This window comes from Anopheles coustani, chromosome X (genome assembly GCF_943734705.1).
Source record: "Anopheles coustani chromosome X, idAnoCousDA_361_x.2, whole genome shotgun sequence".
NCBI lineage: Eukaryota > Metazoa > Arthropoda > Insecta > Diptera > Culicidae > Anopheles > Anopheles coustani.
Genome location: NC_071290.1, coordinates 15869666 through 15930613, shown reverse-complemented (window position 1 = coordinate 15930613; position 60948 = coordinate 15869666). Strand labels below are relative to the sequence as shown.

Sequence of the window (60948 nt, the reverse complement as noted above, 5' to 3'; positions counted from 1 at the left end):
GCTTTTTTATTAAATATTGTTTTAATACATTGAATTTGACAATCGTGAAATGTTTGAAAAATAAAAAAGTAAAAGTAATGTCAAGAAAACTTATTATTTTTTAAAAAGTGCAGGACATTTCTTTTACTAATTCATTTCCAACATCCTCAAACTGTTCTGCGAATTTTCCTCTTGTTTAACAAACAACACACAAACATATCTTTACAATGATCTTTTAATTTACGTTAAGGCGTCAATCATATATTTTCATCCAAAAACCACTGTACCTTTTATACATCAAAGCGCAATTAAGATAATTTGAATCATTCACGCATTTTCATATTTTTCATTTAATTTTATCCGAAAGTAAATTCACAAACTTATTCGGAAACAGCTGCTTAGTTTGCTTACCCTATGATCCGCCTTTGGGTGAGTCATAAAGCCTTGTTGGTTCGGAGAAATGTAAAGTATGACCATAACTAAATTGAACCAAAGAAAGCGCGCTACTGTGGCGCCTCTAGTGGCGTCAGCCGGAAATTAATATTTTTAGTAGTATTAGTAAACAATAACAATGAAGTTGTGAAAGTTTCAGACCTGTACTATTTTTTTTCGCGAAATGCCGAATAATGGAAATTTATCGACCAAAAATAGCTCCGCACAAATAACTGGAAAACAAAGGCAATTGAGCAAATTGAATAAGCCGAGAACCCATAAAAAAAAAAAACAATAAAAATGACAAGTATTTTTCTTTTGTACAATTATGCATAACGATTGTTATAAAAATAGGTTTTTAGTATTCTAGTGTTCACTGTTCTTATAAATTTACGTATTTTGTGTTTTGGTTCCTGCATTAGCGCTCGTATCGTGGAAAGGGACACCGTTTTCGCAACGTCCGTTCACTTCTTCTTGCCAAGAACATCTCTAACTGTTCCAACACTTCGTCTAAAATGAAGTTTTGTGATTGCCCAGAGTTTTTCGATGGGGTGAAACTCTGGGAAATTTGGTTTTGGTACCAAGTGGATCTTATTGGTCCAGTACCACTCCAAGACCACCTTGGAATAATGGCAGATCGAGAAATCAGCAAAATACTTCATGTGAATTTATAGGAACAGGGAACATGTAAATAGTAAAAACCTATTATTAAAACTAACTTTATGTATAACTGTGCAAAAGAAAAATACTTTTAATTTTTCTTTGCTTTTATTATGGATTCCAGGCCTTGTCAATCTGTCCACCGGCGCTCCAGTGATTTGTGCGGGCTCATTTTTGGTCGTTCAATTTCCATTATTCGGCATTTCGCGAAAAAAAATAGTACAGGTCTGAAACTTTCACAACTTCATTGTTATTGTTTACTAATACTACTAAAAATATTAATTTCCGGCTGACGCCACTAGAGGCGCCACAGTAGCGCGCTTTCTTTGGTTCAATTTAGTTATGGTCATACTTTACGAGCAAACGTACAGAAGGGTGGAGGAGTGGAGAATGGATTTGGTGATGGCTCAAAGGAGTGGGGGGGGGGGGGGGGGGGGAGCTGTCTCTATAATCAATGGAGAATGAAAAGTATCCCTTCGTTTCGATTGTAACAACCCTGGCCGATTTCCACATCTTCTTCGCAAAGACTGCGAGATAAGAGATGCGCCAGGTTAGCAACGAGAGAAGCCCCGCATCCACATATGAATAACGGAATATAAAGGAATCATACCAGGTCCAGAGGAACCATATTTCATACATACACACCTAAAATTGCATTCTTCTTCATTTTGAGTTTTGTAAAACAAATGATAAAAAATTACTAAAGTAGTTTACCCAATTTTAGAGTTTGGTCGACGACTAGATCATAAAATTTTTTACGACTAGTCGTAAAAGCGCGCAAAAATGTACTCAAGAGAAAATAGCTAGAAACGTTTGGCAGAGCGAACAAAAATTGTAGTCTTTTATTGGTTTATTTCCAAACTGCGTGATTTTAACCTTACGCGCACTATTTATAAATTCAGTCCGGTGTCGATGGACGACCTAAGAAACAATTGATCTTTACGATCCCAGTAACCAGCCAGGTAATCACTGAAGATCTCTTTTTTGGTGTTTACATTATTGATCATGTCGATCGGTATTTTCTGAACCGAATTGGCAGGAAGTGTTAGGAACGAAAAGTGTTTCTAACAACATTAAAATATACCTGAATCCATAGCTCATTTTTCAATAACAATGATGGACACATAGTCCGAACCTTATTTGGCATAGCAGTAAGAAAGCACTTGCTAGCAGAAAATTCGCAAAACGTGCCGCACTTTTACATGCCGAACTATTTGTAAATACAAAGACTGGTACGGAATTATTTTCTTATTTAATGTATTCTGCTTTTGCATATTTTTCATTAGTTTCCCATTCACAACATCATCAACGTTTTATCAACACAAAGTAGGAGGCGCATGGATTAGTAAGACCGTTATGTTCAAACCAATTAGTTTTTTTAAACTGAACCGATCTGACCGGTTGAAGCAGTTTTCTTGCGGAAAGTGAAAACTGGCCGCCGTGCTTTAACTTTCATAAAAGTTGCTTGTGTTGTACACAATTTTCTGTCTTGCTCTAGCGCACGGGCTAGTGCGGAAGATTCGTTTGGTTGCATACTTTGCGGAGTTAACTAAGGACTGTTGCATACATCGCGGTGTTAATTTGGCCGCTTACCTTTCTCGAGCAGCGGCTGCGTTTTGCTAAGGCGGCTGCAAAATGACGTCACACATACCATATGTTTACGTTTTGCTACCACCGACAGGGATCATGTTATTATGATCAGCGCTTAAGTAAGCATTCGAAAATGTTTCTTTTGATTTTAGAATTGCATTCCATCATGAGATTTCTAAATGTCGTCTTAAATTTGATTTTAAAAGCAAAATTATATTATGCTGAAGACAAACCAATATAATTCGATTAAACTCATTTCAATTCTTGCTTCTCATAAAATCTTATGTCATTCTATGTTTCAAAAACACGTTTCTTAATTTTGTACGTACGACACGGTTTCATCAACATGCGGTAAACATATTTTCTATAAAAAAAATTCATATTTTCATTGGAACACAGCTTAAAATTTTCTAATGGCGTTTTCATTCAATTAATAGCTTGTTCCGAGGAATAACGTTAGAATTAAACAAAACAGGCTAATTTTAATGACTTTCCATGCAAAACCGGAATACGCTAGCAACTTTCTGTTGAAAGCTAAATAAAGAGTAGCATTTCTTTTAAATTCAGAACAAGTATGACAACTGTATGATTTAAGTTGAATCCGCCGTGGACAAAACAGTAAACCAACTACATTTGATTATATGTTTGACCAAATATTATTTAAAGCCAGTCGACGACAAGTGGGAAAAAATCCCTGGTACTTTATTCGTCTTTATCCCTGGCAGTTCATTTCGTAATTAAGCAACTTTATCAGAAAACAATCATAAAGAGTATGATTCAGTGGTTTGGACATACCCGGCCACAGTAAATCATGCGCAAATAGCATCGGAGGAATTAAACGGGTCAAAAATAATTTTAATACCCCACATTTCTAACCCTCCGCATGCATCTCAACTACAACCAATCGAAACCCCATGAACAGCACCCTAAGGTAGGACCTATTCCAACATTCTAAAGTCCAAACGGAGAAGCATTTGATCGTGAATGCCACACAACAGCTGAAAAAACTCCTACATGAATGATGTTGTCGGCTATGGCTAAAGTTTCAGCCAAGGACCGTAAGGCTTTGTTAGTGGGCGTCGAAATATTTTTTGAAAGTACTAAAAAGATGAAACTTTACAACAAAATTTACTTCATTCAATTAGCTTAGTTAACTTTTTTCTTTTCGTAAATGAAAATTTGTCTATTTTTTTTTAATGCAAACGTTTCATCAGTTCCGTGTTCTTCAATTATAGTATAATATGATCCCACAACATAGTAAGATAAAACATCATCAAACTAAAAGTAAAAAGCTATGTGAAAATTTGTTCAGTTTCTTGCGTATAGGTCAAAAAGCCTTGTCAAAATAGATGATGGCTTTTCACGGGTAGCAATTTTTTCAAGTTCAACTGTATTTGATCTGCTGATCAGTCATGGCAAGAATTTGCGAGATCTACATATTGATATTCAATAAATCTTAGGAGTAAATTAGGAGTAATGCAAACACCATGCCACACTTTTCTGATCTATGTTCATCAAAACGTTTTTAATGATCCAACTGAAAACTTTGAGATAGGCGTAAATGAATTATTGATACCATTGTCGAAAACATTTGACGAAAACACAATATTTTACTTGTGTAATATGGCCTATGAGCTTCATATCCGCAAATAGTTCATATACAAGGAACCTGAACAATAATTGGGCTGACAATCGAAATATTTGTACGTTTTTGTTTTTTTTCGATTTAATAGATTGGTCCTGCACAAGTTTCACAAAGTTCACAATATGAAGATTTTGAGCCTCAAAGTCCAAACACTTTCCAGATAGTTGAGATCATATTTCAAATCTTAAATGACAATAAGTTTTTTGCGACATTTTCCGTTCAAGTTTTACCAGATGAAAGTCATAGGCCCGCGCGGCGCACAAGCACGACTCATACATTCGTCGACCTCAATTCCTAGGGAATGGCGCGAGTTGAACGCAAAATTTACTGTCAGTCCTTAACTGTTAGTCAGTCCTTAACATGGCGGTTAATGTATAAACTATGTGAATTTTTCGTTATCAGATTGATAAATACTGGGTGAAAGGAAATGCTAAGCTGATAGCAGCTATACCAACGAATCCTTGTAAGGATGTAATCAGATCAAGTAATAAAAAAAGGGTAATCAGATTATAAATACTTTTGAGTTTGGGTAATGAGTTTCATTGTATAATATAAAGAATTATTAATATATAAGAAATATTAACACAACTTAAAATAAATAAAATATGTTAGTCAAGCTAGGTTAAAATACGTTTCATCCAACAAGGTCAATTTGAAAATCTAAGTCACTGCCATCTAGTGGCGTGCGCAGTGAATGCGCGGCTAATTTAGAAATAACCGATTCAGCAAAGACACAGATTTGCATACAATGCGGCTATTTAATAATGTCGCTCACTTCCAGCTCGAATTCTGCTCGAAGTCGCTCAGCGCCTCACTCGTGAGAGGGGGGGGACATCATACTTTGTTTTTACCCTATCTTCTTATATTGTTTTCAACCCAGTCGTTCGATTTCGCACTCTGCAAAATGGATTCGAACAACCTACTTCCACTAGAGTTGTAATGATCAGGCCATATCAGCAAGACGTCGTCAACTATGAGCGAGACCAATAAGAGGAAAAGAGTTGGGATGGACGAGTCTTCCCTCATAAGACACCCTGCATCATCCGACACGATGCAAACGGTGGCGGGGATGTGCTGCTTGGAATGAATCGCGACTTTCCCCGTCGTTAGGTGTTTGGATGCGACCTGCCAGCGGCGTTATTCACTTTGTATCGTCGGCTCAATGGTCTAGGGGTATGATTCTCGCTTTGGGTGCGAGAGGTCCCGGGTTCAAATCCCGGTTGAGCCCAAGATATTTTTTATCAACGATATTATTTGATGTTTAAATTATTTCGATATTAAGTTCAATATTCATATTGTTACAATAAACGTTACGTTTTCGTTGTGATGTTTTATTAAAGCTCTTGTAAGTTTTAATTGGTCTTACATTGAAGAATGCAAGGCTTAAATGAAACGATTCATTTACCTCATTTGTACAGATTTTTAACGTGAGCAAACGATTGGTAATTGAGTATCTGTTTAATTCTGAATTTAGTAAAAAAAAAGAAAATACTTAGATTGAAGATACAATGCTAACTTCAACATTTTCGACATCATGAAATATTCTAATCAAATTAATAAACCAGTGTAGTGACTGAAACAGGTAGTAACATGAAAAACTTATACTTATATTAAAGTATTGTTTGTGTAATTTCTTCCAACCCTGTATAATTACTCAAGAAAATTTAACATTACCATGTGACACTGCTAACTCAACAACATCAAAAACGGAAAATATAAACACGCGTGGTACAAACATCACTTAACTATAGCATTTGGTTATGCCAGTGGAATTGTGATATTAAATTCGTATTAAAGTGTCCTGTGCGCGATTAAATTGCTGTATAAATGTGTCGTGGTTTTAAGCATTACTGGACACCTTTTTTTGTTCGGGCCGGTGACACAGACACCAGATGTTCGTTTCAGGAGGTCGGTTCACACGGACAATGGGGTAGCGCGAACACCACTGGCAACCATGCCCCGCCGCGGGACCCGGCTGCGAGATGCTGTGATAAATCCACACGAATTAATAACTGTTCGTGCCCAAATCAACGCACTAATTGCGGACTCGCCCGGCATATATTTCCTGCCACGCTCGAGAGAGCCGCGGCAGGGAGGGAAGGGCGGGCCACTGAACGATCGGACCCATCAATTTGAGGCGCGCTAAGAGTGGGTATCAATCGTAGCGAAGCTTTCAATTTAATTACGATATAGCGAACTCGAGCAGGGTCCGCTTTCGGCTGAACTCACACGCGACGCGGCGTACGCTTGCTTGTTTTAGAGCCCCGCGTGTGTGTGTTTGATGCAGTACGTTCACACCGAAGTGCCTATCTACTGATGAGTCGGCAAAGATGAGATTAGAGGGCCCGGGCAGATGCCATTTCGGGCACGGCTTCGAAAACGCGGTTGCCCAATCCTTGGGCCGTGTGTGTGTGTCTCGAAGGTCTGCCTGTTTTTCGCTCGCGATTCAATTACGATTGCCTGCCACGCACGGCGGAAGGCGAAAGAGTCCCTCTGCCAGTGTCCCAAGCTAATTGTCACCAGTTTGACGGCGTCGGTGCAACGGGTCGCACAACTAAACGCTAGGGTTCCCAAAATAGACGACGAGACCGGGTAGGCTCGGAAGCTCCCACACCCGCGCGAACAAGGGAGCTAATTGGTAGCTTGTTCTCACATCGGCAGCAACGGGGTAGGGTAGGAGATCCGGTTAATCAAACCGGTTGTGCTATCGCTCCCGGTCGCCTCCCGGCTGCAACTCCTGCTACCCCTGGGCCAGTAGCGGTCTCCTAGTAGCGACCTAATTCGGCCTCTAATTGAGCCTACGACATCCTGGCGAAATGGTCATAAATTGTGCAGTGAAATGATTTTATTTTAATTCGACAGCCGATGCAGGCAGGCAGTAGGCGACAGGAAACCGACAATAGGAACCAAAATTGGCCCATAAATCAAAATCGCAGCCAAACCGCAAGATCGCTGTCGAACGCCCACCAACCGGAAAAGCCACAATGTCCACCACTCACCTCCGTTTGTTCACACACACACACTCACACACAGGTGCTACGAGGAAAGTGTCGCGATTCGAACCGGGAGTCGGTCCGTCAGCCGGACGGAACAATCACCGATAGGTGGGAGTTGGTCCCTACCCCGACGGTGTCCCGACCCCTGCATAACAACATTGTGTGTGTGTGTGTGTGTGTGTGTGCGCCATCGAGATATGCCGGAATCGGTCCACTTAGTCGCACCCTGCCGGGCGTTAATAGAAATGTTACAGTGTGTGCTGATTGGCCGCATGATAAATCACCGACCGTCGATGATGGATGAGGTGGGCTGGCAGGCAAGCAGGCCGTGGCCGTGGCCTTTTATTTTCTCCTTCTGCGAGCGACGGCACCATCAACATCGCTTTTCGATTAGCGATCACCTCTTCTTACGGTGCGTACCTCAGAATCGCTTATCGCCATCGGTGGATCACTAAAAACGATCGCAAGTATTAGTAGTTACCAAGCTGGCCAAGCTTTGAAAAAGGTAAGGCCATAAGAACTCAACAAGATCTATGAGGAGAAATCTAAGTCATCGAAGCAAATCACAAAACCAAAACCGAACCAAACCCATTGGCAGATCATTTGCTTACGGAATGTTTGCAGACTTTTGGCTCCATTAATAATGGATGGAATACACCTTCCGTGGGTGACGATCGAGGGAGAAAAACAGAGAAAAACAAACATCCAAAGCCTTACAGTTAAGCCTCGGAGGTCACTTTGGAGGTCACCAACGGAAGCAAGTCCAGAGGAAACGTTTTTCTAAAGCCGAGTCGGAATATACGCTCCATCTATCCAAATTTACTTTTGTGTTGATTTCTTAACATTTAATGCTTTACTTCTTAACACGAGAAAGGAGTACAAATCTGAAAAATTCAATACTGTTTAATTTTGAAATTGAAACTAAAATACATCGGAAAAATAAAAAAAATATATCGGAAAAAATGCGTGTAATTTGCGTGCCGGACTCAACTCTTGGAAGCTATGGAAACCCTTAAATACAAGTCTCGGACTCTCTCGGAAAGACTCGAACACAAGTTTTCCATACAAGTACTTGTATTGATCGTGCATGGAAGTTTTTAAAAACTCGGAAAAATTACGTGTCCTTTCCATGCAAGTATGTAAAGAAAACCGGAGATTTTTGTTTAAAAATTTAAAAAAACCTAGCATGCAAGTTTTTAAAAAATCGGAAAAATGCGAGCACCTAGCATACGATTTTATCGAAAAAACCGCAAATTTTTGTTCGTGATTTTTGACGTGTAAATTTCGTGAAAATTGTATGCAACGTGCATGCAAGTTTTCCCCACTTCCTTAAGACTTGCATACAAGTTTTCCCTGAAATGCCCTAGCGAAAACATCCGGGAAAACTTGCATGCAAGTTGCATGCAATTTTCACGAAATTTACACGTCAAAAATTTGCGGTTTTTTTGATAAAATTGTATGCTAGTTGCTCGCATTTTTCCGAATTTTTAAAAACTTGCATGCTATGTTTTTTTAAATGTTTATACAAAAATCTGCGGTTTTCTTTGGTATTTGGTACTTGTATTTAAGGGTTTCCATACAAGCTTCCAAGAGTTGAGTCCGGCACGCAAGTTACACGCATTTTTACCGATTTTTTAAAAACTTGCATGCTAGGTTTTTCAAATTTTTAAACAAAAATCTGCGGTTTTCTTTACATGCTTGCATGGACTGCAGTGTCCGATAGCAGCGTTAACTCGCGCCAGACAGTAAGTACGCGTGTAAGAACCCACAGAAGAGAGTTCTTACTGATGATGATTTTTCCGCGCTTTTCACACATTTCAGTGTCTCGTCAAGGAGAAAGAAGCGGCTTAAAGTGAACATCAACGCGTTCTACGTGTTCCATGACGGAGTGCCAGAGGAGGGGTCGGACGATTTCTGGATGTTTCGCCTGATCGCCTTCCGAACCGGACGATATGTATATACTATTATTATCGATATAGCAAAATAATACAACAAACAAAATTATTTTCCTGCATGAAAATAATTATTATGGGAAAGAAAAGATATCCTGAACTCAGCTCATATAATGTAATACGAATGGGGTAAACGAATTCTGAAAAGAAGAGCGGGCAGTTGTGAAGAGAATTCTTTTACATCAAAATGACGACAAAATTTCTCGTTGGGTAATCATTATACATGACGCAAGTGAAAGACATTGATTTAAACTCAACACCAAAACGAGTAATGTGAGAGGCAAGCTGTCTCTAATATTTCGAAACATTCCACTAACAGCCAATTTTTTTTTGTGCGGCACATTTTAACTTCATTATGTTATCCATTTATAGACCACGCTTGTGAACGGATGCAGTGCGACGACCTCATAAATATATAAAGCACCGGACTTATCGCGAAGCGGCCAGATCCTGGTTGGTTGGTTCAACTCTGCATCGCAAAACGAATCGAAACAGTGTCCAGTTGGACCAGCCGCCACTGGAAGGGGAAGATCTTAGGGGATTTCCGTACCTCGCCTCCAGTTTCACCCGCCGGGTATTCCACCATCGGTATGTCAATATTTGGATTGGAGCGGCAATGATTTCCCGCGGGCAAATTCGATGCCCAAAATGGGGGAGGGGTAATGATGCATTTCGGGCGAGAGATACATAAAAAGTAAAGCGAACCGCGACTCAGACCGACACACTAAACCTCGGTGTGCCCGGTGGCGAAACCGAACGCAATAGGTTTATGCAAATAGGCGCTCCTTCGGGTGACGGTGGGAGCGGGAGCTTTGGTAAAGTAGTAAATCGACATTGGACAGCGGTGGGTGAAGAAAGGTGACGGTCGCTGGTCACCACCAGACCCCGACGTGACCGTTTGCAGCATCAAATCACAATTTTACACCGTTTACGACCGCGAAAGCCGCTTAAAACGGAGCCAGGTTCCCGTAACCCGAGGCTCGGCGCAGTCCGGTAGAACCGAACAGCACAATGTAGCGAACCGCACGGAGCCGAACCGGATGGTGAGGGATAATGGTGGTAGCTCCCGATGTTTCCTAACCATCCCCAGTAGCCACGGCGGCATGCTACCGAAATGAGCCTGAATATTCTAGCGACTATCAGTGTGTGTGTGTGTGTGGAGAATAGCGGGCAGCGGGTTAATCGGATTACCATTCATAATTCATTAATTGAAGGCGAGCAGTCTGCGCGCGAAACGCTCACCGTCATTAGGTGCCACCGTAATTTTCACACAAGCAGCTTAGCGCGAGGTCCTCCACGATTGCCCGACGTTGCCGACCGTTTGCGTTCAAGCCGTTGAGCCGTCCACATACTCTAACAGTATAACACGCTCCTGCTGGAAGCATTGTAAGAAATAGTAATCAAATATTTGCAACGTTTGCATCTTGCGAAAGATTACCGGTCTTGCCCAACGAAGTATTGATAGCCAATCGGACCAACCCGATATACCCGCCAGGCTGCCCAACAAAAGGTCAAGCATCCGGAACCCCCTTTCGGGCAACATTCGGATCAGACGATCTAAGAAGATCAGCAGTATGGTTAGGCATGGCATGGGAAAGATAAAAGGATTTAGTCACCATGTTCTTGATGAAAAGATGTGAGTTGGGAAAGATAATAAGAAATAACAAATAGTTTAAATAAAGCTAAATCGATTAAGAATAATCTGTCACAGCATTAACATTGTAGGAAACTTAAAAGAACCAGGACATTGTGGCATTGTAATTATTCCAGCTAAAACCTACCAGTAAAATGCATAACTTATCTTGGCTAGTTTCTTTCTTACCCATCATTAGAAAATTCTCTTCCACTCTTGTTCATAAACCAAGTAATTTATTAAACACTTTTCAACCTAAACATGTATGTTCTACAGCGTTTTACATCTCATCTAGCAACCCCGGTTGGAATAACTGTTCAATATTGTACTCAGAACAAACGAGTTATTCAATGTACTCAGAATAATCGCATAATTTAAAGTAAATCGCCAGAAACGGAAACTGTATCTAATATTGACTTTGCCATAATGCAGGATACACCCGCCTCGGCTGCGCTACTGTACACGGCTTACCTTCACGACGATTGCTGGCACAATGAGGACTTAGAAGCGTACGGTTGAACCTCCGTGCACCCCTAAGACACACATGCTAGGCCAACTCATTAACGCATACCACACACTTACAAAAATATTAACTAACCTCCGCATTCTTCGAGCTGTCCAGAACCTGCTGATTCTCTTTTAACACTTGTCGCACGTTAATATTGATTCGGCATTGTTGGACGTATTCGTCAATCAAGCTCCAATCTTTTTCACAAATCGGATCTGTCTCCGAACTACCATCGTTCGTGGGTTTCCACCGGTCATTGCATTTGCCCACGCCCTCTGGTAGATCCGAATCGAGAAATACACGCGGAACCGCGTGATAACACTGCCTGCTGGCGCCGGTCATGGCAAGAACATCTCCACTTCGTAGTAGGATCGCGTCCGCCTGCTCATCCCGACTGGTTCCGCCTATGAGAAACACAGCAGGCTGTCCAAAACTATGAAAAAAAGAAAAGGGGGGGGACAGTTATCCTGCACCACACGGCTAATTGGATGGTGTTTTTTTTACCTTAACGAGAGCAGTGGTGCCGTCAAATCGTCCTCGGAATGATCGGTGTGTCCGGCGAGTGTGGTTCCGACAGGGTAGTAGTTAACGATAGCCGCCTCCGGTGAGAAACGTTCAAATCCGAGGACTGCCGCGATGGTTCTAACTAATTTGGCAAGGTCTGGTGGAAACATTTGCTTTCTGCTCTCCGCATACACCTTGTTCGACCAGTCGTACTGATATCCCAGTGTGGACCAACGCAACTTGCTTGCGAATTTCCGTCTTTCCAACGAATTGCTCATTGTACTCAACGTTTGCCACCATCCATTGCCGAGCGACCGGTTACCGCCATCTATGGCAGATAGGTTCGTGGTGTTTGGGTGAGCGGGATAGTCGATCAAGCTGGCCGCCATCCAGTGGCGCTGGCCTGCTGGAGTAAACGGATTGGCAATGACAAACAGACCGGGCCGGGTAGTTACCCTAAAGATTTGCCATTCTTGGACCGGTCGAAAAACGGAGGCGTCCCATGTTCCACCGATAAAGTTTGCTTCAATCGCCTGCAAAAACCAAACTATTTAAGCTGACGATGTGTAGTTATTTCAACTTGCAAGTTAGTTTTATCTGCACCTGGAACGGGTAGCTATCGTCGCCAACTAGTAACACATGATTGAGCGAAGGAGGAGGCTTTTTCGCTTTGTAGTACTTAAAAGCACATTGAAACATATCAGCAGGCACAGTTTGATAGCGCACCAGCGTGGTTGGTTAGCAGTGCGCCGGGTTCCTGAAATAGGTTGGCGAGAAGTAGGGTTATCATGGCCGCGTGGCCGCACATATGGCCTTAGTAGCCGGTCCTTTACTAACTAGAGGTCTATGCCTCCAGGTTAGCTTGGGAAGGCCCAGGAAGCTGGATTCCAAAGCCGTGCTGGAGTAAATCCTCTCTGAGGGAGAAGAAGAAGAAGAAACGTATTACCAAACTAACCCAAAATTTGCTACGAAGGTAAATTTTTGTACAACTAAACCACATTTACTCCAAAAATAAGTATTACACACCATAAGGAAACTAATATTACGATTGTTTACTTTTGTTTATTATCCGGCCCCTTTGACGTTTCACGTCTTTCGCGGATTTCCGTTTATACTCCCTACATTACGAATAGAATAAAATTCGTAATCATTCGCAATATTATCAGTAATTCAGCAAACCTAGAGCAAAGACATTGTAAACTATTCGCCCAGATTGAAATATTTACAAATCTAGTTAGACGAATAAGCATAAACATTAAGAATAAAGCATACATTCTAATTAAAAGGTAAAGTGAAACATTCTCCGAAATTTTCAAGTGCCTAAAAGTATGCAATAGGCAGCAACAGGTTGCGTTTCTTTAAATTAAAATTTTTCGTACGGTGCTGTTAATGGCAAACAATAACTTTTTCATCGGCACTATAATTTTATAAAAAGTCGAGTCATCTTTTTTTATTCAAAGAATCCTAGAGCACTACTAGATAAACTAGCTCCAGACTGTATATGGTATATTTTATGTGTTTTTCTAAAACATATTCCACTGCATTTCAAAACCGTCCCCGTTGAGAAGTTAGGGTATGTAGTAGTAAAACTTACTATCTGATTGCTCACATTAGGCAATTATAATAATCATATGATAATTAATGAAAACCGTAAAATCCCAGATGAGGCCCCCTACATTTGGCACAAATATTTACCAAAAAAAAAAAAGCAAACGAACGGCAAATACAGCGGCACATTTCCATACAGTGCAAAACGCTAAAATCAGCATATTCAAACGAACAGTTGTGACTTGCTAATGCTTTCCAAGAATCGTGATCCAGCGATTGAATAATAATAGTCCTGACATAATATTTTTATTTCAAACTCGAATGAAACGTAATCCACTTAAATATAACTTGCAATCGTTTGATCGGGAGATCTATTCTATGAATTTGAAGCTGTCTAACGGCAATACAAAAGGCAACTCAGTTAGAATTTGTCCTAATTGTCCTTAGCTGAATTCGAAATGTTCGCCGACTGTCTTACAAATACCCCTATCTTTCTCGTTCTTTATTTTTTAAGTATGTATAAATTCGCCAGTTCTTCAAATGTATGATGCCTTACATATGTTCACATTGTAACGACATTTTATCGCTCATTATATTTTCAAGCTTCTAGATCCATAAATTCACAGCTTCTACATTGCATATCCGATCGTACCGATGCGAGTAATTCATTAATCAGAAGCATCTCAGTTATCTTATATAAGTATGTTAGTACCAAAAAAAAAAGGCTGCTCTAAGAAAATATTGTATGACAATTGTTTTGAAAAATTAAATGACTCCCACTCACTGCCACGTTTCTCTTTTCCTTACACATAACGGTGCTAATAAATGTCATTAAATTGTTAAATGCCAGGGCCTCCGGCCGGATTGTTTGGAAGAGTTTCTGTGAATTTGGTAAACAAATGTATGTTCAATAGATTGTACGTTTCTAAGATATCACCATCGATGGTAAATTCTTCCTTTTGGATCTGCGAAATGTCCACGCTCAGTAACTCGTTTTCGGGTAGGTAACGATCGAGAAATTTCAAATCTATCTCCAATCCACCGGTTTGGGCCTCGAGCAACCCTTTAACGATTCCGTCGTGCGTACGAACCTCCGTTGCAAACTGGCCAGGAATCTTCCGAATGTGCTCCAAATCCGCTTTCACCATGCAACCAAAGTCGCAAAGAAACAGTGACGGTTTGCGATCACCAACAGTCTCTTGACATACGGCCCGATGCCAGCGATCCATGCTTCGCACCAGACACAGCTCTCCTAGGCGTGGGGTAAAATCCCGTTGGAAAGTTGACACCTTCTTTCCATAGTGCTGCAGTTTACCCTGGAGCTTCTCCAGGTACGGCAGGTCATCCATGTCAATCCAGGTAACGCGGCCGTCAAACTTTATGGTCATCCGATTCAAGATCATAATGCGCTTGTTTTCCCCCAAAGTGGGAGGCTTATAGCCCAAGTCCTAAAAGAAATTGACGCGGTTAGTTTTCATACACACGTTTCGACATCCTTACCGCTACTTACCTCGTACATGATGAAGGCTTCGTGCTCCTTTTGCGTCAATATTGGAGGGATAGTGATCAAACGATTGATATGTTCGTTCACACTCTTAAAGTTCGCAGTGCGTAGCTGCACATCAATCATGTTGTCTCCCTCTAGCTTATGCTTCATCTCGAGGCATTTCCCTTTGAGTTTGTTTAAATATTGCACCGCTGTATCCACCTCCCCAAACTCATCCGTAATATTCGCAAGACACACCTTGTAGACGAACACTTTGCGGTACTTTAATCCCAAATCGTCGATGGGCATCAACGACGCGTTGCTAACGAAGCATACCGTGCCATGTTCGATAAATACACACTTCGACTCCTTCGGACCAGGCTCGGTCAACAGCACCCTGCCGTACGTGCCGTGTGGCGCACCCGGTGCTAAATAAATCTCGCCAGCGACGACTTTCACTTCTGTCCCATCACGAGTTGCATTGCTCAGACTTGCCAATTCGCAATCGGCAATCGCTGTGCAGTAGTCGAACACCACCGCAGGGTCCAGCGACCGAACAAATACGATAGCTTGTGTTAGGACGGCTGTAATGCAAACATGTGCCTTGGTTGGAAGCTTATCTCGCTTAAGAAAAGGGTCATGCACTACGGGAATCGCCGGCGGTGGTTGCCCTTTCGGAGGGCATACGTTGTCGACGTGGTGCTGCTTGTGGTGACCCGTCGAGCAGTATGGATTGTCGCACTTCGAACAAGTAGCATCAGCAAAGTCGCCGCACACTATGCAGTCCAGAAGTGGGCCGAAGGCGGCTTCCTGTTCTTTAGTGAGGTTAGAATATCTATACACCTTCTTCTCCGGGTCGTAATGTCCACCGCGCCCTTCGAAGGACTTGGTAACAGGCTTTTTTGATAATTTCTTTTGCCCGCTTGGTTTCGATCTCCGATCGATTTCCACCGGAAGCACCTGCTGAATGCTAAAGAACCGCTCAGGATCAACCTTCCTCAGCAGTGGTCCCGCGACGGTAGAAAGGTAATCATTCTTCGTACCAAGTACTGCAACCTCGGGAAATTTTATCGCTAGTGGAGGCATCACGCTGTAATTAATGCGTTTCTGGAGACTTTTCTCCTGCCACGATTCGTCGTAATGCCATTGGGCAGGTGTTTTATCATCCTTTTCGGCTGGCCTACGCTTCGGGAAACATATTTGAGCATGGAAATGCAATGACAATTTATTGATGGCCTCGATGGCGCACAACGCTTCGCTGCAAAGATAAACGAAAATAGCAGCAATAAAGTAAGTGTTAGAGGTAAGGATAAGGCAACAATAACTACCCTTCACAGGAAAATTCTACGAATCCAGTATATGAATCGTTCCGCGGTTTACTGGTTCTGATGACTTTCCCGTACGATTTACACAAGTTTCGCAATCCTCGGGCCGTTACGAGTGTCACATTCGAAATTTTTATCGTAGTAAGCGGAGGCTGCTTCATATATTCTGTGTAGCTGCAGTCAAGCAGATCTAATCCATCTTCATCCTGATCCATTATTTTACGTGGTGATTTTCCAACAACTGCTACCGGCAAGCGTACACCAACAATTGTATTTGTCAACAGATTTTAACGTCAAAACCAAGATGAATGAAATGTAAAGGTTATGTCACATTATATGTCAACATCGGCCATTGTTGGTATAAAAATTTAGCACAATTAAAAACCGTATTAACCACAAGTGGTCGAATCATTAGTTATTGTATTTTAAGCCCCGAGCCCGTGATCATTTCGGCCAATGAGGACCAGAAGTCAACGAAATGATTATAATAAGCATCGAAGTATAGATCATGAGATGTAGGTCATGGTGCTTGCAGTTAATGATTGGCTATAATAAGTAATAAAGCATTATTGGTATCTATTTAATAATATTGGATGCTTATTGATAAACTTTGATCATCTACATGGTGCACTAGAAAAGCAGCAGCAACGCACGTTCGTAATACATACCGTAATAAACATTCACTTTGGTAGAAATACAATCTGGGAAACGTCAAACTGGCTGTACCAAAGACAACCTGTAAATATTTAACAACCTTTATTGTACGCCGCGTGTTTTTATTACAGTGCTAGCCTCGATAGCCGGTGCCTTGTGGGTAAGCTTTTTACAGCAGAATCAAGCGATTTAGTTTAATGTAAGCATACATTAACTTAACTCTACAGGAACTGAAACGGGCAGAAGTGTAGCCAAGTCGGTGGAAAGTGGTGCGCATCATGGGAGAACCATTTTCAATTGATGACGTCGATCGGGATGCATACGGCGAGCTTCGGGACAGTGTGGTTTTCATCCAGCGAAACGAACAGCTCTCGCTGGCGATCGAAAAAATCCAAAAGAGTCTCAATGTCGCCTGCCAAGAATACAAGAACTATAGCAACTTTACATTCGAAGAAAAAGCCCGATACGATTCGCTACTTGCGTACAGCGTAAATTCGTTGATTTGGATGTATCAGAAGCTGACCGGCGCTACCGACCTTGCGGTAAGTTTGTGTTTCAAACGGTAGGATGACTCTGTAATAATTGTTATCTGTTGCTTAGGATTCTATAAAGCACGAGCTTGGCCGCGTGCGGGCCGCAATGGAACGCACGAAAGAAATACACGACTCGCTCACCGAGCGGCCCCGGTTGAACCAGCAGGCGGCAAAACGCTTCATCCGCGCCGGTCTGTACGATGCGAACAAACCGGAAAAGTCGACCGATACTCCACCAAACAAAAAGATACGGTTTGACGACTAACACGCGGTAATAGATAAGGTTAGCGATACTTCAGTTCAAGGTGTACCAAAATATTAGTTGTTAATCATAAGTTCCACCTAGGCTACGTCAGGTAAAGGCAAAGGAAGATGAATACTTTTGTGCCGCATAACGTCGAAACATACCGTCTGTAATACCGTTCGAAGTAGAACATCATGCATTGAAACAAGTCAGTCAGTCATTGATCGACGTTCTTTATCATCGCTGTACAATGATCTTTTTTTAGGCAGCAGAATGATTAAGCGGGTAAAAATTGGGGACTAAATTACCCTCCAAGAAAAAGGCAACCAGAACAATATTGCCAACTATGCCATTTAAATTTGTATTGCCACTTGAGGAAAAGCTACCCGAACTCGTAGTCTTTTTTGGAATGATTTTTCTCCATTCGTTGTAGCAGCGAATGCACCACGAGTGGAGGTTTTGTATGCTCATTCCATTTTCCCTGCGCTAGGGGCTCTAAGGACAGCCGAGTTTAATCATGCATAATATTTCAATATATTAGGCCAAACCAGCCATTGTGATGAACCAGTCAACCTTTTCGAAGAAAGCAATGTTGATGAACCAAACTTGGTCGTAAAAGCGTACATGAAAGCTGCCGCGAACTATGTTAATATACATTCAATCTGAATTCTTCGAATGCTCTTCACGAACAAAGGGTGTATTAAGGAAGACATTGCAACAAGGAATTTCGTAACCCTTACAAGCAGTGTGCGTGTTATAGGAACGTGTAAAGTATTTTTATAAGAGGCGCGTTCACATACGTCAACAACCTGGATAGGGTTTCGGTTGAGTTAAACGTTAGAAATAAAGTGTAACGCAGCTTTACCACCGTATATTTGTAGGATTTTCTTCTATCAGAGCCGGTGGGTTTGCGTAAAATGGAGGAAATGTAAAATTTCAATTAGTCTCAGTCATAGATTCTAAATGAGTTAGCATACATCTCCACTGCTATATCCTTTGCGGAGCTGCGTTTCACTTTCCCATTTGCAGTCATGGGTAGCTGTCCGACGAAGAATACACCACCACGGAGTCGTTTATGTTCGGCGGAGACGCTTTTCTCCAAGTGATCTAGCACGCTTTGCTTCGACAGTGCGTCACCCGCCGGCCCCTCTGCCCGCACAATGAGTGCCATGGCGAGATCATCGAATGGCGCTGCCGGATCCGGGACGCCAACAACCGCCACCAGCCGCACACCGGGCATCTCGCCGATAATACTTTCGAGCTCGGCCGGCGCCACCTGACGGCCTCCGACTTTGAAGATCTCCTTCATGCGCTCGACCAGAAAGAGGAACCCGTCCGTGTCGAAACGAGCGATATCGCCGGTGCGAACGTAGCCGTCCTGGTCGAGGGCGCCCGCGGTAGCGACTGGATCGCGGTGATAGCCGAGGAACGGATGTGCGGGGCGCACGAGCAGCTCACCGGGTTCGTTTGGCCCTAGAAGGCGACCCTCCGCGTCGACGATCTGCACGTAGAGAGAGAACAGTGACAACCCGGGGAACCGTGCCACACCCGATCAACGTACCTTCGCCTTAACACCGGGAGTGAGGAATCCGACCGAATCGGCGCGCGGCACGTACTCGTAAGCCACCGGACCCGCCTCGCTCATGCCGTAGCCGACAAAGCATCGACCACGGCCGCTAACCACCGCCTGTTGATTGATGGCGGCCCGCAGCGTGATCGGCACCGGGCTCCCCCCGACGGCAAACAGTTTGAGCGAGCGAAGCCGATCGCCACCGTTTTCCAGCATTCGGATCATGTCCGCGGCCAGTGTGGGCGTCACAAGCAGGACGGTCACATCGTACCGCTGGCACAACTCGATCGCTAAGCCGGGCGACGTGGGTTCGCTAGTGATGATGCGCCGGATGCCATTGAGCACCCCCGTCATCAGCATCTGCAGGCCGGATATCCAGTAGAGCGTGCTGAAGCACAGGATCGTATCGTCACGGTCGAGCTGACTGATCCGCTGGTAAGGCGCGATGAGCTGTGCGTGCGAGATGCGGACCGCCTTCGGCATACCGGTCGTCCCAGAGGAACAAACAATGGCCGCCGTTCGCCGCTCCGAATCGCCCAGGTACGGCGGGACGTACGCGTCCTCCAGTTTCGACACTTTCCCCCCGAGCAGCGTGTCGATGCAATAGCACTGCGGGTCAGCCGGCTCGTGGTCCGTCATCTGTAGCACACCTACCTTGTCAAACTCGAGCAGCAACCCTGCAAAAGTGTCACCGACCGCCGCCCGCACGGACGGCAGCGTTTGACGGTCAGTGATCATGGCGCGAGGCCGCATGATGCCCAGCATATTGCGGATCTCTTCGGAGCTGAACGCCGGATCGAGCGTGCCGATTGGGATGCCGGCTAGGAAGCACCCGATCGCGACCGGCGCCACGTTGTCGGAGTTCCGCGCGATAAGCACCACCGGGTCGCCCCCATCGGCGGGCGCGTTGCTCAAGTGGTCCTGCAGGAACAGGGCAAAACGAATTGCCCGGCGGCGCAGATCGTCGCAGGTCAGCCAAACGTTCGTGTCCGCATTGATTTGCGCCACCTTGGTCGGCGTCCGCTCGAGCACGTTCAGCAGCACTTGGCCGACGCTGGCACGCGGATTCAGCACCGGTGGTCGCGGCCGGGCGGACCAGATGCGTGCCTCGGGATCGTACTGCGTCATGTCCGGATGGTTCGAAGGGAGATCTAGAACTGAACCATTCCACGTCGGTGCTCGTCTCGAGACCGCTCGCATCTTATCTTACCCTTTCTTGAGAGAACAAGTGGCCACTCAAGATACTATACTATCATGTCAGGAGAAGAGCCCACCGGTACTTCATACGAACCTGTTATAATCAAATCTCGTACATTTATTTTCTCTGCAGAAACAACACCTTTGGCTTTTGCAATAAACACCCGTTAATCCCAACGCAATCCACGGAAACCGGTGTGTCAGGTTTGTTTCCCCCCGGTATTTATTCCATCAATGAAGTGCTCAACCACGTTCTGCTGGGCTCTTTTACGTGTTGGAACCAATCGAGTGGTATCTTGACTGCGAAGCACTAGCCTTCCGAACGGAATTACCTATCTACTTAACCTATTTGTTTGTTTACGTTTTACATGTTTTATAATTTTGCCGTTACAAACCGGACGGTGCCGATTGGCTGCTCTGCTCAAGGTCAGAGCACTGGTTGTCGTTTTATTTTTTTACAATTCGTCATCGTGAACAATTTCCACGCGATTTTCCAGCGCCCAATCGCCTTGGAACCAAATACGCTCCCCGAGGTAGTCGATGTAGTAGCTGGCGTTTTTCGATACATAGAGTGAAAACCGGTAGACCCAGCGCAGCATCCATTGCAGTACGCGGAAACCCATCTTCTTCATCCGTTCCGACATGGCTGTTCCGCTGCTTAGACTGTTCTGCTGCGCTGTGAAAAAACGTTGATCCGATCGTTAGTAGCTCCCCCATCGATTGTTTATAGGCTTTACTTATTTATAATTTTATTAAAATGTACCTATTGTAAGCTACAACCAGCTGCGTCCCACCCTCACGCGATGACGTTTCGCTCAAAGCCTACTAGTAAAGCGAACGATGTACCGGTTAACACATTTTGAAATGCATCACGCTGTTTACTTCGGTAAGGGATGGAGTTTTCTTCACTGTTAGCTCAACAAGGAGCGTTTCGTTGAATGTATGACTTTGTTGAAACTCAACAATCTGTTTTCAACTGCAACAAACTGCTTTTTCTCCAACTGCGTTCCTAGCATGATGACGTTTCCATGAAGATCAAGGGCGGCTGGATGCGTCCGCTGGACCGATTTGAAATTAATCTCGAGCCGTTGCCTTCGGTGATTAATGTTTTGCTAGAACTGCATTCATTTGCATTTTTATGGAAGCTTGGTCTATTTATTAGTTGTTGAAAAACAAGGCTCAGATACTATTTTATGAAACAACTTCATCAACAATTATCGTGCTAACGCAATTTTTCACATTTCCGCCTAAAGGTATGCAATGCGATGACAAACCGTTGAACCGTTGCCTTTCCGTTAAAAGAACCAACCGGTTTGATTTGAGGGTAAATTTATTTTACATACTAAGTTGTAAGTTTAAATTGTTACTATATCTGTAGAGGTGTATCTTCAATATTCTCTTTATGCAAACACCCTATTAATTCTTTCCGAGAATTTAGTGGTAGCTAGTTAAACGTTAATTTCCGCTAGTTTGCGCCCTTCTTATTTCCTAATCTACAATTGAATTGTTCCCTTTTTTTACATATATTTTATCCTCTATTTTTTTTCAAATAATGTTATTTAAATAATTCATTGACCATCCTCTATTTTTTTTTCTTTCGGTTTTGTAAATTTATGATGTAGCGACATCATTTATGAAATTGAGTTTTGGGAGAGGAATTTATTGCCTTTTTACTAATTTTCTTTTTTTCTTTCATGCTATAGTTTTTGTGATATCGCTTTTTTTTGTGATTACTTTTCATTCGTAAAAAAAGTTTTCCCGTAAACAAGTTATTTCATTTTTCTCTTCCTCTCCTCTTTATTCGCTTTTCTTCTTCACACCAGTCACTGGAGCACTCCATCGATGCTCGTCTTCTCTTCTCTTCCATGTTTATCCCTCCAGGGATTTTCGAATGAGTTCGTAGCCTTCGTCTGCTACTATCGCCTACGCCTGACGGATACGCATGTACCCGGCGGCGTACGCCCTTGCCGACTCCACGAGTGTCGGCGACGGATCCAGCTCCTTATGGGTTTCTAGTATACCGTGACTATAGTCGTAGCACTTTTCGGGGACTGGGTACTTCCCCCAACGCTCGCCGTAATCCTCACTCGGGTCTCCTGCTTCTAGCGAATGGTAAATTTTCCTCAGGGTCTCCATTGCGTTTGACTCCTTGTTCACCATTTGCGGACTCTTAAATAGTACTTTTCCTACCCCTAGTCTCCTCCCCCCCCCCTCCCCCTGTCCCCGTCTCCTTTCCCCTTGTTTACAGGTGTTATCGTATGGTCATCACCTGAAAGGTTTTTTGCTTTGCTTTCATATGTAACTTCTCCAATTTCTCTGGGAACCTACATTTTTGGGTCAGCCTGTCTGTCTCGAACGGAAGTCGGTTTTTCATCGTTAACCGTTCTACCGGCCGCGTTGGTAAAAAAAAGTTGCACCGTCGACAAGGCGTTGTTCACATTACGCCGCCGACGTCGCTTGCATAATCAGACTATCAAATAAGCTGGTTGTTAACACGGGGCCCGATACCCATGGTTTTCCCAATGGGGGCGTAAACAAGATTTTGCAATGTTGTTCTTTGGTGTTCTATGTTCGAGTTGGAACAATTTGTTGCTGGCCAGCAAAGGAGTATCTTTCGGCCGAAATGTTTGTTTGCTTTCACACGCTCTTCTTTGATTCCCGCCAAACTGAGTTTTCAAATATGGATTGTTACTTCAGTAATTGTCGATGACAGCATAATAAACTAAATGCAGGCTTTCGCATAGTTGGATAACAAACCAGCGCTCTTAATCAGGTCAACTAACGGGCGTGGCGAGTGTAGAGCAAGAGAAAACATAGCTCGTAAACGAGATATATAACTAAGAACTTTAGGTATATGAATGTAAAATTGACAAATAAAATCCCACTTGAACTCAACAGAGACGAATGACCGGAGAGTTCAAAGTCTCTAAAATAAAAAAAAGGAACTTGAACTCAAGCCGAAGGTGTAAAGGTGTCTCTTAATGCAGTCGGAGGCTTTGCTTCCGGTCTTTGTTGACGTTAACAGCAACTTCTGCAGTAAATAACAGCGCTAGAGTTAACAGGAAAAAGCTAGAAAATAGAAAAAAAAAGTCGAAAAAAGGCCCGAGCTCGACCGAGAGACACAGTGGCGGATTAACAAATTAGGAGGCCCCACGCGGAAAATCAAACAGGGCCCCTTTGATCAATCTTTAGGTTTTGATTTTTACAAATATTATATGTAAGCGATGCATCTGCCGTTTAGTCCTTTAAGTTTTTTTTAAATTTTTTTGTTCATTTGTTAAAGATTGAGTGTATGCAGGATTTAATTACGTTATATTGTTTCTTTTACTCAAAAAATTATGTGTTTTTTACAATTCGAGAAAGAATCAAGATTATGAAATTATTTTTAAAAGATTTATTGATTTACAAATAATGCAAACATAAAATTGAAATTATGGAACAGGCAGGATGAAAATTCAGATATTAATCTATTCAAATAAACGAAATATTGCTCGCTTGTAAATCCTAAAGTAAGTGTAAGTTCTAAATAATTTTTTTTTCGACATTTCTTCCAGGCAAAGTCATTTATGATGTCTGTTGCATCAATATTATCTGAAAATTCCTGTTCGATATAAAGTATTGCTAAACTTTTCAATTTTGTTTCACCTATCGAATTATGCAAATAGTTTTTTACCCTTTTCAAGACAGAAAACGATCTTTCTCCTGAGGAATTCGAAACTGGTATTGTTAATAGAATTTTTAGAATTACCTCAATGTTTGGTAAAGTGCAGGACATTTCGTTGCTCACACGGTAGAAATTTGTTAAATTTATATTATTTTGAGGAAGAAGCTCGTTTAATTTTTTTTGTACATTTTGCAAACCAACTGCTATATTATTTTCTTTGATAAACAATAAAAATTGTTCGATTTTATCTTCCTAACAATTTACATCATTTTTTTACATCAAACAATTTACATTAAAATTGTTCTTTTGATGAATTCAAGTCAACAAATATTTTAAACGGTTCAATGGTTTGTTCGTATTTGTCTGCTCTTTGAGCTATTTGGGCAGTTACATTATCGCAAATGCTGTAGAAGGTATTGACTCTGAAAACATTCAGATTTTTGTTTGTTCCTTTTCGAATTCGCTCATTCGAATCAAACGATAAGCCAGTTATTCTTGTAGCTTCCCTTTCCCTACTGGTTGTAGTGACTTATTGGTCGCATTCATTCTTTGCAAAATTGTATTGCAGATTATGGTCATTAAATAAATTTCAAATTTAGACATGTTTATTAACAATGATTTTGCTTCGTGAATTCTTCCCAGTTTTTTTATTTCGTCAGTAACTATTTTATTTAGCGCTTCCTTGATTTGCTGAAATCCTGCTTTGAATTTGTGTGATCCACATTGCCCTCGGGGCCCCCAGACAGCTCGGGGCCCCCCGCGGCCGGTTAGTCCACTTACCGTTAGAGCCGCTGCTGGAGAGACATGATATTTCAAAGGGAGGATCGACCCCTGTGGAACACCGTCACTCAGGTGCCTCGACGCTGAGTCTCTCGCTGGAGTCGAAGACGAGTTGACGATCACACATCCAACTAGCAAGCATCCTCTGCAGGCCGGGTGGGACCTTCATGTACTGGGCCGCTGCAGCGATCTCATCGAGTCGAGTGCCACCACCACCAGGTAGTGGTCTGGTGTCCGGCTCCATGGTGTCCAGCGACAGAACTCTGCGACGTCTCGCTAACGACTCTCATGGTTGCCTGTGTCGTCGATCGACCTCGACGGAATCCATACTGCGCCGGATGAAGGCCAGGGTTGTCCGCAGCCTCTAAATGCTCCTTGAGCCTATCGAGTATGAGGCGCTCCGTTGAGCATCCTCAGGGGTCGAAACGACGAGGACTCCCCTGGAGGAGCATGTCTTAAACCAGTGAGCCGATATCATATCAGAATAGCCGGGATTTGGGTTAGCCTCTCACAGTAAGACACAGGTCCAATCTTCGCAAGCGAGTTTGTTACAATAGCGTATTCCAGAGGCCTTTCAGAGCGGTGTTCTTTCGCTGCGTCGCACATCGAACAGGTTGGATTTTTGATTAGAAAAAATACAGGGCTTTTTATTGATCATTTTCATTGCCAGCACTCACACATGGTGTGCTACTAATGTCCTTCCTAGCGGTTGCCGCCTCGACCCAACTCGCCTTCCTTACCATTAAAAGAGTGCTCAATACCGCGCAGCTACTCGCAGTACAATACAAATCATCTCTACCCATTGAAAGGAGTTTTACTTCTTTTACACAATTGTTGCACACCGCGCTGTCTAAGTTTTAGTTCTACTGTATACGCTCCTACGATGCGTTGCTTCTCCTCGCATCCCCGCTTCCAATAACTGCAACTAGTATGCCACTCATGCAGAGCATTTGCGCCCGCACCGGGCTATATCAACACGCTCACGCGATCCTCCCGCCATATGTACAGTTGTGTGACAGGTTTGATGCCGCAGTTTGTGCCGCCATATTTTTTTGTTTTTGCTAAACGATTCCTAACCTTCCTGCTCGCCCTCCGCGAGGCGCCGCTCGAGCGGTCTTAACATACTTGAACTATACATTATAGCCTACGCTCCGCTACGAAGAAACGAAGAAACGAACTACAGAGTAATGTGTGCACAAGTTCTGGACTTCTAAAACAATATAATAATAATAAAAAAAAGTATACATACATATAGCTAGGGGTTCTACATTATGTCTGTAAAATATCTACGTCGGTGTCGGTATGTACCATAGAAGACTTGTTTGTTTGTTTGTTCTTTTGCGATGTCTAAAAGGATGCTCGCACCTAAGTTGCGTGGTGTGCCCTACCGGGAATAATCTACTCAGCCCTACGGGGGAGTGAGGGGGAGGGTAGTGGCGCCAAACGTCAAATGAATGAAGCGTATCGGGGGCCAACTAGAAACGCACACCCGGGAACACCACAAATATGGCAGTTGTCGCAAAGACGGTTGTGTCTGGGGCAGCAGGCAGCGTTCTCTAAGTGTATATAATGGTGTGGTTGTCGGTCCGCGTCGTCAAAATGGCGTCCGGTTAGGCGCGGGCTGCTGTTTTGTACTGATGGGAGGCGTACCTCTACCGCTACACGAGTCTACACGCGGCACCTAGGGTCTAAACGGCTCGGTCCTGTGGGAACTATCCTCCCTATAGCTTAGGTCCTGGACGGTTGTTAATCACTGCGCCGCTTGGGACGAGCAAGCCGCCGCCGCTGGCGGCTCGACTCGCGCCGTTAGGAGAACGGCGGGGTGTCGCTCTCGGAGCGGATCTGCCGGATGCGCACGTCGTCGTAGGCGATGGTGAAGATGCTCTTCTTGTCCGCGATCCGGTTCCGGCTCTTGCCCTTGGTGTTGAGCAGCGAGTTCATCGCGATGCCGGAGTCGTGGTCGTCCTCGAGTGTCGACACGTTCAGCGTCTTGGAGTTGGAGGCGGCCGACTGGGCCGGCTTCGAGCGCCCCGCCGCCCCTTGCTCCTTGGCGGGCCCGACGGTTGGTGGCGGTGGTGGCGCCTGGGCCACTGATGAGGAGTCGACAATCTTGATCTGCACCTTGTTGTCGCGGCTGACGATGGGCGGCGTCTCTGGGTAGAGGTAGTGCGGCAGCTTGTCCGGCGGGGCCGGAATCTGCGGCGTCGGGTCGTACTCCGCCTCGAAGCGATGCTCGGAGTGCTGCAGCAGCGGGTGGCTGCCCGGTTCCGCGCCCTGCGTGCCCACCTTCCGCGCGTGCTGCAGGTCCTCCTTGAGGAGGCGGGCCGTCTCCTTCGTCGGGGGGCTGGTGCGAGGCGCCGGTTCAGGCTTCTGGGCCGGCGTTGCCCCCTTCGCCCCCGGCTCCTCCACGCTCGACCCGGCCGGCGGTGCCTTCTTCTTCGCCCCCGCTCCCGCCCCCGCCGTGATGGTCGTCGTCGAGCTGGTGGTGGTGGTGGTGCTGGTCAGCGTTTGCGTCGCATTGCCGCCGGCCGCCGGCGGCTTCCGCTGCTTCTCCAGCGAGTCCGACTCCTTGCCGAGGTTGTAGTACCAGTCCATGTACTTCGGGTTGACCGCATGGTCGCGCTCGTGCTCGTTCAGCTCCTCCTCCCGCGACACGGACTTGCTGAGGCGCGGCGGCTTCGGTGCCGGCGCCTTCCCCGGCGCAGGTGCTGCCGGCGACTCGGACGTCGTCAGCCGGATGCGCGTGGTGGTCGTCGTCTCCTTCTTCTCGTCGGGCGCCCGCGCCCCGCCCGCCTTCGGTGACACCGTCACCGACTTGCTCGTCTTCGTCACCGAGTAGCGGTAGTCCTCGACGTCGGACGTGATCTCGTCCAGGCTGTCGGCGGAGAAGTAGTTCTTCTGCACCACCACCTCCTTCTCCGAGCCGTCCGAGTCCTCGTAGTACTTGACGTTCTTGCGGTACACCTTCTTGCGCCGCCCGGTGGGGGGCGGGGCGCCGCTGGCACCGGGCAGCGAGTCGGAGATCTCCAGCAGCACGTCCCGCTTCAGCCGGGGCGCCTGCCCCTCCTTGCCCTCCTTCGCGCGCGACAGCTCCTCGTTGCGCTTCCGGCGCAGGATGCTGGTGCGCGTCTCCTGATGGGCGTTACCGCGCCCCGGGCCCGTCCGGCCCCGGCTCCCCGCACCCCCGCCCGGCTGGTGGCGCTGGTGCTGGTAGTGGTGGTTGCTGTGGTGGTGATGGTGGTGCTGATGCAGCAGCAGCTCGTCGTCCTCCTCCTGGATCGGCGTGCGGATCTTGCGCTTCACCGACTCGACCATCACCACCCGGCTCCGGTTCGCCCTACCCCGCTCGCCCCCCGTCGAGTCGCCGCCGCTGCCCTGCCCCTCCCCACCCGCCCGCATGTACGTCTTGGACTTCTTCCGGTGGCGCCGGCGCTTGATCAGGTACACGCCGTCCGGGCTGTCCGGCGGACTATAGCGCACGTACTCGTACTCGTCCTCCGACAGCGAGTCGTCGTTCTCGCTGCGGGTGCGCCGCCGATTCCACCGGCCTCCTCCACCACCTCCCCCACGCACCGGGTCCGTCTGCGTGCCGGTGTCGCAGTCGGTCTGGGTCGCCGCCACCACCACCGCCAGCGACTGGCACGGCAGCGACTGCGTCTCGAGCGCCTGCTCGTACTGCGTGTACTTCTCCTCGAGCTTCTCCTTCTCGAGCAGGATCTGGCGGAGCAGCGCGTTCTGCTGCTTCAGCGAGTGCTCCAGCTCCTGGTGGATCAGCGAGTGCGTCGACACGGCCGGCTTCATCCCGTCCACCGCGTCCTCGTCTTCGTCGTCGTCGTCCGCGAGCCGCTGGTGCGAACCCTTCACCGCACTGATCTTCACCTCCGTCACGTGCTCTCCGCGCACGCCCGGTCCGCCCCGCCCGCCGCCCGCCCCCGGCACCTCGTTCGGCATGGTCTGGATGAAGGTGGTGCCCGGCAGCAGCTGGTAGTGCTCGCGGATGATCTGCTTCCCGTTCGCCTGCTCCTCGATGTAGCGCCGCATCAGGATCTCCTTGCCGCCGTTGTCCACCATGATGTACTGCGGCTGGGCGCCCCCTCCACCACCGCCTCCAACCGCTGCCACACCTCCACGCTGCTGTTGCTGCTGCTGCTGCGGCTGGGGCGGTATGTTCACGTAGATGTTCTCCTCGTCGTGGCGACCGCGCGTAATTAGCCGCAGGATCTCCGCGTTCCCATCCTTAATGAAGTACTGATCCCGTGGTTCCGCGTGTTCGTCTCCCGGGTGGGTGACCAGCGTTGCGGGTACCTAGAGGGCGGAGAGGAGGGAGAGTGGATTAGTTAGGTCCAGCCTCCACAGGACTCGGGATTCTCCGTTAAGTGATTCAAAGTGAGTGAGTGATTCACTTCGTCACAATGAGTGCATCGATTCTGATTCACCAAGGTTATTTATTTTGGCTCATTTACGATAAGTCAGAATGATTTATCTCACTCAGAATGCTATTACTCAGTGAAGAGAGTTAGGTTCATGATTCGACCCAGGAAGAATGAATTGGCTCATTGAGAATGATTTAAAAGAGCGTCCCTCTTAGGGAGTTCAACCACTCTCCGAGTGTACTGTACGAGTACTGAGTGAGCCAAATCATTCTCACTAGGTCCAATCATTCTTAGTCAGCCTAATCATTCTCACTAAGTGAAATCATTCCGAGCAAGCCAAACCTTGCTGAGTGAATTAAAGCTGGTCCAACTCACTCACTGTGAATCGACTCGCGTTACTGACTCGTTATTCCCATCCCTAGCCTTTGAGTCTCTTACCGCGTGCCCCTGGCGTTTGAAGCTGCCACGACGCTCGTAGTTCAAGTCACTGCCCCTGTCCAGCTCGTGCCGTCGCATCGAGTCGTCGTCGATCGGGAGCGGCTCGTGGTCGATGGCTGGCTTTCCGCCACCACCGCCGCCCCCGCCCGCATGATGGTGATGGTGGTGGTGGATGCGCTTCAGCGACTGATACTCCGGATCGTGCTCATCCACGTCCTCCACGTACATGTCCCGGTCCGCGTTCAGCAGGTTCGTGCGCGACCGGTGCAGGTGCGCGTCGTCCTTCGCCGACTTGTTCTTCATGTCACTCCTGCGAAACGAGACGATGTTCAGACGCTTATGAAGCCAATGCCACTCCTCAACAGTATCCTCCAGCGCAGTAGGTCGGTTTCAGAACGGGAATCTTTAGGATTCAACACGGCGCCACTAGCCTTAACGTTATCAGCCTGTAGCTACGAGCCACTGTCATTTACCGCCAGTAGCTATGTCTTAGCTAATCCTCGAAACGGTTAGTAGCAGAAGAAACCACTCCATTCTACTCCAGTTAGAAATTTGATCACTCTAAAAGAGCCTCTTCATGCACTGTAATTTGAATCAGTGCTTTATTGGCGGGCTATTTCTAATCCAAGGTCCGATTGGTCAGAATTTCGTCTTCAGGAGAATCGAATGAATTCGAAGAAATACGTTGACCTCGAGCTCTAATGAATTGGTAGAAACCCGTACGACAAACCCTCATGACTCAAGTCTAATACTGCTCCAGAGGATTTCGGATATAACCAGGTTATACTTTAATCAAAATGAAGGGTATGAACCAATCAGACTGCTATTGACATTGTTTGGCATTGAGCCGATAACTTCAATCTCTCAGATTATAGTAATAGAAGAATCTACACTTCCGGGAAAAGCCGTGATCTGGATTATCTTCCACGTTTGAAGCCTTCTACTTCGCACACGGATTGAAAGAAAACCTTGAACACACTGCAATTAATGGATAGTATTTCTCTACCAAAGTATTTGCACTTCGAGCCACCAAAATCGTTATGCACATGTCGAAAGAGTATGAACAATACGTCGTAAACATATGCAACAGACTGAGGCATGTATTCTACGTGTGCTCTTGAGCTGTTTTTTAGTCCTTTATATGAGTTCCTATCCAAATTCCTGAAACCAACATGGACGCCACTTTTGTGCCACAATCGCTTGCTCTAAATTCAGGAATGTCTGAGAGGCTCTACCTTTAGCAGCAACACAATTCTCGCGCAATAAAGCCTACAGGAAAGCAACGCGTCACTGGTCTACTTCCAACGCGCTTCGGAGAGGGATTCCTTTAACTTCCACCAGGATACTAAGGGGGACGATAGGCAGCGGGCGCTACTACAATTGGCTACGACTACTACCGGTACACTAGTACTACTACTACGCCTCCGTTACCACCACAAACATGTAAGAGCGTGCCGAAGGGAAGGAGAGTAACCGCTTAATCAGGTTGGGTATATTTTGTTGAGGCGATACCCCTTTGGAGGTGTTAAACAGAATCTCACCCGCCGTAACAAATCAAAGATGGCTACCGTGTGCGCAAAGGACTTGGAGATCGGCCTTCGGTAGATGGGATTGGATTGGGTTTGATATTTGCTAAGCTTTCGGCAAAAAAAACCGCTACAGGGGTAGCTGTGGTTGTCGGTGCGCTCTGTCATACTTGGTATCAGCGCAGTGTTTGGTTCATCCTATGGTTTGTTTGTTTTAGTTCGTTAATACCATTCCGCGTCTGGGTTGGGAATGATTCACTCGAAGGATACTTAAGGATAGGTAAAGGAGGGCAGCGTGGAGAAGGGAAGGGAAAGGTAGAGGGATTAGGGGATAGCTATCCGCATCGAAGATGGCGCCATGACGCGCCATACTGACCTAATTTTAACCGTATGCTTCTCCGACTTCCGCCGCCCATTGCCACCGTGTCCGCCGCCGCCGCCGCCGCCGCCACCGCCGCCACTGTCGTCCTCGTGCCGGTCGCGCCCCTCGTCGTCGACGTCACCTCCCCCGTCGCCGGCCGCGTCCGCCGACGCCGCTAGTGTGCCTTTGGCAATGTCCCGTCGTCCTCGATACTCCCAGTGCGTCGGCTTGGTACGGGAATCGGTCGATCGATTCGCTGCTGACCAGGCTTCTCTTCGTCCCATCCATTCGGCGACCTGCGATGGGGTTTTGTCGTGGACGACGATCGTACATCGACGGTGACAGATGTGTGGGTATGGGAAGTGATGATGACGGTTCGTTTTGTGTTTTTTGTTTGTTTATTTGTTTGTTTGTTGTGTTTCAATATTTTAATGGTGACGAGAGTGAAATGGGAAAAAACGGGGAAGTGGGACACAGAGCGACGGGATGAAATGAGGGGGATGGTAGTTAAAGTATCCGATTGGGCGCACGAGGATGTACGCAGGAAACGGAGAGAAAGAGTATGATGAGTACGAACAGTAAAAATTTTAAGCACATGAAAATGCCAATGAAGATGGCAAAACAAACCCGAACAAAGTTTGGTGCGTTACGAGGAATATCATTTAACAAAGAAGAACCAAAAGAGCAAAAACAAAGCACAAGATCATCGTTTTGTAGGGGACGTAGAAACGGAAAGGGGAGGGGGAGAAAAGAAGAAATAGAAAGAAAGAAAACAAAAAAAAAGAAAAATAAACCATTGATTTACCAAACAAAACAGAAAAAAAATTAAGGAAAAATAGGAGTGGGTACAGAAAAATATAATTTAAAAAAGGAAACCGAACAAATGAAGAGAGAAGGAGAACGGGTGAGTCTCGCTTCAAAGTATGCAATGATGGATAGGGGCTTGCGGGATGGGATTTAAATTTGGAAGGCAACAATGCTAAAGTATGGAAAAACACACAAGCACACACACTCACACAAACACGGATGCACAAGGCACGTTGCAAAAACAAGCAAGGCATACTACAGTATCTTTGCTTCGACATGAAGCTCAAATGGAATCTGGATAACAACACCTGTGGTGGTAAGGATTGTGGTCCTTTACGTAGCTATTCTAATCCTTTTTTCGTGTCTGATTTGACTATATGGAGTTACCGTGGCACGTACCGTGGTTGTAAGTTACACATACGTACATTTTTGTTGCTATTTTGATTACTTTTGAAGCGACGGACAAGCATTTCGAGCAAGGAAGCATACGGTTATAGATAACAAAGTGACAAAGCGTACACAACAATAACAATAAATTGTAAAAACACTCAAAGCTAGCTACAGAAACATCGTTTCAAAGCTGGTAACGCTCCGTAACGCCTTCGACCAACGCGTTCGAGCGATTATACGAAATCGGCGTTAGAAAAGGCTCCGCTGGGGATCCGATTAACAGACGCGTTGATCAACACAGCCACACTTTCCGTTTAATCCCCCAGTGGGGATAAGTAATGCAATGGATGAGTGATTATACAGTTAAAAGTGCCCTTTGGTGCAAACGTTACGTTCAGTTTTAGTGATAAGTACTATGCACTAATGTAATGTACTCTTTTATTTGTTTTGTTAACACGCAATTTGATTTTGCAGGCAAAGCATGTTACCGATACCTTCTGCCTTTTGCCGCTCGTGTGTGCGTGTGTGTGCATTGCCATTGTGTTATAACTGGTTTTTAATCAACTATTCATCATGTGCTCGTAACCCGGGGTGAAGGTGCTTGGTTTTTGTTCCATTCTACCAGGAGTTGTGATCTTAAATGTGTGCAAAATTAGTACATCCTTTGAAACCGCGTAAACACACACACACTTTGACGGAACAGGAAAATGACAACAACATGCAGAAGCACAGGAGAATGAACGGAAAAGAACCGAAAAAGGGACATGAAAACTTGGGAGTGGGAGTTTGTGCGGGCGTTTGTCGAGGACGAAACGAGTTTGGCTTTGTTGGGATTGTGCTAGTATAACATGAAACACCGGTATGGGGTACGGGTGTGGTATGTATGGGATCATAAGAAGAAATGCGAAACTACCTGCACAGATTTGGATTGTTTTCCAAGCCCTTGCTTTCTATGAACAAGATGTACATCATCTTCGATATTATTCACCCGAAGTATTCTTTTTCTGGGAAAACAAACGAAGACATTGAGAGCGATAGAGGGAGAGAAAGAGTGATAGAGAGAGTGATAAAAAAAGAGGGAAGGGAGTGGGGTTGGGGGTGGAAAAAGTGGGAGGAAAAAAAACACACACACGCACACAAATACACAAAAAGGAATGAGGACACAGAGTCGCCATGATTACAAGATTACACGTCGAAGGAGAGAGCGAAGGAAGAGAAAGAAAGAGACAAATAGAAAGAGAGAGAAAGAGAGATAAAGAGAGAGAGAGAGAGAATTCGAGAAACATCACATATTATTGGTTTAGTTCAGTTCAGGTGGTGGTGAATTCGATGCTCCCGGGCACAAACTTTTCCTGCAGAAACGCAGGAGTTTCCACCGGGTGTTCGCCCCTTTTCCAACCGGAATCGGAAAAATCGGTCCGTGATCATAGGCAGTTGGCTTGTGGGAATGGTGTGGTGAGGGAATGGTTGTTTGTTTGTCTTTAGCGCGAATGGTAAATGTATTCAACTGCAGACTCAGAAACTCGCTTGTTATTCGATGTGAATGCTGAATATTTCCCCAAAATTTTCCCCTATCCTTTTGCATGTCGCTTGTGATGGGCAAGCCAATGGATCCTCTCCTCGGTTAGGAAGGTGGAAGGTGTGTTAGTAGTTGTGGCAACCGAAGCAAGGCCAAGAACGAACCAGAAACCCAACGTGAAAGCAAAACCCAACAAACTTTTCGCTGTTAGACACGGGTAATGTAAAGTAACACTAGAAAACTGGGGTTTTCCAGGGGAAAGTAGTTTTTTACAACAAAAAATATAATAAGGATACGCAAACATGCAAACAATAAAACCCTTAGTAACATAAATATAGCCTAAACGTAAGAAAGTGAAACCCCAAACGTGAAGCAATGTGCAGGAAGGCATAAAACCAGGGATCGAATAAACGGAAAACAAATACCGAAGGCGCAAACATAAAGTAGAGTAGTTTAGAACACTGCAACACTCCCCGCGGGTGAAGAAATAGAAGGAGAAGGTAGATAGAAACAGCTACTAAAATAAAAATACACAAGAATGGCAGTGGAACACGATGTAAAATGGCCCTTCACCAAAACGTAAACACGTTAAAATGGTTTCGTAAATTGAATGTAAAATGAAAGTGGAACAAAAGGAGCAGCAGAGGAAATGGAGCGACGAAGAAAGATCGGAAGAACCGCGTGTTGGGAAAGCGTAAAGGTTTGCTTACAATCATGGGTTTCATTAGAATATGTTGGGCGTCTACGAGAACAGGTAGCATTTGGTCCGCTTATGACCTGGGGTCATACCCGGAAGGAAGAACCTAGCCGAAAGTGCGAGGGCGTGTGAGTGTATAGGTGAGTGAGTGAGGCGACTGTTCCGTTTGGATAACACTGATGACGAGCTGCGAGCTTGAGGTGGAAGGCAAAGAACGGGAAGGGTCCTACGCAACCGATTGGGGTGATAATGATGGCTGGTAGAAGGGGTGGGAAGGTGGTAGGTCGTATCGGTAGGGCGCTACTTACCGGTTGGTGGCGTTCAGGGGACACCGCGGGCAGATGCAGCAAAGCAGCAGCGTCAGGATGCCGAGCGCCAGCAGAATTGCGAGGAAGATCAGCAGCCAAAACAGGACACGATTTTCCGCTTTGTAGAGGATCTGTCGGTGGGAGAAGGAGGGGAGCAGAGAGATGTGTGTATTAGTAGAGGTGGATGTGAGCTGAACGAAAGGGTTTCTATTCTACTAGTGTTGTGCCTTATGAATCTTTCGGGGTGACTCAATCACATGAATCTTTCATCCAAGAGTCATTCCGATTGATTCATGAATCCTTTGGGATTCAAATTTCAAACATGAATATCTACTACTGATGGGCTCCGGAACCGGCTCAGGGTTGAAGTGCTTGCTCCGGCATTAGCCAACAAACGGTTCTGAACTAACGGCTTCGGAGCTAGCTCCGTACTAAAAGAACAAGATCTGATTCCAAATTAACAACTCCGGAGCCAGAGCACTATTACGTAATGTCAAGAAGGAGCTTATTTCGGAGCAGTTTAGTTCATTACTAGTTTCTACTTACGGCACTGCGTTCCTCCTGGCTGATGATGTTGGTAACCGTGCCGTTGATCGAGAGGCGTTGCTGGATCTTCTCGATGTCGACGACGGAGTCGGTGTCGTAGAGGATGGTGGCGATAACCACCGAGCGCTCCGTGGCACTCGCGCCACCTCCTCCGCCACCGCCCAGAATATCTGTAGGGATGCCGCCGTCACCGGACGTGTACGGCCGCAGCTCCTGGATGATGACGCGACCCCCGGTGATGTCGGCTAGCGTGTCCTGCACCTTCTTGCGGTCCGGATCGCGCCCCGGGACGATGAAGGTGACGGTGCGGGTGCGGCTCTCGGGCGGGTACACGCGCACGGTGGTGGTGGAGAAGCGCACCGGCACGCCGAGATCGAAGGCTCGCGCCGTCAGGACGAACACGTCCGCATCCTTCTGCTGCTGTTGCTGACTAGAATCGGTGTCGGTCGGCGCGGAGTTGCTCTGCCGCCGTCGGCGGCGGCGGTTCTGTGTGGTGCGGGGCACGAGGGGCGCATTGAGCCGCAGCTCGCCGGTGATCGGGTGCAGGAAGAACTTGTTCTCGTAGTTGCCGTAGATGAGCTCGTACCGGACCTCGTTGTTGGGCGCCTCGGCGTCCCGGTCGGTGGCGTGGATGATGGCGGGTGCGGTGAAGTTGCGCAGGTCCGCGGACAGGATGAACTCGTACAGGGGCTTGTCGAACGTGGGCGTCTCGTCGTTGACGTCGATCAGCCGGATGACGAGCGGGACCTGCGCCCGGTTGCCGATGCCATCGTCGTCGCGGGCCTCCACCCACAGGTGATACTCCGGCATCGCTTCCCGGTCGAAGCCGTGGTTGCTGAGCGCGACCGTGACGAGCCCGGAGGCCGGATCGAGCTGGAGCGAGGTGTTCTGAGCGCCCAGGATTTGCGTGTAGCGGACTCGACCACCGAGCCCGGCCGTGTCGACGTCGGTGGCGTGCACCTGTACGACGCGCGTTCCGGCCGTCATGTTCTCGGGCAGGTCCACGAGATAATCGCTCTGCTCAAAGACCGGCGCGTTGTCGTTCACGTCCGACAGGTAGACGGTGACGTTGACCAGCGTCGAGAGGTTAGTGGCCGGGCCAAGCTCCTGTGCCAATATTTGGAAGTGCACGTAGGTTGCGGCCTCGTAGTCCAGCCGGGAGTTGTCACGCACGCGCACAACGAAGTTGGCGTGGCCCTCCGCGACGTTCGGTGAAATCTCAAACGTGCCATTGTTGCCGAGCAGTGTCAGCGAGAACACACCGTTCTTGCCCGCGTCGTCGTCCATGACGCGGGGCGTGTACGGATCGGTGAATGGTAGCACCGTCCCGGGAGCTGCATTCTCTTCCAAACGGGCCACGTAGCTACAACGAACGAAACAAAACAAGGAATTATCAGAAGGGAGCGGTACTGTACTGTGAAATCCAGTTCCGAAACCAGACTCCCGATCTAGAATCCGCCCCCAACACAGAACACCTACTTAAAATCCCTTGGAATCCGGGTGGAATCCATAAGGACCTAAACCCAGATCAGTTAGGATATATATCTGTTATAACAGGGATGTGGATTGAGCTCGAGGAGAATTGCTAACGAATCCAGACTCCCGATCCAGAATCCGACTTTCGATCCCTTGGAATCCGGCGGGAATCCAACATTAGGACCTATATTCAGATCAGTTAGGATCGAGATCTGTATCATAACAGTGATTCGGATTGAACTCGGTGGATCGATTCGGCCGGATTTAGGGCTGTATAGGCTGAGTGACTTGATACTCACTGGTCGTTCTCAAAGTATGGCGGTGAGTTGCTGCGCTCGGGCAGGAAGAATGCCAGCTGTACGGTTGTCGCCATTGCCGGCGGCTCGTCCCGAGCAACCTTCACCTCCTCCGCGATCACCGTCAGCAGTACGGGGTCACCGGCGTGCGTCAGGGCCAGAATGTCGTCCAGTGGGCGAAGCAGCGATATTTCCCCTACAGCGGAAGAAAGAAACAGCGTGAGTGTGTGACTTTGCAGGTTGTGGCTTGCCCGTGCCTACCGCTGGTTTCGTTAATATCGAAGAACGACGTGAACGGGTTGCCCTCTGACACCAGCCCGTACCGGATCTCACGCGGTACTCCCTTATCACCGTCCTCCGCATGCACCTGGAGGACCTGTGTGGGAACATATAAAGAGAATTTGCGTAAATCTCCGGAACATCGAAAAACTTTGACAGGTGTCGCTTACCTTATCGCCCGGTATCAGGCCAGCGGGGAGTCGCGTTACAGGTGGCGCCACCGTGAAGACTGGAGGAACATCCTGGACGTCCTCGACAATGACCACCACCTCTAGGCCGGCGATGTTGCGCGTGTCTTGCCCCGGTTCCGCATACGCATCCTTTTGTACGCAAAGAAAGAATGTCATAAACCACTTGTTGGCTTAGATACTCATCAATGTAAGGAGAGATTTGGGCGTGAGGTACTTACATTGGCTAGCACGGTCAGGTGGTACATCGCCTGCTTCTCGAAGTCCAGCTGACCGAGCAGGAAGATCGTGCCCTCGGTCGTGTCGGGTGTGATGATCTTTTGCCTGATGCCGAACAGTGGCGAACCCTGTGGAAGTAAAACATCCATTTAGAACCTCGATGCCTCCATGCTTCACATTCACGCCCTTACCCATAGTTCAAGATAGACCGACTTTGGAAGCAACGGATTCTTGTTGGCCAGCACGTAGTCGAGCTCGGTGCCCTTTTTGGCGTCCTGTAAGGGGAGAGAACACACATCCGTTGTTAGGGTAAACCAATGGCGTTTTGTACTCCAACTACGATCCGTATCAAATAAACTTTCATTAAGAAATCTGTTCCAGTCTATAAAGCAAATACCAAGAAAACCACCCGGAGCTAAAATTGCAATTTTTTCCTGCGGATTGCTTGATGCCATCGAATGTCACGAAGAGGTAAACGATGATGATGAATTTATAATGACACTCGTTGCATACTGCAGTCCGAAAATGGGTCAACGATGTATTCGCATGATGAATGTGAGCCTGTATCAGGTTTGCGATCATCGACCCTTTCCTAGGCAGGTCCCAGCTAGTGTTGGGTAGTGAGTTGATGAGCTATCTAGCTCACTTTTCTAACCTTACTGCCTGAAACAAAACACTTGCCAGTGAGGTTGAAGGACGTGGTCCATGAGTCACTTCGCTTAGTAGCTCACTCTACTGTCTTAATGTACTGAGGTGACCCACTGAAAAGAGCTACTTGTTAACGTAATCCCTCCAACGAACTTTAATATGAAACTTTGTATAACTGGACTGGTTCAAAGAAGTCTCTGAGGCAGAGATCCTGTTTCCGCCGCATAATTCATATACCCTCCTTGGATGAAGTCGCGTTAACAAGCTTCCAATGTGCATGGAACCTACCTCTGGCACCATGATGATGCCGGCCTTGTGCGGAAAGATCACATCGTGCGGCGTGGTGAAGTTGGTCGCCGTTATCGAGCAGCTCTGCACCGACATTCCGCCCTTGGTGTCCTTCACCGACACCTGGAAGTCGTAGTACCGGCCTGGCTCGAGCCGGCGGGTCAGCAGCACGTTCGCCTGGCAGATCGAGTTGTATTTGGTGCACGGCAGCGACTCGATCTGTACCGTCGATGAGGATGCATCGCCTGTGGAGGGAGGGAGTTTGATGGTAACAAATATGCGTACGGAATCGGGAGGGTGGTCTACACCGTGGCACCTACCGACTAGCTCGAACTGCAGCGGATACTCGAACTCCTCGTCCGTCGCCCGCAACCGGTAGATGACGGATCCAACGGTCGCGTCTGCCGGCACCAGCACGAGCCCCATCCGGGTGGACGGATCGAACTTTGGGTCGAGGCTGGCCACCACGGGCCAGCATACGACAAGGGCAAGGCAGGCGAGGGTCAGCGCACTCCGCCTCCTTCCCGTGTCGTGCGTCTGTTTACTTCGCCTTCCGAAGGACACTCCCGCAGGCTGAAGCTCGGAGTCTCCGACGCAGGGTATCATCGTTGTATGGCTGTGTGAGAAAGAGAGATGGAAGAGCATTACAAAATATTCGAAAACCACTAAACACATCTTATTTCATTACTTTCTTTCGCTGATTCTTTGTTTGGAAAGATTGCAACACTCTTGTGTTGAGTAGTTGAGATTCAGAATAATGAATCTGAATGAATCAAAGATTCATGTTGCATCAAAATCAATGTTCAAGTTTTTGTAGGAAGACTCCCTTTTGTCATTAAAGTTTATTAAAATTCATGCTTATTCGGAAAGCTTCAAGAATGTTTGGTGATTCGGATCTTCAAAGACTCATCAATTAATTGGAATAAATCCCCCCAAGACATTCGAAAGGCACAACTCTAAAGCAAGCTATTGTAAATGCCATTTACTTTGTAATAACTCATTAGTGCATCTTTTATTCGGCTCAACTCTGAATCTTTTGGCTTTGATAGCTCCACATAGCGATCCTTCAAGTATTTGGGCATATGTGCGCAGTAATACGTTCATGTTTCAATGTTTTCATTTCAGTCCAATGTAATGACAACATTGAAAAATTGAAGATTGTTTTTTAGGTTGAAAGGATTCAACCGGAGCAGGCTTCAAACTCACAGTTGATTTAACTGCTTCGGTCGAATACTGCTTTGCGAGTCCGTCGGAGATTTCCAGCCCACCTCTTCTCCCGTCACTTCCACCCCCCCAGAGCTGTATCAGCACGCTTGCGTTTTGTGTTTGACTTTGACACTCCCTGCGTGGGAGCATTAATGCGCGAAGCTGAAAGGCCCATATTTTGCAACGTCAGTCGCAATTGCACTCGGCTACGGCGAAGGCCCTCCGACCGATTGACCGCACACGGCGATATCCCGCCCAGCGCTCCGTCCTCTACTCCCGAAAGACAGTTGAGGATGTAGGGGAGCGTGGGGTAAGATGCACCGGTAGGGTTAACTGCATTGGTATGATTCTTAGACAAATTTCCTTCGAATTCTTTGTGGATTTCATGGCTATTTAAATTTAAATTTGAAAGAGATATTAGTATAAAACTAATTGGTTCTGCAATTATGTAACATTTAACTCAATTGCTAGACATGATCCTGTTTGTTTTGGAATTATTGACACTCCACAAATATCAAAGCTCTTCAAACATCTCTAGTTGAATAATGAGTGAATAACTGCAATAAAGCGGTGTATATTGGCTCATCTTACCCTATGCACTAACGAGTTGTGTCGTTTGTTCCCTGCATGGCCAATTTCGACGACAACTTCCCAAAATGGTCCATTCGAAGCTTGTTTCCTGCTTGTGAGGCAGATTTCAACTGATCGTTTGATAATAACAATAAAATGGCAGATAAGTCACGAGACGTTTCGGGTTGAACAAGAACAACGAGACGGCCACCAATCCTGGAAAGCGTCAGACATTGTAACCACTTCCTGTACAACAGTCTGAAGTTAAAGGAATTGACAGGAAGGAACGACTACAACAAGATCTGTAAAGGGTTGTAAGCATTAAGCTAAATACCGCTCAGTAACCGTTGCGCAGCTCAATCGATCGCGAAATCGAAAATTACTCACCCGTAAGATGGAGGGGAAAAGGGGGAGGGGAGTGCAAAAATGGACATATACACACAATCACACATACGCGTAAGTAACAGCTGTTGCGGTCCGGAGCGTTCGTCTTTAAGCTGTTTAATCTCGCGGGAGGCGATTTCTGACTCTTTTTTTCCCCCTTCAACCCGGCGCCACTTTGTGCGTTGTAAGTGTGTGTGTGTGTGTGTATGTGTTCGTTTTATTGCAACCTCCAACCTTGTAATGTTTTTTTTCCAACCCGTACCAGTTTCCTTTTAAGATTGACTGCATTTTATTTCATCTCAAGCTGTTGCGAATAGTGGAGAAGGAGGGCGGGCATGGTGTGAGCCCCACGATACTGCAGATGGCGCCTGCCCTCCCCTTCCCCTTACCACCGCGAAAGCACGCGCACGTCTGCCAAACTGTCAATTAAATGTAACTGCTCAGGAGATCAACTGTTGCTAATGCAAATGGAAGGCCTTGCTTGCTGGCATTCGCAGGAATAATGTGACACCTTCCTGCACACACACTCACACACACCTGGCCGCACCTCATTAGAATATTTACAATTTGTCCGGTTCGGGTTTTTCGAGCCGTTCGAGCGGGGTTTGTGTCGGGTCAATATGTGTTCCCTCGCGCCGGCTTTGACTTCTAACAGGGAGGGCGAAATTGATTACCACCAACCGGTCCGCGCCATTACCGGCAGGCCCCGGCCCGACCATGTGTCCCTTCATTTTCGCCTACATCATTAACGCCACCGATCCGCTCCAGCTGAACCCTTCGCCCCGTGGAAAGGTGCTCACAAAGTCGCACCAGATTTGCCTCGGAATCGGCAAAACCCCGGGCAACAAAGTCTCGCTATCGCTCGCTCCGATCGATCATTCCCCGTGGTTGATCGCTTGTTAATTCTTCAGTTCACGCCGGTGATCACGGGTTTGCAGGTTTCCCCTTTCAGGTCCTTATCTAATCTAATTCGGAAAAACTTCGACCCCGGCCCGAGCAAGAAACAAATGACACACCAAATGGGAATGTGTTGCCTTCTCAGAGTTCCGAGAAACCTGTGATGATGTGGTGGGTGTGGTTAAAGATAGACAAATTTCATTAAACATAGGGCGAGGTATGTAAACTTATTTAGTATTACTTAAAACTGACGATGCAAAAGATACTTTGACAAGCTGAAAGAATTGACGATAAGTTACAATTTTTAATCGAACTACTAACATTTTCAGTAAATCGTGAAAAAAAGGGAAAAAGGGAAAGAGGGGTACGATGCATCGGTGGGTTAAAATCCACAGGCATGTTTTGAGGTGAATAGAACAGACCAAAAAATATACGATACGCAATGCAACACGGTCGTGAACGTGCTTCTTACGTCCTGTGAGAATTTTACGGCTTCACGTCGAACACAGAAAACAGGATAGATCAATGTCAGCGTGAAATCTTGTATCATTCAGTCGTGATATTTTAAGTTTTATCAGGTGTGTAAATACGAAATTGGATTCGACTATGTATTCTACAAGTTACTAAATATGTTTTATAACGAATACGGAAAAGAGTTGGTTTTATTATTGTTGCATTCATATTGCAAAAACTAAAGAGTCCTCAACTCATTCGCTTTGCTGTAGTTTTAACTCACAAATATGCACTTTTGCTGCAGCACAACTTTATTCCAATAAAACGTGTATTCATTTAGAGTTGGAAACAAATTTGATTACTGTGTCTAGGTAATTGTGTTTCGGAATCGTAAATACTCAAAACAATATTAAACTCCTTTGTAATAGCACTATTTTAATCAATATTACCGGGATTGGAGATTAAAGTTCAGTAGTCTGGATTCTGGTGGTTATCAATGGAATAGGAAAAAAGATTAACGAAAAAGGAATTAGGAACTAAGTGAAATGAATTGCTAGATAGGCCAAATGAACCCTATTTGACAGATGAATTTGACAGTAGCAAACTGCAAACTCTTTTTGACAGTAGCAAACTGTTTCATGTTGATTTGATCATTTTTGGAAATGCAACAGACGATAGAGGTCGGAGATGGGAAACTGTGTATTCAATTTCAATCGACTACGAGACATGACTGTTTTTCACATGAGAAGGGCATATTGCCCCACTTTACCATAATACTTTTAGTTACAAAAGAAATATATGTTTTCCTTTTTTGTTTTACATCCAGTGTTTTAAATGCCTCAGAAGAACCATTTTTCTCTATTCAAAAATAAATGAAGTTTGCGAAATCAATTATTTGTTTTGAGGGATTTCGTTGTTTGTGGTATAATTCCGAATGATTTTTTTTTTAATTTTCCGACATGTTTTGTAGTAAGTGGAGTTCCAACCTGCGCTGGAATGGATTACAAACTGGACCTCCCGAAAGGAAGTACTGGCTGCCTCGATGCAGCTGCCCGCTACAGCTGTTTTTCGATGTGTGTGCGCGCGCCGTGTGTGGGTTCGCGTTCCGAAGGTGCTAGAATTATCGCTTGTTGAAGGTGGAGGGGGGGAGGGAGGAATGGATGTGTCGACCGGCGAGAATGGCGCCACACCGATCGGCCCGGGAATGTGTCGCCCGCTCGCTAATAGTGTCCGAAGAGTCGCAGCTGCCGTTACATTTGCCCTATTTTGCGACGCCAGCTTCGCGGTTCCAATCGCACACACAACCCCAGTCCCAGAGTGGTATTGGAGCCAATAGTATCCGAGCGAGGGAAGGAACTGATCACAAAGCGAATCTGGTCGGCCCTTTGTGCCGATTGTTCGCCTCGAATCCAGCTGGAGTTGGAACCAGTTCGCTGTAGGTGCTGTGTTTTGCGGTTTTGGTTCCCTTGCGGTTTTTCCATGACGCAACCCTTCGCTAAGACGTCGTTGGTGTCCCAGTTTTCCTTGGCGCAAAAGGTAGAAAGAAAACAATCACTCAATTTCTGTTCCCCAAGCCACACTAAGCAAATAGAATCCCATTCAATCGCAAAAGAGCTTTCCCCCCCCCCCCAGAGGATAAATGAAGAACAAATCTGGGCCAAAGTCTTCCAGGGATAGCCCCCCCACCTACTCACCCTTCTGCAAGATAAGATTGCAATTTTAAATGCAGTTCGCAAATGAGCATTCATTTTCCCTCCGGCTCGAACTCGAACAATAAATAATGTTGCTCTCGTTTCGTTCCCGTGTCATTACCCACACACACACACACAAACACAAAATTGCATCAATCGGTGCCCCCTCACCCGCTTCGGCAACCTTGGGCTTGGGGCGCGAGGCAGGACTCGGTGCAATAAGTTAATCTAAATTATGATCTTAATTATTTGCGTTTTATAGCGTACTTATAGGGCCATATATATGTCTACATGCGTCCCCCCCTCCCCCGATGACGTGCAGAAGGATTTGTTTCCGTTTCCAGGAGCTGACTTCAAACGTACGGTGGTTTGCTGTTCATGGCGGCAACTGGTGACCCGTCTTTCCCCCCCGCCACTCCAAAAGGAACTCCCTTGGGAATCGTAGCTCATTTCACAATCATCGAACATCGAGTTGGTTGGCGAGTCGTAACAATGGAACACGCATCCCTGGATTCCGGACCATGCCGTTCAAATTGAGGTCAATAGCGTGGCCTTATACACACACACATACACACACAAATACACAGCTGCAAGGTGGAAAGCAAAGGATTGTTGCGGGGCAGGACATCATGGCATATCCTGCTCCTGGAGCCCCGGTTTAACCTTGCCCACTGCACGAACACACCCGGCTCGAACACGCACACCTTCCACCGGTATCGCACGCTCGCTCGGCCAATTTCGTCAGCCTTGAGCCCGTTCGATGCAAACCCTTCGATGGGCAGAATGGTTTTTTTTTTTTGAAATAATTTCCTTATTGTATTTGATATAGGTAAATGAAAATTAAGTTACAACAAACAAAGGGCAATTATTGGTTTTATTTTCAGTGTAAATTGTCTGTTGGTTTGTTTGAGCAAAATTAATAATAAATTGCTGTTGCTTAACTCTCAACAGTTCGAAGGTATCTACAGTTGAGCCTCATGAATGTTTAGGAGAGATTCATTCATATGTAACTAATAGAAATTGTGTTCAGTTCGTTTTTTTTCATGAAGATTGTAAACTTAGATTTACATACTAATTTTATGTTCAATCAGACTCAATAGTCTCTTGAATAAGACAAAATAATTGAATAAATATTCTAAATCAAAATTCTTTTAGATAGTTTTATGAATCTTTTGAGAAATCTTAACACATTAAATAATTAAAAAATCATTCGAACCAATAATGTATCATCATGAATCATTCATGAATCTCAAACGAATTTAAATAATTCTTTAATTGGCCTGGATCAAGCGATCGAAAACCAAGAGGGCTTCTTTTTGTATTTCTGTGACTTTATGGGCTTCATTTATCTGTTATTTTAACAACAAAATTATTAATGATTCTCAAAATCCAAGAAAAAAGTCATTCAGGATCTTTTCGATCTGAAACGCTATCACCCAACTCTTGCACTGTCAGATTTTCTTTCTAAATGAATTATCAAGTTTTATCCTAAACATATTAAACTATTTATCGTAAAGCAAATGTGTCTTATAGAATCTAATCTCGGGAATTCCTTTTTTTCTGAGCCAATATTTATACTAACGGTTAAAGAGTCACTTAAGTAATTGAGTTAGCAATATTTATAATGTTGAAGCAGGAACGTTCCGAAAAAAAGTGATAATTTAATAATAAGTAATTATTGCTTAAAAACGGTTTGGTAGTACAATCGCTCGGTACAAAGCTAGCCAAAAGTTGGTTTAAACACAGAAAAGCAAGTTGTTGGGGAAGCAAAAGTTGGATGAGCTAGAAAAAGGTTGATGCGTTTCCCCAAAAAAGTTTCCCCAAAAAAGGATCAAGTACGAATCAAATTGGGATAATTATTGTTCAGCCTACCCTTACCATCGAAGGGTTTAGCAAACCGCCGTCGCCATCCATTCGGGGGACGTACATACTTCGATTACCGTTCAAAAGAACGCTTGCGACGACCATCGATGGACGTTATCGGCGAAACGAATCGGACAGCTCGTGTCTAACCCCGACCGGTCGCGCAAAGAGGGAAAGGAAGTGGAAGCGGAAGGAGAAGTGAAGAGGAGGATACGCGCGTGACTTTATCGGTCATCGGCCCTTGGGCACGCCAGGAACCTGGCCGGATTCGGTTTCGGTTCTATGGGAATTGGCTGACCTCGACCGGAATGTCGTCTGCTTCGTCGCTCGGTGAAGCGGGGGGGGGGGGGGAGATTAACGAGAGAGAGAAAGGAGAGGGGAAAATACACAAATACCAAATGAACGGCAAGAAACGTCAACGCGGCGTTCGAGCAGCGTGTACAAACTGTGAAACAGATTCGATTAGTATGGCCACGGTTGGTCGCGCCGTCATCGTTCACACATCGACCAATGGAACGGCGGAGGGGTGGGGGGAGGGGGGCCGCAAAAAACACCGCCCTCAACCCCCCCCCCAACGATTGGTGGAAGCGTTTTCCATGATGGCTACCGGTGCCGGCGTACCGAGCTCATCATCAAAGACAACATAAAAACGGTCGTTCGCGCCGGGAATACCTTTTTTTCTCTCCCGCCGGCGTTCTAATGACGTCAGTAGATTGAACTGTCAAAGTGCAGACACCGTGCCAAAGGGCAAAAAAAGGCACCGGGTATAAAACAAACAAGGAAACTGCGCGAACCGTCGTTCGGAGGAAGGTAAATGAAATCGGCGATTCGATCCCGTTTCACGCTTCGGTCGCGGGTGTTCCTGACAACAACAACTAAAAAAACGTTAAACAACAAAGCTCTGTTGAACATGAACTCGAAGCATATAAAAAGCCGAATGTTCCGAAAAAAAACAGGGATGATCTATTCCCAAAAACGTGTGTAAAAGAATCAAACACTGTGAATTCCTTTAAAAGCTATGCTTCCCAAACAATATTACTAAAATAATTATAGTTTTAATAATTTTAAAATCCTTAACACCTTTTAAAGATAGTTATAAAACAGATCATTAAGCTTAAGAGCTTTGTGAGCTGAAACAGTCTGTGAATACGCTGTTAAGTCCGTCTTAAAAACATCTCTAAAAACCAGTCAATGACAATGCGTATTAAAACCTTATAGACTTTACGTCGTTTTGTAGGGGAAACCCTTTAGACTGCATTAAGAAAAATATTGTTGAAGACATTGTGTTGTCAGTTTGCATTCCGTTTTGGTAATATATAAGTGGAGAAAAACCAAATGTAGGTGGATATTTGAAACGTAAAATCAATGAAAACTGCTGACAAAAAAATGAAAACACCAACAAGTATTGGATACAGAAGATCTGATCGATTCTAGAGGAAAAAGCAAAATGTCCTGCAGCTGAAGAAAGTGAATCAATCAATCTGAAAGAAATGATCATAACAATACGAATCTGTACAAAAATCCTAAAACACAAGTCGTAATATTCAACACCAAACAACATGTTTTGGAGGATTCAAGTAGTAAAGAAGACACTAAGTTTTGTCGTAAGACACATGGAACTCATAGAAGAAATAAGTTGGATATGATATTTACCGCCCGTATGTAACAAATCAGAGAAAACAACGACAATTTGATAAAAATGTGTTTTATATAAGAATTTATATATGCTTATTAAGAAAACAACCGGGAAAACATATTGAACCAAATTTGAAATGAACTTTTAGTACCGAGCGCTTTGAGTTTCAAGTGAATAAGCAAACGAAAACCTTCGTAAACCAAAGTAAGGTTAATTTGAAAAGGCAAATACGAAGGAAACACTTTCTTTTGCTTGTGTAACGTTAGCTGAATCTAAGCATTCCTTCGTGTGGGGTTACTTTCGCCTGTCTTTCGGTTGTGTTCTTCCGTTAGTCATAAGAGGGATATTTGAAGCCTCTTGCCAATAGCGGACGAACAGACACAGGGTAATAAGGGTAGCACAATTTAATTATGATTCAACAATGATTGAGGGAAGCTGCTCCTAACGAGCTATTGTTCTTCCAGCCCTTCCAGCCGACGGACGGATGGCCGAAGCCCGCGTGGATTAGCTGCCCGGGAAAACGCCCGATGGATGGCCAATTATATTGTCTTCCCCGAGCAACGAGCGGGCACGTCCGTCCGCTTGTCGTTGTACGAAACGAAGAACGAAACGAGCAAATAGTTCACATTCGCGTGCGTGCAGATGGCGACGTGATTTGACCGCCTACGACTTGTGTGACTTACGTACGTGACTTTCCTTGGGGCCCTCGAGGAAGTTTCATTGCTTCCAACCACTTACCTGACCGACTGCACACATGCAAAGTCAAGGTAGCTCCAGCGAACGGTGCAGGGGTTGTTACGGTTACCTTCAATATCTTAGGAATTGTGCTGAAGACCCCGCCAGGGGGGGGGGGGAGGGCCAAAAGTCGGCGGCAGATGCCGTACGATAATTACGCACCATCATCGGATTCGTGTTCTAGGGATCTTGTCATGTTTCCTCCCTTTCCCCTTAGGAGCGCGGTAAGGAGGTAGAATTATCTGCACCAGGTCATCATAATCGCGACAATTGGAGAAACGGGGGAGGAGCAAGAAACAAAATGGCGGCTAAGGGGGAAAACACGAAACGAGGCTGGCAATGAGAACGAACGGCTTGAGAAATCGGGAAATTGATTAGAATCGCAAATCGGCACACCGGATCTCTCGCCGAAGGGTTCTCTCCCAACCCCCCGCCCCCCCCCCCCCCCCCCCCCCCCGCTCCCCACCCCCTCTACACGGCTCCATCCTTGCGGAAGACGGGCACTCGGCCTAAGGCGGTTCACGAGGCTGTTCAAATCCTCGGTGCGCTCGGAAACGTGATGGAATTTAATTAATCATATGTTTCCGCCAAGCAAACCGCCAGCACTATCCCCATTTCTTTTCCTTTCTTTTCCCTCTTCCTCCCGGGGGGTGGGGGGGGGGAGGGGATGATTTCCCTCCTTAAGCCAAACAAATTCACCGTTTCTGCGAGCGAGCACTGTTTATTTTCAATGTCTCTCGAATGGCGAAGTACGCTTACCCGACATTCCTAGCATCATTTTCAGTGGGCTTTTTTTCGCACGCTCTTTCTTTCTCTCTCTCTCCCTCTCTTTCGAGTCCTTGTGGTTGAGCAAAAATTAATGGAACCGTTATTCATTCGCCGTGGCGAGGAATCAGATCGATGATGTGGTGGGTTCATTAAATTAATTGGAAGACTCAGCATCTTCTCACCCACCTTCCTACTCCCCATCCCCCGAAACACCAGTTGCCCGGAAAATATATTCAACAACGGGAGGGACGTTAATTTTCCTCACGCTATGGATTTCATCCCTTTGCCCGATTTACGAAAAACCGACCAAGGTTTGCTGACGTTCAATATTTGTGACAAAAGGAATCGTTCCGTCTGAGGAGGGGGATGAGTGTGGGGTAGTAGGGGAGCGAGAAGGAGCGGGGCGGTTTGGTTGACCTTCGCTGAACTGTATCCGTTTGAACCTCCGGGGAAGTTCTGCAGACTGCATACCCAACGGAGCCAACGAGCGGCCTCGTGGGAAGGAGCAGGAAGTAGGAAAAACTTAAACGCAGGGTGAAGGCGAACCACACAATGCAATCGGTCGATCGAGGTTCAGCGTTGCCCTTCGACTCTGCCCTTCGGCTCTTAAAATGCATTCCGTTCGGGTTGGCTTCCCTCTTGTTTTTCCTTGTTGTTGTTTTCCTTTTTCCCCCCCCGGGAACGGAAAAGGTTAACCCGCGAAGATGGGGAGCGCGTTTGCTGGCGCGCGGAGGAGGACTTGTGCCTTATCGAAATCGCCCGATCGTCCGAATGGCTGGGCCCGGGTGGAAATAATAAAGACAAATCGAAACCAAAAAAACAAAAAACAACCACGCACCAAACCGAGCCGCTAGTGAGATGTTTTCATTAAATTGCAATTAATTAAAGTGCCATCGCCTGGACCTGCATCGGTGTTGTGTGTGGGTGTGCCCGCGTTCGCCTCGTTTGTTGCATTGTTTCGGTTGCGGACAATCACAGGATTTCGTGCGCCTCCAAACGATCCATGGAGCTGCTGGCCGATCGATATGGGCCGTACGTCGCGGTGCAATTGCAACCAACCGTTTTCTTTGCAAGCCCTTTTCTGCAGAGCAAGCCAACCCACACACACACACATAAAAATAAGGTTCGATGCGCTCCGGAGAACGCCGACTGAATAAATGCGCCGGTCGAACACAGGAATTATTTTTCTTCAGTTGTTTTGGGGATCGGTTGGGGTGATGAAAGTGACACCCGTGAGTACCGTGGGAGTTGGTTTTATTGAAATACGCACCTCCGCGACGAAACGACAACAAATTGTGTGATAAAACATATGAAACCGATGGTTCGTCGCTTTACCACCGTTGAAGTCTTTTGAATGAAACGAGCGCGAAATGGGCTTTATGCAGCAAAAACCGATGGGAAAGCTATTTCAACTGGTAAAGGGAATAGAAAGGAATATTTTACTCGGTTGTTCTGTATGTGTATGTGTGTGTGAGAGCGAAAGATTAGTCATAAAAGCCTACTTATAGCATTTAATACTATGAATTAGGTGAACCAAAATATTCTTCCCTCAAGTCACTCATATTATTTTAAAACGCGTTTTATTTCGCCGTTCGCGAGTCGACAAAATTCGTGGTTTCCGATGTGGAGAAAGATTTTCGTATTCTCTTCCCGTTGCTGGGTTTCCCTCGTATGTTCCCTTTTTATTGCTGTCCCCCTCCTGCCATAAATCTTTCTTCGCTCCACTGCTCGGTTTATATCGATAAAGTTCGTGTTTGGTTTTTGTTTAAACGTCGCGCTCGCAGTTACGGAGTCCGAGCAAGTGAATGCAGAAGGAAAAGAAATCAGAAAACGAATGATGTTTTTAAAAAAAAACCAAAGATTCAACTGTCTCGATACAAACACACGCACACGAACAGAGTTGGGGACCGGGTGGTTAAGGTGAATGACAAATTATGAGCTCAACGCCCGCGCAACCCAAAAAATCACGTTCTTTTACCGCTGGCCACGACATGGTTTGAATTTTGTCGCGTCGGTGGGTTGATGCTGGTTGTTCTGGTTGATATTTTTCCCCCCTCCATTTTCCTCTTTCATTTTCTTTATTTTTTCTGTAGTTCTTTCTTTCTTTCTTTCTCTTTCTTTTTCTTTTTCTCTTTCTCTCTCCCATTTTATCGCTCTATCCGTGGTTGATTTAACCTGTCGCGATCGGATTTTTTCGAAGGCGAAAGCACGATAGCGTGGGTCGCGTCGTCCATCCGCCGTCGCTTATCTCTGGTCGGGGTCGCGCTACCATGGGCGGTTGCACGGGGTGCCCACGGAATAGCCGACTAGAATGTCGTTTGCCTCCCGCAAAACCCTCCCCCAACTGCGCCACCGAGCTGCGGAGGGGAACGTGTACCCGAAATGCCAACACGGATATTAACCAACGCCCGGTAGCGGCGGCATCGAATGGCATTCGCTACGGAGCCACGAATTACCCGCGCTGGTGTCGTTTGTCTTCGGTGCTCACCTTTCTACCAAGCGATTTCCTACCGCATGTTTTATGCTGCTTGCCAACCGTACCGAAAGCAGGTCCGCAAAAAACCGACGATTCGGCAAGCGGGAAGGTTGTTCAAGAAGTCAACCATTTTTTAAACTTTCGCTCAAGAATCCCTCATCAAACGGACGTGTCTTTAAGACGAGTGAGAGTCAATGTAAAACCACCTTCTTCAACTACGATTATTGTTACGAAAAGTAGCGGAGGTTGTAAAGACGGAAAACAAAACTTGTATTTATTTTTCTACAACAACTAAGCACTAACAAAGCACGGAAAAGTTATAAAACTTTCAAAATTATGGTAATGGAGTGAATTTTGCAAACTGAAGAATAAATTTAACATGTTCTGTATCAAAAAGATACTGTCAATGAAAAAGGACAATAAAGAAAAGGTAGAAACATGGTAACAGCTAAGAGGATAAACATAAGCCACTTGAAAATTAACCAAAAACAGAAAGAAAAAGTTGTAGACCATCGGAAAAGCTATGTCTCACACGAATAAAAGCGTCACCCATATATGAGTGACGAATTGTTAACAAGTTGACGGCCAAGCGGTTTTTGTACACTTTTTAGTACAATCTGTTTTGATAACATTTCTTGATAACATTTACTAAACAGACGGTTTTCGAAGGTGAAACAAAGACTTAGCTTCGCAAAGAATTTGTTTCTGATATTATTATAGTTTTTATATTCCATTTTCATTTACTTATGAGGCAATAACTTTTTAGAACTAATGCTGTCACCCACTTTTGGGTTAACGTGTTAAGATGTATATTAAACTGCCGGGTTTCGAAGACCAACCCATGACTTAGTTTCTCAAGGAATTAGTTTTGAAATATTACCATAGTTTTTATGTTGAATTTTCATTTATTTATAGGGCAAAAACTTTTTAGAACAAATTACAGCTGACTATCATATAGTGAGAGAGTTGATTATATAACTAGCAGAGGTAAGGTAAGGGTGATAAATATCTTTTTCAAAATAACATAAATTTGTTAATAAATGTACGTTCATCCAACGAAAAGACTTTGAAGCGAAGAACAGTCGCAAGCTTTCGTTCTAGTGTACTATGTTTAAAATCAATTTCACATTGTTTAATTAAACCTGGTTCTGTTCTGTTCAGCAAGCAAACAAAAACTACACACACACACACAAACACACAGTCTTGCCATCGGATCGGAAAGGGTTTATTTCAAGGTTTTCTTCGGTTGAACTTAAGCGCAACGGCAAAAACCGATATATCGAAGACGGCGTCGTGTGACGTGACGCCTTTCCGATCGGCTGGCCACCCACGCGAAAAACCACGCGGAGACTGGGCAAGGTCGCACGAGGTCGACGGACAAAAAAAAAAAAACAAAACCTGGCGACTGGATGATGATGAACTTTTCCATGGCGTTTTTTTGTTTTGTTTCGTATCGTTATAAGAGATTGAAGATTTTTGCTTTTTCGTCGTTCTGGCGGGTTTTAGCTTAGGGGGGGGAGGGGGGGGGGGGGGGGGGCTGCTGTCATCTTAAATCGTTCGGTGGCCGAACGTTAAAGCTCGTTGGCCCGGCGACCCACCCTCCCTTTTCCCCTTCCCACCTCCTTTCTCTCTCCCTGTCTCTTGCGCTTTCGGAGTGATCTAATCGTAGCTCGAGCGGAGATTTAGATTCGCCGCAGAATTATGTATGTGTTGGTTCGGCGTTGGGTGGTGTTTAGGGTGAGGTGTATTGAGGCAGAAGGTTGGGTATTTGGGTGTCCAGAAATGCAGCTGTGGATGTGGTTGTAACTGACAGCTCGTTCTCGCCTTTCGGAGCCTCGCAAGATCGCAAGAAGTCGAACCGGTTGTGGGAGTGTCATCGGGTGAGGAAAGGGTGGGAGGAGGAGGAGGAGGGGCACCACACACCCTTACAGTAGAGGTTTATCCCCCTGTAACCTTCCTTCCACGACGTTCACGATGGATTGCATTGGAGACGCAGGCTGACAATTCTAGACGCCCAGCATAAACATAAATTTAGCTCTCTTCCTCCCTCCCTCCCCCTCTCTCACACACTCACACACACAGCGAGTGTTTTCTCAAACGTCGAGCAAAACGTGCGCGATGATGACGACGATGGTTTTGGCTCGATTGCTTAATCGATAATTAATCCCACTGTGTCTATATTGTACGCGCTTTCGGTGTTCGACCCTCGAGCCAGGTCTGTCGCTTTCGTGGCGCCCACACCCATGAAAAAGCGTGAACAAAACACGCACACGGCACACACAGAGTGAAACCGTGAAATGGGTACAACCCAAAACCCCTCGACGAGAGGAGGAGTGGAGTGAATATTACAGTGTAGGTGATAATTATCACACTCCCCCTGCTTTCGGCAGCACTTACTCCCTTCGAAACTTGCTCCTGGTGGTGAAGGATCACACCATACACACACTTATGACATTGAAGAGTGCACGCCCAAAGCCAACGATCCAGATGTTCAGCGGGTTATCTTCTTGGTTTCGGGCTTTCCACCTCACGCCCACGACTTAACATAAATCGCATGGGAAATAGGGGTGCTGCGTTGACGTCATGGACGGGGCGAGACGCGCCTCGAGCTTCCCACCCTGCTTCCTCGTGCGCGTATAATCAATCATTTGCACCCAACACCTGTTAGCGAGCTCCAACTCGTGGTTTTAAGGTGCGAACTGCGCTGAAGGTAGGCGAAAGTGTCAAACGGGTTCCCCGGTTTTGGGCCTTTCGTTTCGTGGTTCAAGTCGAAGGGCCGAAAATAATGCCACTAACTAGCAACTCAAAACTCAAAACTAAACTATTATTCGACATAAAAATTATGTAAAACGATAAACGAAATTAAAGTCTGCCAGTGATCAAAAAATGAAAACATATTAGGCTAGAATAAGTATAACAATCAAACGGGGCAAGTGACGAATCAAAATGTACTCAAAACAAAAATCAGTGAAAATAACTGGTAATACACGCTACTAAGGATGTTCTTGTTTGTTACTTTTGTTAGAGCTTCATTAAATAGAAAAAGCACGAAAATATTAACTTTTATAATTATCTTATTTCCAGCTAGAGAGATTAAAAGAGGACAAAATAAAATAGAATGGAAAACAAAATAAAAGTCTGGAACTGATCAAAACTAAAACAAGTATAATACTTAAACGATACAAGTGACAAATAAATGGGTACTCAAAACAAAAAATCGCTTAAAATACCTAGTAGTAGACACAATAAAGTATTAAAGCACGAATGTCTTCTTTGTTACTTTTGTTGGTGCCTTATTAAATAAAATAAGTAAGTAAAACTTAACTTATATAGTTGTTTAAGCTTTCATTTAAAGATAAAAAAAGAAAAGGAGTGGCTTGAGAGACGAAGCGCTATTTAAAAAAATACCAATAACAGAGCTGAAAGGAAATAACACCTGCTTTTGAGACAATATTGATTTGAGGAATGGATTTATCTAGCAATAATGGACCAAGGCAAATAAGTTATATAAATACATAAAGGTGCGGCACATGCAGTTGTATTTAATCATTATGACAGTGCATCAATAGTGCGCTCAAGCTGTGTTGATATCGTTCGCGTATAAAAGTCGGCCCTTTCTACCCTTTCCTTAGTGGCCGGTAGTGATTTCTTGGCGAGAGAAGAAAGTGTTTAGTGAGATTTAAGTCAGCATTTACTTCGCGTTATCAAGAAAAGTAGGGATGAAATTTAATAAAGGTAATAGAAATAAATGAGGGATGCACTTTTCCGTGTGGTGATGTTCTCAAAACGATGCCTCATTTCAGTGAGCATGTTCCTGTTGGTGGTGGTGGTCTATTGTGTCCTGCTAGGGGCAGCCCCGGTCACTGCCAACCCCGTCCCGGGCAAGGGCGCCCCCAAGACGTCCCTCAAGTCGAACACCAAGAAGCAGGACGCACCAAGGCATTCGCTCGGAACCGGGGCGCGAACGGCACTGGTGGGCGGGGGCGTAGCCGGAGGCGTCCTTACGTCACTCTTCTAAGGGACTATCCCCTCCCCCCACTTCCCCTTTTCCAAGCCGAGGGAAAACAAAAGCTCTCGTCATTTAAATTATTTTAAATTTGCCCAAGCAAAACAATGCGCTCGGAGTGCATCGACAATTTGTCATCGGGGAGGGGGGTAAAGGCAAGTCAAAGCACACACAAACACACACACGCGGCAGGTGGAGGGAACAATGATGGACATGAATAAAAACAATAACGACCTCCAGCCGAGGCCGTGGAATATGATAAAACGCGCTTGTTATGATAATAATGCACCCCGGTTGGGATGAAACATACATTGGCCGTGTGGCCGACCAATCGGGCAACAACTATTGTCCCCTTGCTAATCTCCATTGAATGGCCACGGTCTCCTCACCCTCCCCCAAAGGTCCACCCAACTCGCAACCCTTTCGGTGCGTTCCATCCCGTTTCCTTGCGTGTAGGTCTTGTTTTTGCCAAATTGATCGATCGATATGCCACCATTATTTACAAGGACTTCTTCAACTCCCCCCTCCCCCTCCCCTTTCCCCTCTCGATCCCATTTGTGGTCGGGTTTTGTCGTCACGGTGTGTTCGCGACATTCTTCGCTTCCCCGGGAAATCCTTGACTCCTTGGCAATCTCCATCGAACCGATCCCTTATCGGGGATTGACCGTAAACAAGACGAGAAGGAGAGAAGGGAGATGAGTGAGAAAGAGAGATGTTTTTTTTACTATCCCCGGGGATGCTCTGCATATATTCATGAGATTCCTTCGAACCGGGCCGTTGAACGATAGGTCCGTAGGAGAAGAAGGATGCGGCTCGAGAGATAATTACTCCACCCCATTGCATGCCTCCCCCTCCCCCACCCCGCGTTTGGATGTAATAAACCTAAGCCATGTCCTGGATCACGGATAACGAAGCCATTCGCGTGATAAGGGCCGCTGCTCCGGGCATAATCTCGCCCGAAATGGGCATGCCAACGGCCTCTCCTGGGAAGAGGAGGAGGAGGAGGAGGAAAGCGGCGAAACAACCAACCCTACCTTCGGTCGGTTTGCAACTATTTTCCATTAATAATTCATAATTTACATACATCCCACCGGTAGCCGCCCAGAGTGTTGGGAGCGGGTTTGTTTTTTTTACTTGTTATTTATGGCGAGGATGGAAGACGACGGTGGGAGGGGAAGGGGAAGAGTGTACAGCAGCCCGCGCACAGGGACGCGATATTTTTTTCACGCTCGCGTTTTGTCTCCGATCGCGCATCGATAAGGCGAATTGTGATTCGTGTCCGGTGTTTCTTCTTTGTTTCCAATCATGTTTTTAACCATCGTTGATACCATAGTCAGCTAAAGTTGTATTTTGTCCTTTGTTATTTGAAACAATAACAAACTATGATATATTTTATACAAAATCTAAGCATTTCACATTTTTTAGTTTTAGTTAGATTTTGGTACATCTCCTTGCTTTAAGCGTTATAAAGAAACGCTTTGTTCACGTTGTGTATTTCGGGTTTGACCATCTTTTTACTTTCAGACATTCCTATTTGGTATTCATTATTTGTTTTGGACAATACCATTGATTTGCAAAAAGTTATTTTAAACGATTCTAACTTTCACACTTTTTTTTATTTCACTGATCATGTATCACTTAGGATGTATAAACGCAAAGTAAACAAAGAATTTTTGTAGCTTAACTAATTGGGTCAATGATTTTGGCCCACTGGAAAGGAGACACTGATATCAAATAAAAATGCTCCCTAACCTTTTTTATAGTGTTGATATCGATTTATTCTAGTTAAATACCAAATTTGAAAGCAATTGTATCACTTTTTATAGAAAAAAAGACATGAAAACCTACGACGCTGTCACTATTTTAAAGTTTCAAAAAAATTGTAATGATTATTTAAATTATAAAATACATAATATAAGCATTCAACCAAAATAGCGACAAAAAGTTCGAAAATTGATAACTTTTCATTGAAAGCATAAATAAATACTAAGGAGTCGTGTATGCAAGTACTGAGTGATAAGTGAGTTCGGAAACTATCAGTCAACTGAAATGATGACGAATAAAAGTTTCCGATAAATGAATTTTGCCGGCATCTAAATATAGTTAAATATAAAAAAAGGGAAAAGATTTACAAAAACGTTACGGAATGCCAATAATTTAGAAACAGGAAAAAGAAGCAGTTAAACCCTCTGTCGCAGGATCTGTGAAAGTGGAATATTTTAATCAACAACCAAACAAGCGTTGGCAATTGAATGGAGAATAAAATTGCGAATCGAATAGCATAATGAACGACGGACAGTTCAATGTTCGCTACTGAAAAAATGCCAACTCATCGCTGTAATCGGCCGAAAATGTACCAAGATTAAGGGGGAACTTTATCCCCTCTTATGTTCTATCGAGCATGCGGGAAACAGCGTAATGCTGATGATGAAATGTTAGCGCCGGGTTCTTGAGTCCAAACAGCGCCTTCGGTCATCGGCCGCTGGGAAAGGTTTCTCCCACCCACGGCGATAATCATTCCAGGACGTCTCGCCAGCAGAGGAAAATCAATCGATCTCATCATCGGCTTTGTTGGCAGCCGAACGGCCAAGGATGCGATAGCGAAGCACACCAGCAAGACAGCACGAAGCGATCGTTATCCTGCATTTTTTCCCCCCTCCACGCTTTGCTGTCACGCATAAAAGCACTCACATACACATACGTAGGCGAAGATAATTTGTAATCACACACGGCCCAGTCGGAGGGTGGCATTTTCCTTCGGCTTCCAACGGCAGAACGCAGAAGTTCCTCATTATCCTCCACCGCGCAAAGGTCGCCGCCTGCCATTTCCCTCTCGTTCCCTCACCGCCGCAACATAAGGGCGTTTGTCTATCGTTCGATACGTTATGTGGCCCCCCGGGGGGGCGCCCCAAATTGCCCAGAATAATGACGAGCAATGAATGTCAGAGAGAACGGGGGCCACCGCCAATGGGTTTCCACCGAGAATTAAGCGTACACGATCGCGAATGTTAAGGAAAAAGAAGTCTACGATGCTTGAGCTATGAAGAAAATTCGAGGTTAGTTTGAAAAGATGGAAAACCTAACCGGACAATTTATAGAGCTAACTCTTTTAACGAAGGCTGCTAATCCATCTAGTCGCATATTAAAAAATCATTAAAATGATTGCAAAATAAGTAATTGAATGATCTTAAAAGTGTGATTAACATAAACATCAAATCGAACAAGAAAACACAGAAATTTATTGAAAACATCATCAAAAGTAGAGTTTATATAGTATCCAGAATGTTGTAATTTATCAATTTGGCTAATGTGGATTTTTAAGTATCAAATAACTCATACAAAAAAGTTAAAACTTCAAAAGAAAGTCTGATTAAAGATAAAGTGTAAAAGAGGGGAAAGACAACGGGTAAATTGGCATAAGTGTTCAATTATTTGAGCCAGAAAGTCACCGTAAAAGGCTAAAAAGTTAATTTAAGCAAAGAGAAGAGGAAAAAAGTCATGTGAAAGCGTTGATTGAAGCGAGCTAGTGAGAAAACGAGGCGCATAATACGCACGGACCCGGAATTGATCATGAAGGCCTTAAAAGAACTGGAAAACATGTATTTTTGTAAATATTATCGACGGTCATGGTGAAAGTAAAGATAGATCCGTAAGTAAATTTCTACGAGAACTAAACTTAGGATACTTAACAGTAAAATCTACTTCATTAAATTGTGTTGCGTAATTTATTTCCTATCGGTCAATACAAAAAAGCGAAAATCGGATTTGTTGACTATAACAATCTTTTTTTCTTCTTTAAACTTTAAAATGTGTTATATAGCTTAAACTTTTAAAGACATTTACCTTATTTTTTGTTTTTCTTACCGGATTAGGTAATTGATACCCTATTTAAAAATGGTTTAGTATGACTTTCAAAACATTAATAAATGGTTTAAGGGATCTGGCCCGCTGTTTCTGGCTCTTCTTTATCATTTATAGGGAACGTGTTATAGACTTGCATGTTGTATTCGAAAATTGTAAATAACAGAACGTCATTTACTTCAAATTTTCCTTACGCAATGTTGCCTAGAAATGACAGTCAACTGTTTGAATGGTTGTTTACTGGTCCTTCGTAACATTTCACAGAGTTTTGTGACGTCGGTCGGTTTATTTTCGTCGTGAATGTATAATCTAGTTTATTTTGAGCTATTTTACACTTTAAATTTGACGTTAGTAACATGTTTTATTTGAATGTAGCTAGAATGAAGCTGCGCAGGGAGGAGTTTTCGGGTACCGTGGTACACTTTCAACACATTCTCCGAGTGGTCTCGCCAGCTGAGAGGTTTAACTCTGCATGCTCGAAGTATGTTTCAAACAAATAACATTTACCGGGTTGGAAAGAAGGAAAAAAAATCCGCCAGCACGGTGGCGTGTTTGTGCTGGCACAATATGATTTCATCTCGACCAACCCCTTCCCTCTCCCGGTCCTCCCGTCCCTCTCAACCATGCCCCATGTAGGTACGCAAAGGCAGCCGGGCGGGCAAACCATAAGCATAGGCGTTACGTAACGCTGGCAGCATTAGATCGCTCGGTTTGTCCGCCGCGTTTGCGAGAATAGTGAAAGGGTTCCACCGCCCCCCAAGGAGTGGGAAAGGGATGGGAAGGAAGAGGGAATGTTCGCAGCCAGGCACAAGTTTTGGGCCGCCCCGAACTGGTTTTGCGTGCCGTGCGCGCTCGCTCTGCCGTTTGCCAACGCTTACTTTTACCTTTTCCGAACCGACTCGAGCGTTTTCGCGAGCAAAGAACGGGAATAAGTCGATGCAAACGGACGACCAGCAAGTCCACCGGAGTGTTTGTACAAGTATTTCGTAGCAGAATATTGGCATTGTTGGCAATTGTTTCTGCCGAATCCTCCGGAGAAGCCACTGACCATCGGCGACCTTTCACATCGACCACTTTTGGACTACTTTTTCCAACGGATAATAAATGAGCTCGAACCCATTCAAAACCCCGCTGGTCGCTTCA

The 60948-nt window shown here is 45.4% G+C and overlaps 6 protein-coding genes and 1 non-coding gene across 9 annotated transcripts; 3 read left to right on the top strand and 4 right to left on the bottom strand.

The window, feature by feature from the left end:
* The first annotated feature begins 5462 nt into the window (after positions 1–5462).
* Positions 5463–5534, top strand: Trnap-ugg (transfer RNA proline (anticodon UGG)). The gene has a single exon. It is a non-coding gene; the product is annotated as a tRNA-Pro (tRNA).
* A 5851-nt stretch (positions 5535–11385) lies between these two features.
* On the bottom strand, positions 11386–12958 carry LOC131269110 (nucleic acid dioxygenase ALKBH1). 2 transcript variants are annotated; one of them, XM_058271429.1, is made up of 4 exons: positions 12926–12958; positions 12503–12813; positions 11900–12432; positions 11386–11828 (listed from the first exon to the last, which is right to left on the bottom strand). In XM_058271429.1, the coding sequence occupies exons 2-4, from the start codon at positions 12596–12598 to the stop codon at positions 11477–11479; spliced, it is 981 nt and encodes a 326-aa protein (XP_058127412.1). In that variant the 5' UTR covers positions 12599–12813; positions 12926–12958; the 3' UTR covers positions 11386–11476. The 2 variants fall into 2 exon arrangements, with proteins under 2 accessions (XP_058127412.1, XP_058127413.1); XM_058271430.1 differs by lacking the exon at positions 12926–12958 and adding an exon at positions 12855–12889 and having other exon boundaries at positions 12503–12656.
* A 765-nt stretch (positions 12959–13723) lies between these two features.
* Positions 13724–16181, bottom strand: LOC131269112 (protein vreteno-like). The gene is made up of 2 exons (XM_058271433.1): positions 14958–16181; positions 13724–14895 (listed from the first exon to the last, which is right to left on the bottom strand). Exons 1-2 carry the CDS (start codon positions 16017–16019, stop codon positions 14287–14289), a joined length of 1671 nt encoding a protein of 556 aa, XP_058127416.1. The 5' UTR covers positions 16020–16181; the 3' UTR covers positions 13724–14286.
* An 843-nt stretch (positions 16182–17024) lies between these two features.
* On the top strand, positions 17025–18561 carry LOC131269726 (nuclear nucleic acid-binding protein C1D-like). Of its 2 annotated transcripts, none has more exons than XM_058272223.1 (3): positions 17025–17068; positions 17140–17454; positions 17513–18561. In XM_058272223.1, exons 2-3 carry the CDS (start codon positions 17191–17193, stop codon positions 17708–17710), a joined length of 462 nt encoding a protein of 153 aa, XP_058128206.1. In that variant the 5' UTR covers positions 17025–17068; positions 17140–17190; the 3' UTR covers positions 17711–18561. The 2 variants fall into 2 exon arrangements, with proteins under 2 accessions (XP_058128206.1, XP_058128205.1); XM_058272222.1 differs by having other exon boundaries at positions 17049–17072.
* Positions 18535–20387, bottom strand: LOC131269725 (long-chain-fatty-acid--CoA ligase-like). The gene is made up of 2 exons (XM_058272221.1): positions 19251–20387; positions 18535–19190 (listed from the first exon to the last, which is right to left on the bottom strand). The coding sequence occupies exons 1-2, from the start codon at positions 20385–20387 to the stop codon at positions 18636–18638; spliced, it is 1692 nt and encodes a 563-aa protein (XP_058128204.1). The 3' UTR covers positions 18535–18635.
* A 6319-nt stretch (positions 20388–26706) lies between these two features.
* Positions 26707–39865, bottom strand: LOC131269358 (cadherin-86C). The gene is made up of 13 exons (XM_058271708.1): positions 39580–39865; positions 39260–39504; positions 38515–38598; positions 38326–38451; positions 38087–38236; positions 37899–38013; positions 37641–37833; positions 35866–37228; positions 35320–35450; positions 33709–33799; positions 31614–31894; positions 29712–30021; positions 26707–29205 (listed from the first exon to the last, which is right to left on the bottom strand). Exons 1-13 carry the CDS (start codon positions 39863–39865, stop codon positions 26707–26709), a joined length of 5874 nt encoding a protein of 1957 aa, XP_058127691.1.
* Positions 39866–55573: 15708 nt separating this feature from the next.
* Positions 55574–56190, top strand: LOC131269200 (uncharacterized). The gene is made up of 2 exons (XM_058271538.1): positions 55574–55673; positions 55742–56190. The coding sequence occupies exons 1-2, from the start codon at positions 55658–55660 to the stop codon at positions 55954–55956; spliced, it is 231 nt and encodes a 76-aa protein (XP_058127521.1). The 5' UTR covers positions 55574–55657; the 3' UTR covers positions 55957–56190.
* Positions 56191–60948: the final 4758 nt, after the last annotated feature.

Coding starts and splice junctions, on each gene's coding strand:
- LOC131269110 (XM_058271429.1), bottom strand. CDS start 12,598: ATGTTTCAATGTGCTTTTAAGTACTACAAAGCGAAAAAGCCTCCTCCT. Junction 12,433..12,502: donor ACGATAGCTACCCGTTCCAG/GTGCAGATAAAA, acceptor TGGTTTTTGCAG/GCGATTGAAGCAAACTTTAT. Junction 11,829..11,899: donor GCACCACTGCTCTCGTTAAG/GTAAAAAAAACA, acceptor TTTTTTTCATAG/TTTTGGACAGCCTGCTGTGT.
- LOC131269112 (XM_058271433.1), bottom strand. CDS start 16,019: ATGCCTCCACTAGCGATAAAATTTCCCGAGGTTGCAGTACTTGGTACG. Junction 14,896..14,957: donor AAGCCTTCATCATGTACGAG/GTAAGTAGCGGT, acceptor AATTTCTTTTAG/GACTTGGGCTATAAGCCTCC.
- LOC131269726 (XM_058272223.1), top strand. CDS start 17,191: ATGGGAGAACCATTTTCAATTGATGACGTCGATCGGGATGCATACGGC. Junction 17,455..17,512: donor CCGGCGCTACCGACCTTGCG/GTAAGTTTGTGT, acceptor TCTGTTGCTTAG/GATTCTATAAAGCACGAGCT.
- LOC131269725 (XM_058272221.1), bottom strand. CDS start 20,387: ATGACGCAGTACGATCCCGAGGCACGCATCTGGTCCGCCCGGCCGCGA. Junction 19,191..19,250: donor CTCCCGGTGTTAAGGCGAAG/GTACGTTGATCG, acceptor CTCTACGTGCAG/ATCGTCGACGCGGAGGGTCG.
- LOC131269358 (XM_058271708.1), bottom strand. CDS start 39,865: ATGATACCCTGCGTCGGAGACTCCGAGCTTCAGCCTGCGGGAGTGTCC. Junction 38,237..38,325: donor ACCTGACCGTGCTAGCCAAT/GTAAGTACCTCA, acceptor TGCGTACAAAAG/GATGCGTATGCGGAACCGGG. Junction 29,206..29,711: donor TCAAACGCCAGGGGCACGCG/GTAAGAGACTCA, acceptor TCCGCCCTCTAG/GTACCCGCAACGCTGGTCAC.